The sequence below is a fragment of the Fundulus heteroclitus genome, chromosome 22 (genome assembly GCF_011125445.2).
Source record: "Fundulus heteroclitus isolate FHET01 chromosome 22, MU-UCD_Fhet_4.1, whole genome shotgun sequence".
In the NCBI taxonomy this organism is placed as follows: domain Eukaryota; kingdom Metazoa; phylum Chordata; class Actinopteri; order Cyprinodontiformes; family Fundulidae; genus Fundulus; species Fundulus heteroclitus.
This window is the reverse complement of record NC_046382.1, coordinates 39,554,324-39,613,406: the sequence shown is the minus strand read 5'-3', so window position 1 is coordinate 39,613,406 and position 59,083 is coordinate 39,554,324. Positions and strand designations below refer to the sequence as shown.

At 44.1% G+C, this 59,083-nt stretch overlaps 1 protein-coding gene across 4 annotated transcripts; it reads right to left on the bottom strand.

The window, feature by feature from the left end:
• Nucleotides 1-4,277: 4,277 nt before the first annotated feature.
• On the bottom strand, nucleotides 4,278-54,869 carry itsn1 (intersectin 1 (SH3 domain protein)). 4 transcript variants are annotated; one of them, XM_021321625.2, is made up of 47 exons: nucleotides 54,700-54,869; nucleotides 48,062-48,121; nucleotides 46,959-47,051; nucleotides 46,799-46,862; nucleotides 46,418-46,578; nucleotides 46,006-46,215; nucleotides 45,773-45,842; nucleotides 44,898-44,998; nucleotides 44,757-44,820; nucleotides 44,533-44,670; nucleotides 44,281-44,375; nucleotides 42,315-42,454; nucleotides 42,063-42,185; nucleotides 41,581-41,730; nucleotides 41,272-41,412; nucleotides 41,027-41,114; nucleotides 39,120-39,259; nucleotides 36,785-36,868; nucleotides 31,492-31,622; nucleotides 31,111-31,388; nucleotides 29,707-29,870; nucleotides 29,544-29,558; nucleotides 26,280-26,518; nucleotides 26,011-26,185; nucleotides 25,834-25,920; nucleotides 25,552-25,724; nucleotides 24,216-24,295; nucleotides 23,961-24,133; nucleotides 23,821-23,866; nucleotides 23,468-23,589; nucleotides 22,953-23,076; nucleotides 21,241-21,435; nucleotides 12,009-12,130; nucleotides 11,121-11,227; nucleotides 10,841-10,942; nucleotides 10,666-10,747; nucleotides 10,383-10,481; nucleotides 10,205-10,288; nucleotides 9,162-9,245; nucleotides 8,469-8,600; nucleotides 8,112-8,192; nucleotides 7,786-7,907; nucleotides 7,471-7,553; nucleotides 7,311-7,394; nucleotides 7,139-7,203; nucleotides 5,819-5,927; nucleotides 4,278-5,690 (listed from the first exon to the last, which is right to left on the bottom strand). In XM_021321625.2, exons 2-47 carry the CDS (start codon nucleotides 48,087-48,089, stop codon nucleotides 5,542-5,544), a joined length of 5,397 nt encoding a protein of 1,798 aa, XP_021177300.2. In that variant the 5' UTR covers nucleotides 48,090-48,121; nucleotides 54,700-54,869; the 3' UTR covers nucleotides 4,278-5,541. The 4 variants fall into 4 exon arrangements, with proteins under 4 accessions (XP_021177300.2, XP_021177301.2, XP_021177302.2 ...); XM_021321626.2 differs by lacking the exon at nucleotides 29,544-29,558; XM_021321627.2 differs by lacking the exon at nucleotides 36,785-36,868.
• Between the last annotated feature and the right edge of the window lie 4,214 nt (nucleotides 54,870-59,083).

Sequence of the window (59,083 nt, the reverse complement as noted above, 5' to 3'; positions counted from 1 at the left end):
CTGGGGCTCAAAGGAATACGAAGAGCATGAAACGAAGAGGTAATGAAGCTAAGCTCAAGCCGGTTTTACTGGTAGCGCCATATGCTGCTCAAGGATGCATTAACCAGGAGCTTTAATATCGTCTTTTTTTTTTTTATTGCGCATAATCCTAAACTGCCAGGAATAAATGTTTCCAACAATTGAGACAAAGAGGCGACACTGCTGAGGATCCATAGGTTTCATGCAAGGCCCATTTAATAAGTTGGGCTATAGATCTAGACATTTTTGAATTCATCCCACATATTAAAAATCCCTTAAAGAATGTAACAGAGCAGCAAATTCTGGAGGTAAAAATACAGCCCATAATCTCCATGTAGGATTGGATTAGAAGCATCATGGAGAATGGAGCCTTATTCCAGTTCTACTAGAGCAGAACTGTATTCTTAATGCAGAGAAGCACATTTATTCCTTTCAGCGTTATCTTTTTACCAACTGGATGTTGCCATTGTTTGGGTAACATCATGTTTTTGTTTGCTCTGAAGTCATTCCATCAATCTAATGAAAAGACTGATATGCATGAGGGGCAGCGTGTTTCAGATCATCGTCCTCCGGTGTCAGCAGTAGTGTTCTTCCAAAGAAAATGCCAAGCACTGACATCTTGCATCAAGAATGGCCTCAAATGCAAGGAAATCAAATGAAATAGAGAGCGCTGATCGGCCTTTTTTCCTGGGCTGCTTTTGTTGTCTTTGTGGTCAGACGTGCGATTAGGATTTTAGCCATTCATCTTTTATTTCTGAGGAATAGAACCCATACACACTAATTTGTGAGAACTTGGCTGCAGTTCATAAGTAAATCCAAAGTGTGCAGATTTCTTGGAAGAGTCTGCTTTAAGGCTGAATTTAAAGAAACATAAGAAAAACAAAAGCCACAAAGCATTTATTTCATTAAAACTCTTACCATGACTGCACATCCAGTCCCGTTAGTAACAACTGTCTTACCTGACATGGGCCCTTGAGTTGTTAATTACTCACCCCCAGTAAACCTTGGGCATGTGGGATAATCACGACAGATGAAAAACATTGCTTCATGTGGTGACATTTGAATTTTTATTAAAGTTTGCCTTGATTAGATTTGCTTGAACGCTGACAGAACACTGACGTATAACTCTGATGATCCTTCATGGATAATCCGAAACAAGAGGATTGAAGAATGTCTGGTCTGCCACAGGCGATCAAGTCTTCTGTTTTAAGAGAATCCAGGTATGCAAGGCAGCGGCGTCGCTTCAGAGTAAAGCAACACAGCTTAGTTCGCCGAAGGCAACAGTGATAATATGTTTCAAGTTGTGCGTGAGGAGAATGTGTGCTAGAGTTTGGTTTAAGATAAATCTGGGCTGTATACATTATTATTTTTACTTTAAGTCATATTTTTCCCTTTTTATAAATAATCTTTTTGAAGACAGGTTACTACTACCTGGATGTATTATTAGGAGCGAGCTCGCTTACTTTTTGAGACAAATCTTTAAACTATTTCGCACATAAATCTAACTCCAAAAATGTTCTGTGCAATTGGCAGATTAAATTGGATTTAAAATCATTTTCACTCAACTAAGAAGTTTGTTTCTGGTGGGAAATGTAGGACGGAGCTCTCAGAATATAATAAAACATTGTAGGACAGGGATTAAACACTATTTTGGTCAAGAGCCTTGTCAGTTGCTCACTGGGGGTTGAGGGTAAAAAGCTAGAACCTGCCCTGATTCACTCCCATACTTGGTCAGATGCATTGTGCTTAAACTTCAAGAACAGCTATGTTAACACATGAATAATGTATCCGTGATCAAAAGCGGCATAGTTATTGCATACAGTGCAAGCTCTTAGTGGTCTTTTTGGGTAAGAATCTACAGAAGCAGGAATTTGTCTTTTTTTGTTGTTGTTTTTTTACATTTTTGAGAAAAAAACATTTATAACTTGTCAGTTTCTGTTATATTTAAGACCCGGTACACGTTTTTCATGTTCAGGAGTCTAAAACGATCTAGTGATAAGCCTTTCCCTTTCTCCAAATGATAGAAACTTCATCTAACTAGTATAAACGGCAATGATGCGGAACTAACATCCTGGCGAGATAGAACTACAGTTGTTAAGTTGATTTACCTTTATTGTTGCATGTATTAATCAACATACAGGGACAAATTTAATGTCTCCCTAAAAACCTCTCGGGTAGTTTCGGAGGGCTCTGCGAGGTAGCCGCACTTCTTTTAAAAACGTCCCCCCACCCAATCAGCTCCAGTCTTGGTCCAAATGAATTTTATTCTGAACATTGAAAGACAAGTACGTACATCATCTTCTACAGTGATAGTTCACAACAAGCTTGTTGTTATCGCTCCTCATATATTAACTCTCAGGTAACAGCAGTATTATACACAACCTGGAAGGTGGACCGCATGGGCTCAAACTGGACTGGGTTAGTTTCAGTACCGTGGGAAGGGAAACCATTTATCGTCATAGTTACCGGTTTCAGTGTGACACAAACACCAACATTCGTTCACACCTTTCTGACACGCTGGAGCTGCTGATTAGACAGTGGCTGGTCACTAAGCTGTTCTGTCATTGATGTTTCAGAATAGTACAGTAACCGCGGCGCTAAAAGCACTACTTAGATTCACTATCAGGCAATGTATCTAGCTAACTAACGCATCTACCACTGCACTGCTGGCAGTTGTCCCACTAGCTAACGCAGCTGCCGTTTTGAATACTCAGAGCATTAAACTTGGATTAAGATTCAATCCTGATTGGAATATACTTGGACATAATGTCAATTATGCTAAAAAGGGAAGTGGATTAAGTGAAATGAAGCTAATTACTTTGCAAATAGTGTTAGCGTGTTCATGTAAAGGCACTAGTACTATGTAAAGTTCTTATTTAAATTTTTTTTTTTTTTTTAAAAAGGCTCATCTTCAACATATCAAAAACAGTGATCTTAAAACCATAGCATCAAAACTTAAATAAATCAGATGTTATAGACTTGCATAACTGTTCGCCTGTTCAGTTTACACAGGCTACATGTAGCTCTTTAGCTAATCAATTTTCTTGCTAATCGTAAGCTGTACCTGACTTTTACAAAATGCCTTATTTATAACACGATCTTTTTGCTAACTTTAATATTTTGTAACAAATGCTGATTTGAGTGTGCTTTCCCCTCAAATGAAATGACACGGTTCTTTAAAATCAAGCCGAATATCGACTGAGAACGGCATTTAGTTCTCATCCATTACACTCCACGTCTCAAACAAATATACGATAAATATGGATGTGTTGACACTCCTTTGGCTTTCATACTGAGTAGAAACCACATGCCTGCGTGTCTGCCATGTTGTGGCTGGAACATTAGCATTAAAAACCACAAGTCTGTCGACATATAGGTTCCTGAATAAACACAATGTTAGACAAACTTCGCAGAAGCGTTTTTTTTTTAAACAATACAAACGTGCGATCAGTTGTATTTTTAGTGCATTACACTGACCATTCCAAAAAAAGTAAAAAAAACAAAAAAACAACTGGACTTTTTTTCTTTAACTGTTTTTGGAATAATCATGACGTGGATGACTGAGAATCTTCACCAGCGTTAGACTGAACAACTTGAATTTGCTTTAAATGTATGCAAAACAGAAACGCAGTGCCAAAAATGAAAAGCTATAAACTGCTTGTGTTATTGCATGTAGTTAAAATGGTCTTTTTAATTACAGCAGTACAAGCTAACTGGTTGATATTTTTGTTATACACTTTAGACGGTCTTGCTGCTCAAGTCCGGCTAAGTTTAAAATAGTCCCTTATAAATGCAAAATGTAGTCTTTTTCGATTACATGAGTCCAAGTAGAGCATCACAAGGTCTTTTAAAATATTTCTAAGATAACCCCTGATGGTTCTGAGTACAGGGTACCAAAACTTGACCTTTTTTACTTTTTTAGCTTGTATATTCTATGGAGACATCGGTGGAGGCAAAGATACAGAAGTGAAAGAGATCTGACACTGAATATTTTTTTTCTCTTCCAGGTAAACTTTCTGACTCTGACTACTCAAAACGGCTGCCGAGCGACAATTAACTCGGATCGTTTTCAGCTGAAATATCAGGAACAGTGTCTGTTTTCAAAGTGCTGACGTACGATAAAAGGATTTCTGCACTGAGCGTTTTCAGGGTTAAAGAGTGGAACTGGAAATACATCATATGGAGCCTCTCTGAAAAGCCCTGGACCACTGGGCCCTTACGTTGTTCTTTTACCCCCCGCCCCGCCCCTTGTCCCTGCATAGAAATGACAACCGTTAACACAGCAGCAGCATGTCAGAGTTGAGATGTGCGACAGAAAAAAAACAAAAAACCTAAAGTTAAGACATTCTTGTTCACAGTACCTTGATCAAAATCAGCTTTCGTACCTGTTCACTGCATTGACTGTTGACTTCAGCCTCATTATTACATCTGGTGCATATGACATCCGCCTTGACGTGTCTGTAGTCGGTCATTTACACTGAATACCTGCCGTATACTTGGTTAAAATCTTTCTGTTTCTTCAGCTTATTAGCGTGGTTTTCAATACACCTGTACATATTAAGCACTTTCTGAGGAAATGTGGCAAGTGTTCAGTCGAGGTTAAAACCAAAACGTCCGAGTCTGAGGAGCTGGTTGGACTAATAAAAAAAAAAAAAAAAGAAAAGAAATAAAAAGTAAACCGAACAGTGCCTTTAGATATCCACTACCCAACTTTTCACATTTCTAGTCACTCACAGCCGCCTGGCATACGCTCAGTCACACACAGCGGTTAGATTTGCCGGGACACAAAAGGAGGGATTGTCGCTGGAGTTTCTCTAAGACTGTCTGGATAAAGCAGAGGAGGCGGAAACAGTAGCAACCCGTCTGATGTCCAAACTTGGAGCGAGTATAAACTGGACCCCAGAGCAGTGTGGCGTGAGCAGACTGGCATTAACTGGACCAGAAACGGGCCTAGGACTATCATTATTTGCTGCCATTACATATTCCAAGATGTTTTTGTTAGCACAGCAAATCCCTTTTATGCAAAGAACATATAATCCTTGCTGGCTGCAGCTGTTAAATACCTAGAATTTCTATATTTCTTTTAAATATTTGAAATGGATGTAATGGTACTCCAGTACTCTAAGATAAATCTATTTCAGTCCAAGATATGTACTTATGTTTAAAAAATGAACCCAAAATAAGCCCATTTATTGCTAACCTCTTCCAAATTATGCAAATATTGGGAAATAAAGTTCTGTAAAACTGTGATATAACATCTAAAGTAGTTATTAAAGATGATGATAATTAGTTACTTGATGTAATTTCTGACTTTTCCTGGGGTCTTTCTCACAAAACAATCACATTACAACCCGCTGTTAACACACCGAGCGCCCTAAACATTAACAGCCAGAACACATAATGAGTAACCCCAGGTCATTCCAGGCTTCTGGTCCAGTCTATTCCAGTCCAGCCGCTGATCCCTGCTCGTTTCTCAGAGTTCATTCTCAGGCCAGTCCCATCTGGTCAAACCTGCCGCACGTCTCACGGTTCTTCAAACAGCTGGAGGTCCAGTCTAACCACGATCTCCCCCGTGGGGACCTCGTGAAGCAGCAGCCTCTTTGTGATTGGTCCTTTGGAACCCTGGTCCTTCTTGATTTCGGCCAGTCGGATCTCAGTCCTGCCGAGGAAGTCTGCGGGGACACAACGTGGGAGATAAAAACGGCAGATCAGGGGTGTCCGTCCTCTCCGAGGGACAACTAATAGAACACTGACAATAGTAACGGTGGATGTTTTAAAACGGTATGAAAGCTTTACAGACCGTCAGGTGAGAACTGGTCTCGTTCAAACACAGTGATACAGAGGACGTCCTGCTCCAGGTCCTTAATAAAAAACTGACAATTGGAATTCCACTTGGGATTCAAAGTGTCCTGGAAGCAAAGAGAACAACAACAAATGGTTGACTCACTGGGGTTTACTCGCCTTTCAATTCACCTCCTCTAGAACCCATGGTGGTGTGTACCACAGGAGACATGGCATGGCTTTGAATATTCAGCCTTAATCATTCTAATGCCAGATTAAAGACTCAGGAGTGTGTCCTGTAACCAAGTTGGTTGCCGGTTCGAACCCCCGCTCCTACCGTCTCAGTCGTTGTGTAAGACACTTCAGCCGCCTGGCAGCGCCGCTTCTGTCAGTCTGCCCCGGGCAGCCGAGGCTACAATGTAGCTGAATCACTGTTGTCAATTATAATCATCAACCATTTAAAGAATGAATGAACATAATATACAAGTTTCACTTTTTGAATGAAATTGCTGGGGGGGAAAAATTCCACTTTTTCTTGATATTCTAATTATAAGACCAGCACTGGTAGTGTGAAGTGCTTTGGGGGCCTCAGGACTCGACAAAGAGATATACAAGTGCAGGCCACTGACCATTCAGGGTGAAATATTATCCTGTGGGATTAAAAATGTGCTTAATTTTAAGACCCCGTCACAGTGGCACACACTAACCCTATTAAATGAATTCATTAGTGATTTGTACAGGCTCCACCATACTGCGAGCCGCACGGACCCCACGCGACTGTCTGCGGACGTTTTACCCTTCATAGTAGAGCGCACTGTTGCCGACATTTCTTGTGGCAAATTCCTACAATTCCTAACTTTGTGCAGGTGGGACGAAGCAGGCTCCCACATGTCATGCAACAGGCTGCAGAAAGCCTAAGACTGGGGTGGAGGGGTTCGCCTTCCAGCAGAACAACAACCCAAAACAGACAACCAGAGCCCCAATGGAGCGGTTTAGTTGATGGGCTCGTCCAAAGTCTAGATCTAAACCCGTAGAGAAAATGGGACGAAACTTAAAAATTGATGTTTCTAGACTCTCTCCATACAGCGGGATGGAGTTGGAACTTATGAGCGAGGGAGAATGGGCAGAAAAGCCCAAACAACCTGCAGCCATAACACCCACTACAGCTGCGTCTGCATAGTATGGAGCCAATATTAAGAAACTATCAACACAAGGTATTGTTGTTTTTGCTTGTGGTTTAATTTAGGGGTATCAGAGAAAAGGTAATAAATATGCTACATGTCACACTTTGATTTCTATCTGTATTAAAAAAAGCATAAATGTAGTAATCGTCATCTACCTGCACCGTTTTTGTGATATGGCACTGAGAGCCCATGGTGACTTCACAGTAAGGATTGCTTTTTCCTGGAGAAACACAAAGGTATTGTTGGTCATTGTGCCTAAAATCAAATGTAGAAGGCAGATATGGCTGCCTAAAGGCCAACCTTTAATTATTTGGATCATTTACGTACCATGGGTGCGACAGGGTTTCAGCTCGATCCCCTCCACGATGTTGACCATCAGTCTGCCGATCCCCGTCGCCCTCTGCGAACGGACTGAGACGAGGAGCAGAGAGGTCAGCTGCTGGAGCCTAACGAACTCATGAAACCAGCCTGAACGAGCCCATGTTACCTAAATACGCCTTCTCCCTCTTCTTCTTCTCCGTCTCTATGAAGAGCTCCGAAGCCGCCTTAATTTTCTGCACCCACGCAGTCCTATGAGGAGACGAACACATCATTTAAATTCCAGAAAAATCAAACGGCTTTTTTCCTCCCCAGGCCTGCTCATAGATTCAGTCTGTGTCGGCCAATTTAAGGAGCAAAACTGGATTAATCGAGGGGGCTAACAGGCCGCGGTAATGATCGGTTTAGAAAAACATTGCAGAACACGTGTGGCTGTTTGACGCCCTCTTCAAAAAAAAGAAGAGGGCGGTGTGTTTTCTGGTACCTTTCATTGATGCTCTCGGCCCGCAGCGTGTAAACCCTGTCTATGTGTGAGATGTGGAACAGAGGTTCATCTCCCGATGGATCCGTTGGCAGCTTCACTAACACTTCGTTCAGAAAGATTGGCTGAAAAGAAACAAGAGGCCTTCTTCAAAAACCTTGGCTCACCGTGCGTTCAGGAGGAATCCGCGTTAATGACTTGAGAAGTACACTGGTGCTTTTTTGTTTTTTGGGCACGTAGGGCAAAATGCATTAGTTTGAGGAAGGGGGACGAGAGCTTCACTTTTCACACTTGAATGAGAGCAGCGGTATGTTTGCGTGTCATCTCACCGTTTTGTACATGCGATACTGCAGATGGGTTTTTGAGGAGAAGACTTTGTCCGACCCCGAAAAGCCCAGAGGTTTGGTCACCTGTTTGAAGAAAAGCAATCAATTAAAATGATTTGCAAAATGTGGCAGGAATACAACTAAAAAGGGGTTGTAACTACAGTTTTCAGCTGTCAACATCAGTGAAAAGAGACAGGTAAAAAAAAAAAAAAAAAAAAAATTACCACCGTTTTCAAATTTACATTTATTTTGTTTGGTGAAATTGCGCCATCTACAGTTTAATAGCTGTATCTATGTAATGATCCCATTGTGAAAAATGTAGAGTGGTAATATAATTGTGGTTATTTCCCTGAGACTCACCTGAGTGAGCAGCAGGAAGTCATTGAACAGGAAGCCGTAGAGCTCCTTGCTGCTCTTGGCTTTGAACAGCTTGCCGCTGTGGAGGAACTTCCTGGGACCCAGACAGTTGGTGACCGAGTTAAACACCAGTTGCTAAAGAACACACAGAGGGTTCTTTTAAACAAACAAGTTAAACAAGCACGCAAGTTTTAAAGAGATATGGTTAAAAGTTTTCTGTCCATTTTATAAGTTTTCAAACCACAGCACTGAGATAACACTTTAACAGCGATGCATCAAAAACATCAGTCTTGGTGCTAATGGACCGCAGTGCTGCTTCTGACAGAGTGGAGAATTCATTTTCATTGATTGACTTAGAGAAGCACACTGTGCTAAATTGTTTTCCATCTTATTTGATAGAGGAGGAATAAGTGGTCAGATATGGGGTTCCTCAAGGCTCTTTTCTCAAGCCACTTTTTATTGGATTCCTGTTCTCGCTCTACCAGATTAGAGAGTATTCCAACATTTTTTGCTGATAACACACGGCTGTATGCTGTGGCTGCCTAACTTTAGGTCTAGTTCTTCAGAAATAATCCTTTTATAAAATCTTTCTGTCTCTATAAAGTATGTTCATAGGGCCAGAGAATCAAGCTTGCCTTGGCATGAGTGCCTCCCTCGTTATTTATCTGAAAAGCGATGTTGCTGCTGATACGGTACCTCTGAGAGCCCCTCACACTGAACGTGAGCCTGGATCCACTCCAGCCGATCGGAGTTCTCCTTCTCTCTGACGCCTTCATTCACCTGGAAGCGCAGAGAAACCCACACTTGAACACATCATGCACGTCCAGGTCATTTTCTATCAACATTTACTTCTCTTCCAATCGGGCTTGAGAGAAAAACGAAAACAAGAAATGTTGAAACTGTTAAACGCCATTAAATTTGTATACGTTTTTTTTTTTCAGTGCAGGTAAGTAAATTGATACATGCACAATCTAATTTTAGAATACACCTTTCTGACACATTAGGAGTCTTTGGATTTGTGCTCTGAAACGTAAGTACAAGGATGATGAGGAGGCGTTAGCTGGTACTGTAGAGAATGACAAGAAAACACATTTTCTTGACAAATAAAAACAACCTTTGAAACAAAAAAATTCTAATGGATGTATGATGTTTGCTAAAACTCCTTTATACTTTGTTGGCACTAAGTGACGCTTTTGTTAGAGGGTATGAGATCACAGAGACTGGACTGCAAAGTCGGTTACCATGGAAATTACAGATAGACAACAGACTCTGGAGACACAGAGCCTGACATACATAGATTGGACAGAATAACTGATTAGGGGAAGATGTGTCAAACAACTCAACATTGGCCCGTTGAGTTGTTGTCTTTTAGATTAAATATGGTAAAATATAGTTTCAGTTTCAAAAGTATTTTTATCACTACAGAAGTCTACAATAGAAACACCACATTATTCAGCAAAAGAACCTGGGGTGACCGCAGCAGGTCAATTCTTTAAGATTGATGCTGGGTTTTCCTTTTTTTGGCCCTAGTGGCCTTCATTTAACAGTTTATTTGCTCTAACCGGCATTACCGCAGCGTACCAATGTTGGCGATTCCAGTATTTAACATCATCGCTTTTTTTTTTTTTTTTTTGTGATTTTAGTCTGCTTTGTGCTTACTTTCTTTTTTTCATACACAAAAACAAAATAAAAATAAACATTTGTTCACTTCTGGGATGGAAATCAATATTTGAAATCACCTGAGAGCAGAGCTCCTCTGCCTTCTCCAGCGCAGCTTTCAGATGGCTGTGGTCTGGATGAGACTCTGGAGTGTTTTCTAGGATCTGCAATCAAAAACCAAATCAAGCGCGAATTAGAGGGTGGAAACAAAACGTTCAAAGCCGGAATCTTCACGAGCTTTTTTTATATGATACAAACGTTTTTGATGATGAGCGGGTAGCGTGTGACCCTCTGCATGGGCTTGAGGAGGAAACTGGACAGAGGCATCCCCTTGCACCTGGGATCCATGGCCAACCTCTGATGGAGACATAAAACATCGACAATCACAGGTTTTATTTGTAGTTCCTCCTCCAGACTGGGTTTTTAATGAGCTTTTGGAAACTTTTGAAGCCGTTTAAAGTTTTGTAGGAGATGAAGCACACTTTGATTCAGCAGCATAAGAACTCGTTACCACAGCAGGTTATTAACTTAGAGGTTTAACCTTGAGGAAGTCTTTGATCTCAGGATTGTCGTCGGTTTTCTGCTGAATCAGCGTTGCTCCGTTCAGCTGACATGAACAGAACCTGCATAACACCGGCACAAAAAAAAAGATGGCGGCCTCACAACAAGAAGCATCACAAGACCTTTCCCAGAGTGAAAACGATCCACTTCCTAACCTGATGTACGGCTGCATGTGAGGCAGCTGGTTGGTCAGGATGTCGCCGATCATCTTCACGGGCATCCGATCGCCTGACATCTTCTTCCTCACCCTGAGGGCCCTGCAGGGAAGCCTTAGGTCAGAGCATGCTCAAAAGCTACGAGAGGCACTGCATGTGTGCTTATGTCTAACAGCTAAACCCCCAGAAGCCAGAGGGTACCCTCAGTGACCCTCGCTTTATTTAGGGGAAAAACAACAAAACCGATCGCATTAGTGTGAGAATGTAAATCTTTGCGTACTTGAGAAGTTTGATGTTGCACATGATGAGCTCTTTCCAGTTCACAAAGATCATGGCCACTTCCTTCTCCGTCAGCAGCTCACACTCCAGCAGAGGCTTGTGGAAGATCTACACAGAAGAAGCAGCGGCGCCACAACAGAAGCCTGTCAGGTTTCTTCTTCGGTGTCTGAGGTTTCATTTACAGTGAATGTTTGAACATCAGCATCCATCCATTAACTCTAGTTCACTTTCAGGTCAGGTTTAGTGAAACCAAGGCATCCTTCTAACCCCTGACCCACTCTGGTTACCACTTAAGCTGCTCCCAGACCATCAACAATACAGTGCCTTTCAATTGTATTGCTCCCCCTTTAACTTTTTCCTACCATGTCACACTGCAAGATGTTTTGTGTTAGAATTAGCTGTGCTTAACACAAAGCAGTGCATAACTGTGAAATGGAAGGAAAATGATGTGTAGTTCTTAAAAGATTTTCTTGAAGAAAAAAAATACATTTATTCATCCCGCCTGGTCCAGGGACTACAGATGTAAATTAGCACTAGAGCTATAGCCTGGTATATGGCGTCTCTGCTTTGTACACTGTCCCTGTATAAATAGATCTTAATTTTTTTTACTCCCCAAAAAAAAATCCAGATAAAGGTAAAACCCTGAGTAATTTCCACCCCAAAGATCTTGAAAGAAACAAAAATCGCTGAAACGTCCCAAATGAGACAACATAAAACCCAGCGGCTCTTGTTAACGATCTAATCAAAAACCTTGAAGTATTCAGTTGCTGGAAAGCAGCACAAAAGTCACAATAAAGCGTACCTGCAGCTCTACTTGGGGGAGGAAAAAAAACGTCATCAGAGGTGACCTAAAGGTATGCGCTGATAAAAACCTTGTGGCCGTGTTTACCTCGGTGACGAGCTGCAGATCGTTGACGTAGTTCTCCTCTGTGACGATCAGCTCGTGGATGTAGCCCTGCCTCTTCCTCTCCATGGGACTCAGCATGTCCAGCAGGTGGAGGTCAGCGCACCCTGAAGTCCAAACATCACAGAAAAACACACGCGCTGTCACCCCGGGCCTTCGTCAGCAGGTGCGCAGCCACATACAGCAGACGCCGTACCAAAAAAAAAAAAAAAAGCCATTTTAAAGACATACATACCTGAGATCAACACACAGACACTGGAGGAGAGTTTCTGGGCAAGTGTTGCAGTTTTTAACAAAACTTTAAGTCTGAGCTGAAACTGTCAATGCAAAGCTCTGGCTTTCTGCGTGTACGCCGGGATGGAAGGTGGGTTCATGAGAGACGGCCTTAACTGATGTATGCAGGGTGGTGGATGACGAGCGGTGGAAGGGGGAAGCGTGGCAGAGTGCTTGAAGCACAGCCAGTCAAAGGAGAAGGCATGGAAGGCGGAGTGCTCGAAGGAGGAGGCTGGGCAGAACCGTTTGTAGCTGAGCACGGCCTCTACAGCCCTGCTTTCCAGTCATGATGTTCAGCCCCTGGACAACAGGGGGAATTAAAGCATTTACCCCCACAGGAGACCGCTGTGCTTCTGTTTCTGACCATCTCCAGAGCAACAGCTCTGGATCTAGCTGGACGAAGCCGTGGTGCTAGCAGCTACCATCCAGGAAAAGTGGTGGCTTTAGCATCATGGCTGGACAATATAGCGCAATACGCCGTATGCACGTCACCAAGACCTTCCTGCACTGAAATTAAAGGTTAACTAATTCCATAAGTACCATGCATTGTGGCCTTTCTCTTCCTGTAATATATTATATAGCTGCTTGATGCACTACGAGAGGTTTTAAAAAGGTAAAGAGGCGACAGGGTTGTCAAGTAATTAAGAAAGAACAGCCAAGTTGTTTCCATGCCAGAACAGCTCAAGTCCATCAGAATCAACCTGGTTGTTGACATGGACTTATTGAATTTGATCTTGTTTCCAGGAGCTGAATGCATTACTCATTATCTGCAGGCTGTTTTCTAGGAACCCGAAGCAGAAAGGCATCAGCACTTCATAATTATTTGTCAGAAGTCATATCCCACCACTATCATCACCGTTGGCATGTTTTCTTAATGTCGTGCAGCCCGAGTCTGCAGTGAAACCTAAACTCTGAGATCTGTGGCGGATGTCGGCTTTAAAACAAGACGTAGTAGCAGGAGTGGAGACTGAATAAGGACTGGTGGACAGCCATTATAGCCCAACATGGAGTTTGACTGACTCCTTAAAACTCCTCCAGTGGTTTCTGCACTAAAAGATGTGACAGGTGCTACTGCCCTCCGAACTGCTGTTAGATCTGCATCTACGATGGCACTACTTGTTCAGCCACGGGACAAGAGAAATGCCATTTTCTTTCATTCTTTGCTGTTCAATTATTCACACCCAGGCAGAATAACATGTAATCTTTATTCTGACCAACAAGTTTAATCTGAATGGAAGTAATAGTGATGTTTCAGAGTGGCCCACCAAGTCCTGAACTCAGGGGGGGATGGCAGGTAGGCCTTCAAAGACTTGGAGTTCATCAGCTAAAGTGCAGTAATTGTCAAAATACCAGTGGAAACATGTTCAAAACTGGTCAGAAATTAGATTCGTTTGATTTGATATGACAATGTTTTTTTTAACTTCCTACTGAGAAGGATAAAAATAATTCTCAACATGCAATAGTTTTAAAAACAGTAAATTATTTTTTTCCCAAAACTCACAATTCATTAACATTGTTTCATCTTTTCATTGTCTTTATGATCGATCGTACATGCATGTGGGATCGCTGCAAGTCAGTGACATTATGCAATCTATCAATTTAAAGAAATTCAACAGAATTTTGAGACTCGCTCCTTATTTCCTATTGCAAACATTTATTTTGCTTCAGTTCTAATAGTTTGGTTTTTAAAGCAGAGTAAATGATTTACAACCCACTGTCCAAGTACGCTGTATTATCATGCTTATTTCATTTTTTAGTTTTTTGTCATGTATCTTTATGATCAATATTTTTAAGTTTTATCAATCTTCTCCAAGTTGCTTACTTTGTTGGTTTTTTCTGCGTGTGTGCGTGTGTGTGTGTAATAAAGCGAGTAACGAGGCCAGTGGTCTGCAGTCCATCTTAGAGGGTTTATTCATCAGAGCCATGATGATTTATTGAACTCAATAAACATCATCATTCTGTACACTTTGTTCACTCGTTCAATTCTTCTGTGTTTCCATCAGTTTTATTGGTTTTCATTAAAACTGCTCTTCTTCAGTCACCCACTCACACACACACATTCATTCATGCTCTCACCGCCACTTTTCTGGTTACATTTGGCTTTGTTTTCATTCATTCATTCATCCATCCATCCAGCCATCAGTTTAGCTATATGTATCCACACATTCCCATTATTTAGATTAATTATAAATCAAAAAGACTTTATTTATTTATTACTATTTTGAAGTAAGCAGACTAAACCAGAGCCATGCTTTAACTCAGAGTTTAGCAGTGTTTTGTTAAAACCAGTACATTGCATCACATTAAAAGGTTCTTCTACCAATTATGAACTAGGTATAGAAAATGAGAGCTTTGACCTCTTTGACCAGCATCATTTTGAGTCCCAGAATGATTGAGATAAATGATAACGGAGACAAAAGGAACTGCCCGAATATCTTCAGCCAAACTGGGGTGGACGGGCGTGGCTCTGGTCTAGTTGGCTCTTTTCTCTAACCGAAGCTCTCTCCGACAAGCCTCGATCATCAGTAACCGAACTGGTTAAAACGAAAAATCAGGATGTGGAGCTCCCAAAACAACAAGTCTACTGTGCTAACGCCTCAATGACCTTAGCTCATTAACCAATCAGAGAGCTTTGCTCCCTAATACTGACACGATAAGGAACCAAGGAGATTCAAGGAGGCTCACAATGCTAGTACGTTATTGCTTTTTCTATAAAAAAGTATTTCAATAATCATTTCATTCATTCGTGTTTCTGAGGGTAAACAAAAAATCACAATACTGTCATTTGAATAAACAACAAATAACCTTAATACAAACAAAATATGGCAGTCCCTCTAATACTAAGTCTGTTGCTACGCAAAAGAAATAGGGTTTATGTCTTGGCTGTAACTAGTAATACACCGTAAATGATCTGCCTTGAAGAAAGGTGAGGCAGCGCTGTCACTCAACGCTTCAGCTGACTTGGTAAAATGACACTAAAACGTGACGTTTTCAGGATGGAATGAGGTGGAAAACTGATCAGATTGGGACCAACGCACTTTGCTGTGGAGAAGCACCGAGAAATCTGCTTGTGAACGGAATTGGCCAATTTTCAGCCTGACCCGACAGGTTGGAGACCCCTTTTCTTTTTTCTAATTGGTGAATTTATCGTTCCTAAATGCTAACAGGTTGCCCTATCAACACTCTTCGGTTTGGAAGTTGTTAATAAGGGAAGAAGACTGCAGGCTTCAGTATCTGTGAGGCGTTTCAGAGTTAAGTCTGATGAATACATAAGTTGTTATTTATACAGAAACTTTTCTATGGAGACATGGCAGCTTCAACTATTTAGTTTAGTTACTAATGCTAACCACGCTCATTGTGCTAGTCACTAATAAAAGGTGCTAAGACCCATTTAAATATGTTTTGCTTTAAAAAGTAAAACCCTCACACACAGTGGGACAATCTGCTCCTTCTATAAATAAAGATTGCTCAAAGCAGGATGGATGGAAAGAAATAGTTCAGTGCTGATAAGATTCAGTTCTCCAAGAGACACCGGACGTTTCTACAATCAATAGTCAGGTCAGAGCTGTACAAACAGAAACGGGAGATGGCAAATGAACCGCAGATCTCTGATCGGTGCGTCTCTACTGAATTTAGCTTCAGGGCGTATGAGAAACAACACAGTGACATACTGTCGCTTTAAAATCCCAGAGGGGTAAAACGATTGTGCACGGCTAAATCATGTTTGCATAGAGTGCAAAAGGAGCTCAAAGTTTAAAAAGTGCCTTACCAAGCATAAAACAGCACCTGTTTGGTAAGGGAAAGAAGTAAAAAGCAGGTTGGCGTTTTAGGAAACGGGGTTATCACCTTTCCTTTTCTTTTTTTTAACCAAGCGGAGAACAGGATAAATCTAACAGTTAAAGCATCTGTGTGTTTAATATGAAGCTGGAGCCAGATGTTTCACCAGACAAAGAGGAATAACTCATGTCGTTTGTTCCTCTAACAAACAGCCTAGAAGTTACAAGCTAGATTCTAACGTGCAATTTGAATCATTTGTCAGATCTGAACCCAGCTTAACCTTCGGACTAAAAGTTATGGGCAAGGGTGACAATACGAAAAAGCCAGATGACTTCCTGGAATGATTGGGACATCTGATAGGAGCCGTTGCACAATCATTGCACCCCTGTTTATTTCTAGTACTAAATCAATCTGCGCGTCGTCACGGTGTCCCTCTCTTGGTCTAGCTCAATATTGCATGAATGCATCCCGTCGTAGCAACAGACAAACAATAATCATGTAAACAAAACAACATTAGACATCGTTCAAAGTTAATAGACAATCAGAATGCTATGGATCTAGCGATGAGACATGACATGTGTTTGTGTGTAGTTGTGTTAGAAATCTCTGTGTAGCAGGTTGTTTGGTGTCATTTGGCTGCTGCGCAGCTGCAGCACCGAGCAGAGCTCCCTTCCAGCCACTCGCCCCCTTCTCCGCTACGCACAGAAGGCAGCGGCGGTGCAGCGGGAGATTGAAAGGGGTGGTTCAGGATTCTTCAACAGGTTCTGTGAGCTTTTAATGTCTTATTTGCAACATACAGCTCTCATGGCGCTCACAGTGTCGTATAATCCAAGATTAGTTGCTATTAGAAGCTAACGGCTAACACGAGAGGGACCAAGACCAAACGGGATTTTGACATTGGTCCAAAAACAACTCTAATCTCACAAATTATTTTATGAACCTTTAAGCTTGTCACTTTTATATTGGATTTTTTTTTTTTTTTTTTTACACAAAAACAAGAGCTTTTTTACACAGAAATTAGAGGTAGGAGGGAATGTGCAGCTAAGAGCTTCCTGTGGAAAACACTATCTGTAATTGCCTGATATAAAAGTAAGACAGGGAAAGTATGTAAAATGTAATAGTGCTTAAAGTAAACACTATTTCAGTGATTCTTACATTGCCTTACTTTTATATTAGGGAATTACTCTCGCAGGAAACACACAACATGTTCCATCCTCAGAGCCTATTTCACACAGGAAGATTATGGGTGTTGCCACGCCTCCTGTCTCCCTTTCCTCTATACATTAGAGTCAGTTTGTGTGCAAATAAATATACAAAGCAAAAGTAACAACGTTTAAAGGCTCACAAAATAAAGTTTGCATTAACCTGATTTGCTGTTTGTAAAATGAACGTTGATTTGGCGAGGTGAAAAATCAGATTTTGTCCCCTCTCGGGCTAGCTGTCAGCTTCAGTAAACAACTAACCGATATATAACAAATAAATTAGTCAAAGAACATGATCTTTCCGCAGGTAAGATATTAAGAGAAGCCCGTTAGTCTAATCCTGAACTCTCCCTTTAACCTTCCTCTGCCATCAGTCCTTCTCTTCTCCTTTAGAGCAGGGTGGGGAGGGGGAAGAAGAAAGAGGCAGGAGGAGAAGGGAATCTTTGGCATTGAGGAGAGGAGACAGTTTAACCCTGTGACTTGTCCTCCAGTAGATAGTGGGTCTTTCTGTGAAGCTGTGGGAGGGGGAAGGGTTAGTGTGAGGGGGGAGCCAGCCCTTTCTGACTGACAGGTGACTAAAGCAATGACAGCGGGGTAAAAACAAAGCAAAAAAAAAAAAAAGAAAAAAAAGAAATTGGAATGAGTTGAGTGACTAATAGCTAAATCTCCCATAAAGCCACAAAATGACCCACTATCCACTTCACCCTGCTGGCACAAGGCTGTGTGTGTGTGGCTATGAGCGTGCGTGTGTGTGTGTGTGTGTGTGTGTATACAGTCACTGTGATCCATTGTTCATTAGTCCAGTTTTACAGGGAGGAGCTTAATAGTTCTCCTCGATTACCCTCCTTTTCTCCCTTCATTCCTAACCCAAACATCTAGGGATAGATGAAACAGACAGAGATGAAAAGCTGGAAGAGAAGAAGAGGAGGAGGAGGAGGAGTGGCGACTACTGATCTCCGTCCTGAACCGTGCTGTTTGGAGCCACAGCCCATCATAAACAGAGTTTGGCCCAGTCCAGTCAGAGCCGTGCATAGACAGAGTTCAGGGTGCGTTTGTTTAACGTTACAGTCTGTCTGTCTGTGTGTCTGCCTGTCTTTGGCTTCTACAGGTGGAGAGGTGCACTGTCCGGGTCATGTGACCTCTTGCTGCTGTCCCATTGGTAGAGTGGCCTAGTGGGCGTGGCCTAGTGGGTCTCTTTGAGGGCTTTGAGGAGAGGGGGTTTCTGGGTAATGATATGATCCTAGAGAGAGGACGACAACAACAACATCAACAAAACCAACTAAACAAAAAAAAAAGAAAAAAAAAAGAAAACAACAACAACAAGAAACAACGGCAAAACGTCCGGTTGGGTGCTAGGTGGGTGGAGCGTGCAGCAAGACAAGAGAGTGTGCAGGTGTGCTGTGACATGGAGCGACAGCAGAGGATCTAAAGCGGCAGCGACACATTGCAGACGGGATTCTTGGTTTTATTTGATGCAACCGGTGATTATTATTGATGATGCCACCATCGTGTGGACGGTGTCCTCAGCATGAGACCTGAGAAGTCTGCGCCATTTACGACCGAAACATTTCATTTATGCTCAGGCTTTATCCTGGACACGCCTAACTCTGTGTGGTGCGGCAGCTTACAGCGCTAAACGCTGTATTTATCTCAGCCTCCTTGCCTGGTGGCTAGGTGGCCGAGCTTCTCTTGGACGGTTAGCCGTGGTGGCTCGTTCTTTCTGTTTTGCAATGATGGATATGATGATCGTGTGTGGAGCATGAATAACAAAGTCAAATCAATTAACAGCTACTTGAGTAGACTCCCTACAGACTCATCGGATGCTTATAGTCTATTGAATAGATTTGTTGGCAGCCCTGGTAAAGAGAGGTAAAGAAACGTTAAATAGATTCAAATTTAGAACATGTTTAAAAACCTTTAATTAGCTTTGCCAACAATCCCTACCCTATAGCTGACTGTTGCTTTATTTTATCCTACTCCCCAGAGCCTTGTCATCAGAAACCCATGACCTTCTGTTCCCGGGGGTGGGGGATATCTGACACAGAGGCCTGACCCAGTGGTCTGTAGTGAGGAAGGACGGCCCAAGCCTAGTCTGCCCTCAGACACCGTGAGGAGAATGGTAAAATGCCCTGAACAAGGTACAGCCAATGGATTCGAGAAGACCTCTTGAAAGTTGCATGACGTGCCACCATCGTTTGTTAGTTTGTTTACTATACTGCATCCCACAATGCAATGCGGGCCTGGCTAAGGGAAGGCGTTTGGCTAAACCTAGAATCTATGTCTACGTTCACACTGCAGGTCCTAATGCTTAATTCCGATTGTTTTGTGAAATCAGATTTTTTTTTGCATGGTCGTTCACATTTCCAAATATATGCGACTTGTATGTGATCTCCTGTGTGAACTGAATGCGTTCAGCCTAAGTGTCCCGCATGCGCACTCGAGGACGCGATGACGTCACACGTAGCAAGCGTCCTCAGTGTTTGCGGAAGTAAACATGGATTATAATGCTGGCGTGCATTTTGCGGTCATTAATTTATTTTCTAACTGGAGCTTTCTCTCCATTGACTGCTCTTCTCATTGTAGTCCGCCATGGGTGTCGTCTTTCTTCCTGCTTCTACACAGCAGGACGCAGAATAGTGACGTTTGTCGAGTATCAATGACGTACAGGTCGGATAAATGCGACCCGGCCGTACAGACGCAGGTCGCATTTGAAAAGATCAGATACGTATCGGATTCAGGACCACATATTCAAGTGGCCTGGGTCGCATTTGAAAAAATCCAATCTGTGTTGTTCAGACTGTCATAAAAAGATCAGATCCAGGTCGCATATGGGCAAAAAAATCGGAATTGGGTCACTTCAGGCTGCAGTGTGAACGTAGCCTTAGACTCCCAGCGCCTCCAAACCGTCTTGTTGCGGTTGTTTTGGTTGGAAGCCTGGTGCGGTGGCTTTGTTCACATCTAGACAAAAAAACCGCACCAAGGGCTTTTTCCTTGTCATACAATGCATGTCTTGCTTGATGAGTAGATAAGGTGCACATCTATCTGCTTTGGGGACGATTCAACCATTGAAGGCTAACCTGGCCAGTCAGATAGATAATGTGTAGCACTCTACGCTCAATCTGGAACTGCTCCATATGAATCCGATTGGGGAAAGGAGGGACAATTAGCAGAACTCTCTGATCTGATTGGGCGAAGCTGTGAAAACGCTATAAGACTGGATTTCTCAGCAACTAACAGTCCAGTTGATTCTGGCATTAAAGGACAGATATGAGGTGGCAACACCTTGTGCCCACTGTTAAGAATGGTGGAGGACCTGTGATGCTGTGGGCCTTAAAGTAGAGCTTCAATGGAATGAATAAACTTTAATTAAAGGTTAGATCCCTCTGCATTATTCAATATGAGATTACCTTGCAGTAGCAAGAGATCCATCTGTTTTAAATCTTTTTGCACCAAATCTACTGAGGCTGCCAACAAATAAGCACCTGTGCGTTCATGTCTGCGAGTCTTGACTAAAATGGTTCCTGTGTTTCGTTTTGCCTTATTACGTCTGCGGTAGCGTCTCTGCTGCGCTGTAGAAACTCGGACCTTTTGGGTGGATCGTGCTCAAGGAAAACATGCAGGAACAAAGGAGGCACACACCTGCATGCAGATGCACAGTACACAAACACACACACACAGACACCACCCAGAGGTGGTGCGTGATGGGGAGGTTATCAAAGAGGCCCAAAGGAGTGTGAGGGTGAAAGGTGAAACCAGCCCGAGGGTCAAAGACTGATAGAAGGGACAGCATCTCCACACCTGGCTCTGGGTGTGTGTGTGTGTGTGTGTGTCTGTGTGTGTGTGTGTGTGTTTCAGTGTGCACGTGTCACACGGATTAGACTCCGACTGAAAGTATGTTAGTCCGCTCGTTTAGCACACTGAGTGTAATCCAGCCTAAAGGTGAGGTAGTGTGCGCCCGTACTCACACTGTGTGCACGGGTCAGTGTCCGTTGTCAGTTTGACGTAGTTGCTAGGAAACAGACCCTCCCTTCCGTTCAGCTCTCCTTTCCACCAATCACAGTCGTCCTTGTTGAGCACATTGATCACCTGACCCTTCTGAAAGGCCAGCTCGTCGTCGTTCTGGGCCACGTAGTCATACATGCCGATCACCTGGCACAAAGCTTGGCGCAAACAGGAGAGACGGACCTAGAGTCAACATTTTCAACTGGGAGAGATTATTAACAACACATTCTTTCTTTCTGCCCAGACGGCCCTTCATTTTTAACACTCGTTTAAAATAAAATAGACCATTTAAATGCGTTTTATGATATTTTATCTTTATCCTTCATCAAAATATTTCACATCATGAGAAATAAAGTGATATGCAGTTAAACACATGGGTACAAAATGACTCGTTTGTAGCTACTGCTTAAGCACAACTCAACCGTTATTCGCCATCCGTGGAGAGTCGTGTTTCTACAGGGTGGAAAACAAATCAATATGTTTATTTATATAGCACATTTAATACAGATGCCTCTGTCCAAAGAGCTCTACACAGTGACAACAAAATATATACATATGTATATACATACAAAATAGCAAATACGCAACACAACTGAGAATAGTTAAAAATGATAAAGTTCAAATGCTAAAAACACTAAAAGAAAAATGATAAAAGAGTTTGCTGAGCTTGAGTTACAAGCCACAGCAAACAGGTGGGTTTTTAACAAAGACTTAAAAGTGAAAAGCGACTGGGCTGTTCTATTACTCAAAGGAAGACAGTTTTCAGCTGTGGCCTTGGCACAAACACAGTCAGTTGATTTCCTGATCTTGTTGAGCGAGCTGGAACATGTACTGATGAAAGCTGGGAAAGACGGAGGAGAGCTAACCCGATCAAACATTTAAAAACCATCTTAAAACCAGTCCTACAGATGACTGGAGGCCAACACAGGAGTTATATGCTCTCGCTTTTATCGTGCCTGTAAATAAACGAGCTGCAGCGTTCTGAACGCCCTGCAGGCGATGAACATAGACCTGACTGAGCCACAATACAAAGAGCTGCAGTAATCCAAACGACATGTAACGAAGGCATGAATGGAGGAAGATAAGGCTTCACTTTACTAAGCAAACACAACTGCAAAAAGTTAGGTTTATTTGTTATCGCATTTAAAAGAGCTGTCCAAAACCACACCAAGGTTCAACTTGCCCAAGGCAGTGACATCAAATGGATTTCCAAACACAACTATTTCAGTTTTAGAGTCATTTAGCATTAGACAATTTTGTGACATCCAGTCCTTCACTTCTGTAAGACATTCAAACAGAATTTGCAAACTTCTTGAATTTACAGACAAAACAAAACAATGAAATAAAATGTTGTGTCTTCTATATTTGACCCAAGTGGCAGAATATGCAAAGAAAACAGTAAAAAGCCCAATCTAGAACCCTGTGGCACTCCACAACTGAGTGAGGCAACATCAGAGGACCAAGATGCACAGAATGCAGCCTTCCACATATGATTTAAACCACTGTAAGGCAGGACCTTTGATGCTATCATGGTTCTCAAGATGTGAAGCATGATTTTTTTTGATTGACAGTGTGAAATGGTGCTGTTAAATCTAAAAGCAGTAAAACAGCGGAGCTGTCACAATCAACAGTTAACAAAAAGTGATTCAAAGTTCTTAAATGTGTGTCTGTATACCTGTGCTGGCAGGAGCCAGTTTAGGAGGGGTGGGCTCGGTGGGAGTCGTCTTGCTGGTGCTGGGACTCAGAAGCTTCACGTAATTGGCTGGAAACCAACCAATCTGCCGCTTTTTCCCTCGAGCCTTCACCGTTAGAAACAGCATAGCAGCAGATATCAGCTCCAAACCAACACTTTTACAGCAATTTACTGAAACCAATGGACTTTAGTTAAAAGTAAAATTCTGTATATTTGTGATGAACATTTTCCGTAGAGGCTTTTAGGTTCAGAACGGATACGGCCTTGACCCCCAGCTGCCACTACAGGCTGCTATGTGAGAACATCAAGGTTTCTCATTCAGCTACAGCAACAATGGGAAGTCAGACTGAACCAGAGCTGAATGTCTGTGTTATACAACTAGGTATGCAGCCCACCCCACACTGAACTTATTTCCTCATCTAACCTAACATGACATCAAAGAGAATGTAAATATTAGTGGTGTTGGAGAAAAATCAAAGTCCAAATTGCATTGGTACCTGCAGCTCGCCCTCCCACCAGCCCCCGGGGTTCTTTTTCCGGATGAGGATAAGCTGACCCGGGGCTAACGTCAGCTGCTCTGCACCCGTCGCAGTGTAAGCAGCGATCACCTGAGCGATCTCTAAAAGAGGGAAGGGAAGGAGGAGGATGGCATTTATTTCACCCTCATATCTAGGCAACGTTCAATTTGCAACAGCATGGTTTAAATGACAAATGTCAAACAAATGATGCTATTAACTGGCAACCAGTTAGAAAAAAAACAACTAGATTTGGTTTAGAATAATCCGAGCCAAGTCTGTTTCATTAGCCCAAAGAAAGAAAAAAAACAGTTATGGGTAAATCCAAATCTAACCTGGTTTCTTCCCCAGGCTTCCTGTCTTCCCTGCTGGTCCTAATGACTAAAAAAAAAAAGACATTTACAGTCATTAAAAAAGACTTCCCTACAAATATCAAATTTCCGTCCCGACCAAGTGGTCTGAAATCAGGGCTAACCTCAGTCACTGAATCACGCGGTTTGACGTAGTTGGACGGAAAGACTCCGGTCTTTCCTCCAACCATGCCCGTCCACCAATCCCCTTCTTTCCTGGTCACCACCACGATGTCTCCTTGCTGGAAGCTTAGGTCTCCCTGCTCATTGCTCTCATAGGTGTACATGGCCACATACTCTGTGGAAAAGCAGGAGCAGACAGTCGGTGATAAACACCAATCACTCTAAAGAACACGACTGGAACCTGAACACCCAGTTACCTTCTCCAGAGTCCGACGGTTTCGCCGGAGAGGATGACGGCCGTTTCCCGTTCGGTGGACTCTCAGATATTCCAGCTTCACTAGGGGGCACAAACAAAACCAAATGATTCAAGATGGGGAAATATTTAAAAGAATATAAAAGTGATAGGATTTCTATGGGAAAAATGACATGTAGCTTGAAAGCTCACGTTTGCTGGCTTCCTAACATCCCTAACATTGTGACATATTTCTCAGTTATCCGGGTCGTGGCGACAGTAAACAGGCTTAAATCTGAGACCACCAGACTTAAGGGGAGTTTTCTGAAAACGTTTCGACACCTATCCAGGAGTCTTTATCAGTCCTGGTGGCTTGCACTTAACAATTTTACATCTTTTGACAAAAACTTCCAGATTAACAACCAAAATGACAAAAACTAAACAGGATCAATGCCATTCTGGTTAGATTGCAAGCTCCTAACACTGTATGCAAAATTACTGATCATTTCAAAGTAGGAACTTTAGTTCTGCCCTCATTAATGGAGGGCAAAACTATTTCTACTCTTTGAGACTTTAACCATAGCTCCTAATCTACATTCATGGTTTAAACCTCTAATCTATTGAATCCTGTATTCATAGCACCACTACCTGCTCATCAACCCTGTCTGCTGGAGAAAAGCCTCCCAACAGCAGGCCCGTATTAAGACAATGTGGTGCCCCTGGGCACTATACCTCAAAGCCCCCCCCCCCCCTACCCGTGCTGTCCTCCGGTCAAAAACATCAGACATAATCAAGGGGATTTCTGTAATGTAATTTACTATTTACTAACTTACACAACTACATTTAGGCATATGAGCAGTGAGCAATATTCAAATATCTCATTTTAAAATGTTGAAATCAAAAAATTTTTGATTTATTTATCATTTATTATTATTGTGACATCAGTTTTCACAAAACGAAGTAAATAATATAACAATTTATGAAAAATTTATTTTTAAAGCATGTGTCATGTGGTGTCTCCCCATGGTTGGTGCCCCTGGGCACTGGCCCTTATAGATAATCCGGCCCTGCCCAACATGTTCCATGTTTTACCAAGGGGTCTTGGTAAGACATGTCTGTATTTTTTTTTTTATGAAAAGAAACGTGTATCGTTATTGAGGTGAACTGCTCAATACGTCATGATGTTCATTTTTGGCCCATATCGCCCAGCCCTAACCACCTAAATCCCCTCAGTGGCTTAAAATAACTCCACTTTTTGGAATATGGTTGTCACAGAAAATGATCAAAGTTTTTTTTTAATCTTGATGACCACGTTTCCATTTTGACAGGGCCGTGGTGTGGTGAGCTCTTTTTGAACTTACTTAGCGTTTTTGCTGCGGACTGCAGCAGCAGCAGCAGCAGCAGCAGCAGCAACAGGAGGGATGGTCATGTTGGCTGAGATGAGCTTGACGTAGCTTTTGGGGAACCAGCCTCTTTGTCCGTTCTGAAGTTCACCCAGCCACCACATGTCCTGCTGCTCCAACACTGTTATGATCTGCATTAAAAACAACATCGGCGCCTTCAGAGCAACGTCTTCACACACGAGATCCTGTTACTGTGCGTGAACGACGGCATGGGACCATAAACGTTAGCTCGACTGCTACCTCGTTTTTGTTGAAGTTCAGGTGGTTGTCCTTCTTGGCTCTCCAGGGATACAAAGCCTGGGCCTGAAGTCCTTCCACCTTCTCCCCCTGGAAGACACACAGCGGATCGCAGCAGCATTACAGCCCCGGGTGTTTGTCTTTGTGTAGCAGCCGACTCATATCATCGGTCTTTACTACCTGCCCCAGCACAGGAGAGGGGGAGGAGCCTGTCGTCATGGTGGCAGGTGTGAAGGCGGAGCGCTGCCGTAGCTGTGCTGACGGAACGCTGAGAGAGGGATTCTGATTGGCCGAGGTGGTGGGCCAGGCGTCCCACCCCTCGCTGTCTGATTGGCTCGCTGTGCTGGACGGCCACCTGGACATAATTCACACAGATGTTGTGGAGGTTCAGCCACTCAGCACGAAATAATCCCCACATCTGGCAGCGTCAAAGCGACAGTCGGACTCACGTGGTGCTGAAGTCGGCCCAGTTACTGTTGCCGGAAGATGTGGAGGTGTGTCCAGAGGCGGACGGGGGCGTGGCCATTGGCTGCTGGGTGGATGGGGGCGTGGCTGAGGATGAGGCGCGCAGGCTGATTGGTGCTTCGCTTTCAGGTATCCGCTCGGCGTAATTAGCTGGAAACCAGCCGGTCCTGCCTCTGAGCTCACCTCCCAGCCACCCAGGCTCCCCGGTTTGGGATTCATCCACCTGTCAGAGCAAAGAGGCGAAATCGCTGAAAGGTCTACTCACACCAAGGCAGAGCAGAGCACGACTGTCAGGACTTAAGCAGGTTAAAAGAGACGATGAGCAACAGAAACTAAGCTCTGCCAGAGGGACGATCTGTCACAGCGAGCAAAGTTATTAGATACAAGAAAAGTGTGCCGGGAAAAGTATAGACCAGGTTAATGTACAATAAGGAGCTCATCACATTCAGCAAAGGCACAGACTTGATCAAACTAAAATGAAATAGTAATTCATTCCCAAGGATATGACGGAAATCATCACACTTATTTACCAAAGCAGACCTACATCATCATGTGTTTATGCAGCGATCCTAGATGTCTAAATGTGTCCTCTGCTTGTTCATTTTCCAATCTACAGTTGTTCTCACCACTACCGTGTGGTAAGGCTTGTGTGATGTTACCCGCTGGACAATGGCAGAGCTAGCTTGCGTGGATGATGTTGGTTGGCTGGAGGGGGAGGGGCTTTTGGGAAGGGTCCATCAGTTACACCACACGAAACTGCTACTCCTAATGTCTATGAGTCACGTGGGAAACGTCACACAGAGCCTGAAAGCAAAACTGGGTAAGAACTGTTTTACAGGGAGTTCAGGATATGATTGATCTGGCTCACTGAACTCTGGGAAACTAACAGCCTAATTTTAGTTCTCTGACCCCTTTCTCAACCAGTTCGTCCTCATCCTCATCATCTGACCTCCTCCCCTCTCTGATCTTCCTGTCTACCTTTTTCCTCGGTCTTCTTGGCCAGACCTTCGCATAAACCCAAATCAAAACACTTAAAACTAAATTGGGTCTTTTTTTTTTTTAGCCATGGACACCTGACACAGATGTGCACCTTGAAAAGGGAAAAGTTCCACCCATCACATTCACACTCCTGAATTAACTTCAGTGCTTAACTCTGATCCCTTCAGCTCTCTGTCTGAAACTGATGCCTCAGTTTTCTCCTCTGTGTTTTTAATTTCTCTAACTCACAGGTAACACCTCCACAAAAACCGGCTTTACGTAAATGTCCTTCTCTTCGTGTTGAGAGTTCGCTCCCGGCACAGAGGAAACTGAGTCCGACAAGGATAACTATCTTGGCACAACACCGGCATCGACGTAGCTAGTTCTACGCACAGATAAACACGGCAAGAGAGGCAGCAGCCAGTCAACAGCCGGGCTTACTCAGAGCTAGCATCGTGTTTCAAGGAACAACAAGAGAGGGAGAATAGGCAGGCAGAGCGGGTCCTGCGACAGCAGTAGGGTATTTCCTGAACACCGCGGGAAAAGTTTGGATGTCTAATCCTGTCTCCAGCGCTAGTGACAAAAAGTTCCATAAGCAAGTACAAATTGACAAGTTTGGCACAAAACATTCCAAGACAGGCAGTGAAGAAATAGTCTTGGAATGTAAAAGGCTGAATTGACCAGCGCCAGGAGATGGACGTAGAAATCGGTTAGTAACCAGAATCAGCTTGATCAGTCTTGACTGTTAACCAGCTGGTTTGAAACTAAAAAAATTTTTTTCAGTAAACACAATACCTAAGGTTATCAAACAGAGCTTATAAACGACACTCTTCTGTGTGGAAGTTCTTACAGGGGGAAGAAGACTCAAAGCTGGCCTTTTCAGCATTAGGGAGGTGTTTAAATACAAAGCCACTGAAAGCACGCAGATAAAGAATTGACATAGCTAAACTATTCTCTACCGCATGTAAAAACATGGTGGCAGTCATTTGGGACAAAATAAATTATAAGCTAGAGATTTGCTAGATTTGCTTCACATATCTGGAAACCTTCCGTTGAAGTAATTTTGGGAAGGGGCGAAAATACTGGTTAGCTGATTGGCCTATGTTGGTGATAGACGGGCCAAATGAACCAATCAGATCAACGAAGCATATGACGTACTCGTCAACATGCTTTGTTGTCGCTCTGTTACGAGCGACGACGAAAACACAACCACAAGCCAAGCTACTCTTGCTGCTGCAGGTAAAGGCTCGTTAGCTCAGCAAAGAAATACTCTGTAATTCCGATAAAACTTGCTCGATAGCCACGCTAACGCTAGTTTCATCGGCTGAAGCCGCCATGTTCTTTAGACTGAACTGTCGATCTTCTCGTTGCGTCACACCTCAACCCGCCTCAAAGCCAACGCTGATTGGACGTTCGTTTGGTGAACGGCTCCAAATTTTCTTTAACGGAGAGTAGCCAGACTGATCTGCGAGTGAAACCTTGAAAGCTCGCGAGATCAGGATGGTCTCACGAGGCTAGGAACATGCTGCATTCAGAAAATTTAGGTAAATGTGCTATTTGCTGATATGAAACGCAAAAGCTAGTTCAGAACTATTATTTTATCTTTTAAAATATTACTTTTAAAATATTAGTAAAATCACAGAGCCGCGCACACACAGTGTGACGCCTGTAGCCAGTATTAATAATAAATTACTGTTTAAAGCAGTAAGTTGCCACCCGCTTCGACAAATTGTAATAGATTTGTGTTAAATTTTTGCACAAGAAAATTTGTCTTTCTCCGCTATCATTTAAAGATATTAATAAAAGTCAGAGGTCAAGAAAGTTCAACATTTTATTAAAATAAACAAACCTGGTTAGCATTCCTTTCTTTAAGGTTTGATCATAATATTTTACTGCCATCTATCAGTCAAAGCTGTAGTTCAGGAGCATGAACTGGATATAAATTCACTTACTTTGAAAAACTGTTAAGTGTTAAAGGATCAATAAGCAAAATGTCATTATTTTAGATAGAAACAACAACAAAAAAAAATGTGATGTGAATCATGTTCACATTCCGTATGACAATGCGAGAGGTGTGGCAGCATTGACATGCGTCTGTGACGACTTGCTGAGAAGTTGAAGACATTCATCCACTGGCAAATGGAAAAAAAAAAACATCTAGATGACATGAGATGAACCAATGGCAGCAAGCGTTTTTTTTTTTTTGGCTTGTGATTGGTGGAAGCAAACAAGACCGCACTGGGCACAGGGGGAGGGGGGCAACAACTTACCCATTCCCCCTTCACCTTCAGTATGCACAGCGGAGGAGAGAGGACACAGTTAATACAGACAGGCCGTCTTTCACATACGAGCAAGAACACCAAGAAATCTAAAGGCCCCTTTCTAAAGCTTCTGTGGCGTTTGTCACTGAGCTGAGCGGGTCAGGATACGCACCATGATGACATCCCCGGGCTGGATGCTGATCTCATCGTGGCTACGAGCATCAAACGGATACAGAGCCCTGTAGTAGACCACCTTCACTGGCTGCTGCTTTTGTTGCTCGAAGCCACTGGCGGGCGCTTTCTGGTCAAACAGGCCTGGAGCCGGAGCCTTGTCAGCTGTAAGCAGAGCCGAGAAACAGAAATATAACAAACCCAGGCTGCCTATGACCAAAGGGGGTGGACTGATTAGAGAGCTGCACACAGTTAAGCCCAAAATTATTCACACCCTCTGCTAATTTTTTTTTTATTTAGACTGGAAAGGATATAAATGTGTTTTAAAATATGACACCACCCAGTGCCGTAGATTTCAGAAAAGGGGAACTGCTTCTATCTTTAAGCAACATTTTATGTAAAACAGGATCTCCTGAATTCAGAACTGCTGCGACATGTGAGTCTCTGCAGATAATTTAGTAGGCAGCCCAACAGACACAGCACACGGATGCAGACAAGGAGGAAGCCATGTCTCACAATGAAGGTGCACAGAAGCCAGATTGGCCGTTGCAAAATCCAAATTTGGCCAAAGAAGAAGACTTCTGCTCTTCTGTTTTGTGGTCAAACCAAACAGAAACGTAATTGTTGGGCCTCAACGATGCAATCGTTTTGGTGCAGAAGCAAGGAGGAGCGCTGGAGCCGTTGAACACCGTCAATGTGATCGAGCACGTTGGTGGGAACACGCTGCTTTGGAAGCATTTTGACGTAACGGCGTTTAAAATCCTTTCCAGTCATTACTCAGTAGGGTATGAATGATTTTGGAATTGGCTTTTATTTTGGTGCAGCTCTGAATTTTAATTTCCACAATGACTTTGAAGTTGTTATATTTTGTGAGATGATCAGAGCATTTCCAACAAGACAACACTGACAGTACCCTGGACCCTCAACCTGCCAGGCGTGTGGATGGTTTTGGGCTCTGGGGGTCCGGGGCCGAGTAGTGAACACAGAAGGCTGAATCAGAGGAGCAGCTCTCAGCCTCAGTTCATACACGGTGCTTCTTAGGTCCACCTAAGAAATGTATCACTTTGACATCTTCCAACGTGTGGCGGTACGAGCACTCATTTAAGAGCCTCTGGTAACCAACAACATGGTGCTTCTGTTAATTACCCCCTTTCTCTCAGCGGAGCAAATAATGGGCCCAAACGGCTGAATTTAAATGTTGCTTCCTGCTAATATTATGCTTGTGGCGTCACAGAGACTTCAGAACAAACGATTACCGCCTGTATGGAGCAAACAGGGATTGGCTCAGGGTTCTGACTCTAGGTTGGGGAACAGAGTTGGGGCTTATGTGACAGACGGAACCGTTTCCCACCGGACCCCGACCACGTGGTTAGGAGAATAGGTTGTTCAGAAGCAGCTAACCCACCTGCTGAGACCCAGGGGTCAGCTGGTTGGCTGAACAGCTTGTTCAGCTTATCCTGCATGTCCTTCTTGCCTCTGCTCTCCACCTCCTTCTCTTCCACGGAGCCGGCTCCCTTCCGGACCTCCTCTTCCTCCTCCGCCCCTCTCCTTTTCCGCTCCTCCTCCTCCTGCGTCACCCTGTTTAGCCAGGCGTGGGAGGCAGACACAGAGGCGGGGCTAGGAGCTTTAGGGGCGGAGATTCCCGTCTCACCCCGCCAGGCCACGCCCTCCTTTGACGATAACCTGCATGTTGACAGAAAAAGGTGCCCACGAGTTCAGATAAAGTTTTAAACACTTCTATTTTTATTTTTTTTTACCAAAAAGCCAGTATCTATTTCATTCTCACCCGCCCTCCTGCAGCTCAGCGGACTTCCTCTCAATAGCGGCTTGCATGTAAGGTTGGGAGAGTGACTGTGTGCCTCCCTCCAGCTCCTTCTGTTTCTGTCTCTGCTGCCGGCTGTGGATCTCGCGCAGCTCCTGCAAAGCATCGTGGTATACAGGAAAGGAAGAGCGATGAGGGCGAAGTGGGATCAGAGGGTTGGTGGCTACGGGTTACCATCGACAACTAGCAGCAACAACAACACCAGCAGCAGCGGCGGCACGTTTGCATTAGTCAGGTGGTTGAGGCAAGCTCCGCCCCTTCCGACTGCGTGGGCGGGGCTTTAAACACCCCTCCGCCGGAGTGGGCTCTAAAATGACGTGCAAATTCACCGGTTGAGTACGTGAAGACTTCACGGGCACTAGAGCTTAGGGAATCTGCCCAGATATCACAAGGAGACAGAGAAAAAATATTGAAAATAAAGTTTGAATTTAGTTCAGTTTAGTTTAGAGGAGATTGTATATTTAGGGATTTGGATTTTGGAAAGCAAAAATCATCCAAAAAAAAATATATATATATATATATATATATATATATACAGAATCGCCTCTTTTTAACCAGATTGTTTATGATCTGATTTGTCAACCTGCAGCAACATTAGCGTTGAAGTACAAAATGCCGTTGGGTTGGCACATTTCAACAAAACCGCTTTTACAACTGGGACATGGTGAGCGTTAAAGCTTAGTCTGACTCACTGTCATGTTCAGAAGAAAATCCAGTCGTTCTTGACTTTAACCGATTGTCTGTTATTGCCTGGAGGGGCGTGGCGCCTCTTTTCCCAGGTTCCATTTGTCTCTTGTATAAAATTGAAGAGTAAGCGGAGTTACGAGAACTGTTTAGGAAGCATCTTTCTACGTCATCAGAAGACGTGACAGATGTCGATCAGTTCTGCTTTTATTCAATGTTCACACAAAACTTAGCAGCAGAAAAGTTTTGGGCATGTTTCCAACAGAAGGAAACAAGCAAGCCAGCTATAAATAAAAGGCATTTCTTAAATACCGGTATCAGACTCTGTGATAAAATTAAACTCCTGAAACTCATTCTTGGTTCACTTGCTGTAAATTTTTCCCCCCAGCTGTTCCCTTAGTGAGCAGTGGCAGCCACGTTTTGCACGTCTTTTGTCCTTGAATTTATCTGTTTCCTGGAATCAGTCATTTTAAAACAATTGTATTATATATCCCAAGTTTTTAACAAACAGCTGAGTGAAAAAGCAGTCAACCTCAAAAGGGAAGGTTTTTGAAAGAGCTTGAAAAGGCTCGGGGAATTGCTGACAACCTTTCGGCTCATTGGAAGCATGACTTGGACCATGTGTCATTAGAGGCGAGTTTAGCTGCTACCAAGCCCGCAGCACAGCGCACTGATAAAGGCAGAGGGGCGGAGCTTGCACAGGAGCCTCTGTGTCAACAGAATGGGTTAGAAGGAGTAAATGTCTAAAGGAGGAGGCTAAAAGAGGGTAAGTGGATGTGATGGCGGGGGGTACACACAAACAGTACTGTGTATCCATGACAACCATCTGTGCCGTAGAAACCACTCTGTTACTAAATGAATGCGATGTGTTTCAGCCATTCAAACAGCGTGAGGACACTTTAAGGGACAACCAAAGCAATAAGAGAGAAGAGACGGGAAACTCTGGGACAGAAAAGTCCAAATCACCTGCAACAGGAAGTGGGGGAGACATGAGACGACCAACACACACATTCACTCACATTAACTCTTTTCTTTTAATGTGACACAACCCTCCTGGCTTCTTGTCCGTCTGAAGCATCAACAGTCATGGCAGGGCTACAGTGGCTACAGCGCCGTAAGGTAAAGTGGGCTACACCGTAAACCCGTCTACAGTGTTATCTAGAGATGCATCGAGAAATCTGACGTTTTTCCGAATAATGAACCCGTCATAAGAAATCGCTACCAGGTCTGTTGTTGTTACTAAGGGAAGAATCTTGGTAGTCAGACATTTTCAATGTTTACCAATTCTGAAACTTCAAAGTAAGCGTGCCGACTGGTCACTCTGATCGATAAAACACAAAACTACACTTCGGTAGGTTCTGGTTATTCCACTGCGTAGAAGCTGTTTCCTTTTGGAGTGTCAGTCATTTTGAAACTGCTTTTCCAGGTACTAGACAGAGCTATCTGTCGCAGCCCATCCTCTTCCTCCTTCTTGAAGATGTTTATATGTTAGCAAAAGAGTGAACTGACCTTGAGCAAATGTTAGCAGGCTGAACGTATTACAGCAGGGGTTCCCAAAGTGGGGGGCGGGTCCCCCCGGCGGGTCGCAAGACACCTCTCGAGGGTCGCGAAATGATTTGATGTCGATGTGTTAACAAGATTTAGTATTTCCTTATTTGTAAAACTGATACCAAAGTAGAACTGTACAAGATTCACAACATTCCCCATTTTAATGCAGGGGGGAAGATTTCCCTTTTTTGGTATTCTCAGATTTAATGACTTTATTATTGTAATATTATGATGTTATTCTTATATTTTCCCCCCCAAAATATCCTACCTGCCAAAAGGGGTCGGCAGTGTCTGGCCCAGTTATTCTGAGGGTCGCAGGCTGAAATATCTGGGAACCCCTGTATTACAGCAAAGGTTGGGTTTCTACCCCAGCCTGTTAAGGGAAATACCGGGTTTAGCACTGCTGGCAGCCATTTTGAATACAGAAAGTAAAAAAGGGAGGACAGAAAAGACAGCAGGGTGATGAGAAGGAACAAATGGGTTTATAACGCGGGCTAGCTGAATCAGACAAACTGGGATGGCTGATAAAATCTCCTGCAGTTGTCCCTGCTCCTGGTGCCGATACCCCCCACACACAGAAACACACACCGGGTAATACACACAAACGCACAATATGCTTCTCAGCGTTTTAATAGCTTTGTTTACAATTTGGCCATTTGAAAAGTGAAAGTGAACTTTTTTAGTCAATTTGTTTTTACATAAGCTTGTTATAAATGATCTAATTATAATAGTAACCAATAAATTATAGAACCTCTTGTCATATGTTTCTAATGTTAGAAACATTAAAGGTATTAAAGGTTAAAAGAGCTTTTTCGGGGTTTAACATTCTCTCAACCACAACTGTTCCCGTTTGCTTTCAAAGCCTTAATTTATTTCAAACGGCAGCTGTTTCTTTTTAAAAGCCACGATTGTGTCCATCTTAAAGGAGAGCGCTCTGTGATTCACTGGGATGAGTAATGCACATTAACAAAGGCAGGTTTAGTCAGCGTCGTGCATTCAAGCTGGTGCTGGCACCACTTCATTTATTTCATTTAGCAGCATAATGTTGCCAAGCTTCCAAAACTTTCACTTTTTATACAAAGGAGTTGCTCTTTTTACGTACATCTTACAGGAACAAACCTGTTTGTTGTGGAGTCTGAGAGTACTGTATATATTACAGTATCTAAAGTTCTGGAAATGACGTGTTTAAGAGACCCTATATTTATGGTTTTAAGAATGGTGACAAACTCAGGTAATGTTCAATTTCCAATCACTCATTTAAAACTTGGACTAATTTTCTTACTGTAAACAGTGGCTGAGTCACAGCTCTCCAGAAAGGGTCATTTTTCCCCCACCTCAACATCCCAATACAGTCGGAAACATTTCTCACCGTTTGTTGTGAATTTCCTAAACACTGCACAACTACTAGCTACCTAACTTTATTCCTAGTCAATATGAATATTTCTATGGATACAGACATGGTAGAATGGGAGGAAAAATAAAACCACTGACACATTGCTTGGGGTTACCGGGACCTGAAAAAAATGGATTTGTGTTTGCAGTTCGGATCTACAGCCACCTCAAATGATCAACGCCAGCCTGTGCGACTTCAAAAAAAGTCAGGTAACTCTTTAAAAGGTCTACTGCTAATTTACTTCCTTATACTGCGATAGAAAAAACAACATAATTTTGGTTGTCCTTTTTACAGCAGCGAAGTCAATTTTCTCAGAATGAAGCATCAGTTAGCAGATGAAGTTAAGGAGTTAAAAATAAAGTAAACCTCCAGAAATGACAAACTGCTGCACATCGAAAATAGAACAAAGCAAGATGCTGAGAAAAAAGTTGTGACTTTATGAGAACAGGTAATGAATGTTTCAGGAGGTGAATTTAAGCAAGATGCACCAAGATGTTGGCTGGCGACTGCCACTCGACGACATTCAGCTAAACAGACCCTGAACGGTAGCAGCTCCTGAGTTTTCCTCCTCCACCAGAACACAACAACTTTTGGTGTGGATGCTGTGAGTGAAGAAGGTTAAAGCTGCTTTCATGTTTCTTTTATATCATTCCAGATTATAGTTATTAAAGAAAATATGGAATCGGCAGATTAAAACTTGACAAAAAAAAAAGTAGATTTAAAACAGGCCATACAATTCTGATTGGTGCTTATGTATGGCTAAACATTAAACACCTAAGTATTTGAGAAAGAAAACTACTTTGTGCCTGTTGGTGTAATCTCATGAGTTAGGTACCCTCTCATTCAGCGGCAGTGTGCTTTAAAGATTTTGCCTAGAAATTCATGTTCACATGATTCTTTTAAGCTTCATGACCAATCTCAAAGGAAACAAACACCCCAAAAAGAACGGATCAGTGTGTCTACATACCTATAAAACTGTCTGTTTAACACAATTATGAGGACAAAGCTGGTATTCCTTCCATTTAACCAAAGAACGTCAGATCAGGTCAGATTAGATTTACGGAAATGGAATCAACTGGTAAAAAGCCAGAATACTTCACATTATTGGTCCATTTATTTTCAATTGGACCACAGCTACAAAACATTTAGTAAAGATGCAACTTTAGGTGACTATTTTCTATTAACATTCAGCTTGTTAGAACATTTAATCTGTAAACTGAGTCACAAATTTCCTCGGTGAAGCATTCCCTTAGAAAGAAATAGTGCATATTTCCTTCTTAGAGGAGTTATTGTTTCTGACATGGGAGATTAAAACGTTTTCAACAACCCGGACGTGTTTTGTGACACCTTAAAATACGCTGTGTGACTTCCTCAGGCGGCGATGGATGCATCTACTCAGTGTTGTCTACTTGGGTTAATCTCAACATCACCACAAATCAAGCTTTTCAGGCTTTTGGTTGTTGGTTGTTAAAAGTCATAAGCAGGTTAGTCACCTAATAAAATCCAATTCAAACACAAAAGAAAACTGACCTTAGGGCTCAGCCTACCATTAACAGTAGAGCTCTCGTTACATAATCACAGTGTATCCCAACTGCAGTACCACCCCCTTCCAGCAGTGGCAGTGTGCTCTACCTGTCTCCCTTTCTCTTCGCGGTGAAGCTGGCGTCGCAGGGCTTCTATCCTGGCACAGTGGTTGGCATAGAACTCACACAGACACTGGCATGGGTGCAAAAGGCCAGTGTGGGAGGTAAATAAAAAGGAGTAGAAAATATAGAAGGAGGGGTTTAATAAGAGGACCGAACAAATAATAACAGGGAGAAAACGGATGGGAGGAATGCAGGTCGAGTAGGCAGAAACAAAACGAAGACAAGTATAGCACGAGAGCAAAAACGAAAAAAGAAGCATTGCAGATGGAGAGATGAGGCACAGCAGTGACCAAGGAAGATTTAGGGAGTTATGGTGGTGTGGAGAGGAGGGTGGAGGGGAGTACAGTCAAATATGTTCACACCTCAGTCATCTAAGGCTCTCTTACTGTAAAGAAACACACAACTGAGATGTTGCTGGAACTAACAAAGTGCTTTATTATTTGTTGCTCTTGCAGCACTGCTTCCACAAGTCCTTCTGTAATGTCGCTTACACTAAATAAATAAATACTGAGCCACACTGATTGGATTAGTTGGTAGAAAATCAGATTATGCCTGTTTCTATGGTATCTGTTCTTCTGCCTTCCTCCCAGGCCTTATTGTTCCCATCTGCTTCTGGCTGGAACAAACCACTGGACCGATTCTGCCCTCTCTGCTCTCTCTGACCTGTCTCCCTGTCCTAGGTCAGATAGAAGCAAGTTAAATGAAGACAGCTGCCAACTGGCTCCAAACATATCTAGTCTTCGTGGTCAAGGCGTCCGTGTCTCAGAAAAGTTTTTTAAGCCGTTAAACGTTTTCACATGTCGTCCTATTGAAGCCACAATAGCACTTAATTGTGAAATGGAAGGAAGAGGACACAGGGATTTTAAATGTATCGTTATATCCAAACCTTACAGGTGTGTTCTTTGAACTTCATGACGTAATTTGTTCGCTATTGTTCTCTAACGTATCTGACGGGGGAGCTTCTATCCGCTTGTCTGTTCAACTCAACACGGAGCGGGATTTTACCAAGCCAGTCACGGTGCTGCATTTAGGCGTCCCTGCTGTGGAGCTCAGACAGAAGCAGCCAGACAGAGCAGAGCAGGAGGCTGAGAGACAGAGCACCCAAAGTAGGATGTAGAGGCGCCGGCCAGCCGGTCCAGTTCTGGAGAGGAGGACGAACGATGAACCATTCAACAGTCCTTTGACGGGCTAAATGAGATCTCCTTTTTCAAAGACACCCACAAACCTCTAAAGAGCATCTCTTACTTTTCCTATTTTGATTGAAAAAAAAAAAAAAAGCTTAGTCCAGCGAAAATCACCGATTCGATTTGATCAATTAGATTTTATTAATTAATAAATATAAAGAATTAATTTGAGAATTGATTCATAATTGGAAAATGTATTTTATTACCACAGCCCTGGTGCCGACCGCACCGCTCTAGCTGCGTGGCTCTCGCCGCGGGCCGCTTCATGTCCTGACCGCGCCATTTGCATGGAGATAATATGGAAATCCACCGCCTCAACCGCGTTCAGTTTGAACGCACCATTAGAGGCCAGAAAATTAGAAAAGCCCATTTTCCTTCCACGTCACAATTCTGCCTTACTTTGTGTTGTTCTGTCACATAAAGCCCAATAAATCCGTCGCTGCACTGGGAGAAAATGTGAAAGCGTATAAGGTGTATGAACACACTGTGCACGGAGCAGCAGGCTGAAACCACAGAGTGTTTGCCTAAAACATAACAATTAACGATGACAGCAGCAGTACAACATCCATAGAGACAGAAAGGCACCACAGCTGGATTCACCAGCTCATAAAGTACAGCTGAGCTTTGAGATGAATGCTATGAAGAATGGGACACATCATCATAGATCGCACTTAGGAATACAATTAAAGTGTTAGTAAATGGTTGCCAGGCTCATTGTCTAGCTCCTCAACCGAGTCTACATATTAAACTGTACAGTAAATATAATGCTATCTGGTAAAACAAGTAAATATTCCATCAAAATGATTTACATTTAGATCTTAAGACTATTGTTTAGCAATCTGAGTACTTGAAGTTGTCTGGAGCTCGTTATCAGACCGTAACAGGATGAATAATCTGGGAGATTATTACATGAATATCTTGTGTTTAAATTAACACCACACAGTGTAACCTAAAGGGTTTATAGATTTTCTATCAGCCTTTCCAGTCAAACAAATTGATATCTAGCGTTTGTCTAACAACTCCAGCTTGAAGCAGCGTTCCAAATTCTCTTTACGTCCCTTAGGTTTAAAACAAGGCTCCATGTAGCTATGTTTGGTTTCCCTCCTGATGCGCTGTAATAAAGCATTTATTAATTACCTTCAGTTGTGTGTTGAAGGCATCTATTTCCAGCAGTTTTGCTCTGGTCTCCCTCTCCACTGTATCAAGCTGCTCCCGGAGCTGCTGCCTGCTGCTCTCCTTTTGCTCAATGGCCTTCTGCAGGGATGACATGCTATCACCTGAACACACACAACACATGACGGTAGGTCAGGTCAGTTACACAGCTAGTTAGTTAACCCAGGCAGTAGATTAAAACAGCAACACTGACAGCTCCTGCCTTCTAACTTCAGTCAAAATGATGTGAATCTTGACCGCTGCTGTGAAGCAAAGCTTTCATCTCTGATCTTGTTCAACAGTTTCTGGATTTCAGAACATGGACAGAATAAATACTTTGTTCTTACAGATCATGTTAAAAGTGTACACTTTCCAGGTAAAATGCCAGAGTTTGCCAGCCGTGGATGGATGGAGAGGTGGTTAAATGAGTGAGTGGATGGATGGATGGATGGAAGGATGGATGGATGGTTAGGTGTGTGAATGGATGGATGGACGGACCGATGGTTAAATGTGGAGACGGATGGATGGATGGATGGTTGGATGGTTAAATGAGTGGATGGATGGATGGATGGATGGATGGACGGATGGTTAGGTGTGTGAATGGATGGATGGACGGACGGATGGTAAAATGTGGAGACGGATGGATGGATGGATGGTTGGATGGTTAAATGAGTGGATGGATGGATGGATGGATGGATGGATGGACGGATGGTTAAATGTGTAGACGGATGGATGGATGGATGATTGGATGGTTAAACAAGTGGATGGATGGACAGATGGTTAAAGTTGTAGACGGATGGATAGATGGATGTTAGGTGTGTGGATGGATGGATGGATGGATGGTTAAAGGTGTAGACGGACGGACGGATGGTTAGGTGTGTGGATGGATGGTTAAAGGTGTAGACGGACGGACGGATGGTTAAAGGTGTAGACAGATGGATGGATGGTTAGGTGTGTGGATGGATGGATGGATGGTTAAAGGTGTAGACGGACGGACGGATGGATGGTTAGGCGTGTGGATGGATGGATGGATGGTTAAAGGTGTAGACGGATGGATGGATGGATGGATGGATGGTTAAACGAGTGGATGGATGGATGATTGGATGGTTAAAGGTGTAGACGGACGGACGGATGGATGGTTAAAGGTGTAGACAGATGGATGGATGGTTAGGTGTGTGGATGGATGGTTAAAGGTGTAGACGGATGGATAGATGGATGTTAGGTGTGTGGATGGATGGATGGATGGATGGATGGATGGATGGATGGTTAAAGGTGTAGACGGATGGATGGATGGTTAGGTGTGTGGATGGATGGTTAAAGGTGTAGACGGATGGATAGATGGATGTTAGGTGTGTGGATGGATGGATGGATGGATGGATGGTTAAAGGTGTAGACGGATGGATGGATGGTTAGGTGTGTGGATGGATGGTTAAAGGTGTAGACGGATGGATAGATGGATGTTAGGTGTGTGGATGGATGGATGGATGGATGGATGGACGGATGGATGGACGGATGGATGGTTAAAGGTGTAGACAGATGGATGGATGGTTAGGTGTGTGGATGGATGGATGGATGGTTAAAGGTGTAGACGGATGGATGGATGGAGGTTAGGTGTGTGGATGGATGGATGGATGGATGGATGGACGGATGGATGGACGGATGGATGGACGGATGGATGGTTAAAGGTGTAGACAGATGGATGGATGGTTAGGTGTGTGGATGGATGGATGGATGGTTAAAGGTGTAGACGGATGGATGGATGGAGGTTAGGTGTGTGGATGGATGGATGGATGGATGGATGGATGGATGGATGGACAGATGGATGGTTAGGTGTGTGGATGGAAGCTGAAGTGTGTGCTGTGGTGAGGAGTGTGTCGGCACGCAGGACTCACGATGCAGACTGTTCTGCTGGACCTGCTTCAACTGGTCGTTCAGACTCTGCTTGTCAGGAATCAGCCTCCCCAGCCACTGCTGGGAGTCCTGCAGGGAACACAAAAGCAGAAATGATCCACCTGTTAAACATCCACCTTATTACCAGGCTTTGCCATCAATGCAAGAAAACAACAGTTTCCAAAGGTGTGCAACATAAACGCTCCAGTTAAAAAAGAATGTGTTCAGGCTGGCTTGGTGTGCGTACCTGAAGCTGCTGCTGAAGCTGTGTGATTTCAGCGATGCGAGTTTCTCTGGTCTGATTGGTCTGCTCAATCTCTCTACGCTGAGTTGAAAGACGGAAGCGAACATCCTTTAGTTTACCTTCCAGCTGGTTCTTCTTGTCGTTCTGGAGAAAAGCAATGAAATATTGTACAATTTACTTCATGTGCACCACAGTAAAAAGCCCAGTTGAACCTAGCTGCTTACAATCAGAACAACAATACCAATAATATCTCAAACACATTCTGTTGCAGACACAGACATAGAACCAGTTTCAACTTGTGTTGTTGATTACCAAAGCCTCCAGTTCAAACTCCAGCGTCTTCTTCCTGGCTTTGAGCAGCACGATGCTTTCTTGCTCCCGGTTTCTCTGAGTGAGCAGCTCCTGGCGGCGCTGCCGTTCCCACTCCAGCTGCCGCTGGCGCTCCAGTTCCCTCTTAGCAGCCTGGGGGACACACACCCAAAAGCTGAGCTCAAACCTGCCCGCATCAAAACTAAGAACTACACATGGTCTTCAAACTTAAATAATAGTGAAAATCAACAGCTTTCCTTTTTAAATACATCTAATTACAATCAACAAAGCTGCTCCAGGCAAATGTTTGAACTACTTTACTGTAAACCCTGGATTGAAACTAGGTGGAAGTGAGTCATGGGAAGCTTTTATGAGTGATTCCAGCTCATATAATTACAGATCTGCAGCATCTTAACTTCACCATAGCCCAAACTCAGAAAGCTGTCTGTCTGTCTTTCTTTCTGTCTGTCTTTCCGTCTGTCTACCTCTCTCCGTTCTATCTCCTTGCGGCGTTCTTCTTCTCTTTGCCTCTCCAGCTCTCGCTGCTTCTCCAGCTGTTTCTCCAGCTCCTGTTGTCGTCTTCGTTCTTGTTCCAGACGCTCGCGCTCCTGAAACAACGATGCAACCGTAAGCAGGCAAACACAAACCGTTCTTTCTGTTCCTCCCATGGGAAGTTACTTGTGTAAATAGTGTAAACGCTAGTAACGTGTGGAAATGAGCCATCGGCAGCCGTCTACCTTTCTCTCCTGCTCCTCTCTCTCCAGGGCTGCCAGCCTCTCCTGTTCTTTCCTCTGCTGCTCCTGCAGAGCCTGACGTCTTTTCTCCAGCTCCAGGTTTCCTCTTTCAAAGTTCTCCCTCTTCTTATCCTCAAATGTCACTGTGGTGAGGCAGTGAGAATATTAAAGGTAGCTGTTAAAACTGGACTGAATTGAATGGTTATTTATATAGCACCAATTCATGAAACACGTCATCTCAAGGCCCTTTCCAAAGTCAAATTCAATCAGATTATACAGATTGGTCAAAAAATTCCTCCTCCTCTACATCGTCTGCATTGTCCATGGCTTTGCAGCAATCCCTCAAAGCCATGGACAATGAGCGGGAATAAACAACCTTCTTTGTAAAGTGGTACGACCACATCGTCCTGCGGCATCATCTGATGAAAATATTCAATACATAGAGGAACTCAGGCAGGGGTTGAACAGAAATGTGGGCATGGCTCTTGTCCCTATCAGGAAAACTGTTTTAAGTTTCCACAACGACACAGAGATATGCAGCGCTTAAACTCAGAGGTGGTGGGATGGCTCATAAAGACATCCCAGAGGGAACAGGATCCCACTTCTACGGCGCCTTGCTAAACTATTTACCTTTTCGTCCAATTGAGAAAAGCCTTGCCACAGCGTGACGGCGCCGCCACCGTGTTTCACTGAGGAGCTGCTGTGTTTTAGGATGATGTGCCGTTCCATTTAGGGCAAACGTTTCCCTTTGATCCCATCTGGCCAGATCCCGTCCCTCTCCGTCTGCTGAGTCCCAGCCTGGCCTTATGAGTAACTACAAGCAGGGCTTTTTTCCTTCAGAAAGGTTGTCCACATATGCTCCAACCAGAGCGACGGATCACTGCTGCTCCTCCAGAGGTAACTCTGGGGGAGCAGCAGTGCCTTGTGGCTGCTGTTCTGGTTAATTCTCCTTGACCTGCCTGTCAGTTTAGGTCTGAGGTCTCACGCTCCAGTGTCCTGTCTCTGCTTCAGCACTCCAGGACCGACTCTACAGTTCACTAACCACTGAGGCCAGAAACTGAGCGGCTGCGTTTCTATTGAGACTAAACTCCCACTGGAATCTATTTAATAAGCAGCTGACTTCTGAAGGCAGAATTCATTTAGTGCTGTTCGGGCAAAGCGTGCTGAAGCACATATATGCAAACCACGCTGTAAAGGAGAACGGGTTTACAGATGTACGTTCTAGATATGCAAAGCTGGTGGAGACACCAGGCTGGGCTGTAATTGCTGCAGGAGGAGGTTCTACGAAGTTCTGCCTGAGGAAGGCTGAACCATGACCTTCAGCGTAGAAACGCTCCGTCAAGTATAATTTCACTCTTCTGATCCTTTGGGGCTACTCTGTGTTGCTCTATCACATAAAACCATTTAAAAGGCATTGAAATAGAACAGAATGTTTAAAAGTTGAAAGCCGAGCAATAAACCAATTGTAATATCTTATTATGGGCGACAGACAGAGACCACTACAGGCTTTAGAATCAAGGAGAAAAGATTGCAAACAGCAGCGTAAACCTGCTTTGCATTGCTTTTAGCTTGAACTGAAACATATTTGCTCTTAGTGATGCAAATGGGTTTCACACACCAATATATGGCTCCTTTAGGAAGTGGAACATTTCTTTTATTCAGCGCTAATCAGGAATATCCAACAACTGTTTAGTGTACAGTCATTTTTCACAATGAATCCCCCTAGCTATTAATAATGTTTATTCTAATGTGTTCTTTCAGTTTGTGCAGAAACAGATGCTTGCTTAGAAACTGGGTGTTGATCTGAAGCGTTATACTTATTACTCCCAAACGTGTTCAAAGAACGGCCGAGGCGTCTTAAAGTGACAGTGCGGGTAGCCGTGGTTGGCTGCAGGGCGGGATCTGACGGGATGCCTGACCGTGGGCAGAGGGGGAACTCCACTGAGACAGAGCAGACTCAACAAGTCACCTGGTAGTTTCTTCTCCTGACTGCTCTCATTCTCCTCCTCTGCCTCCTCCTGGACACTCTTCTGGTCTGACTGAACACTGTCGCTCCGCACGCGCCTTTAACACAGATACAATCCCAACACGTTCATCCATTTGGCTGCCAGTGGTCAGCCTAGCATCAGTTACACCAAATCATGTTACACCTGAAGAAGCGCAGGTGCTGTCTGAAGACGGGGGAGACGGTGGAGCGGGGGGGGGGGGGGGGGGGGCTTACCTGAACGTGGGTGGGAGGTAATCTGGCGGTAACACTGGAGGCAGCGGTAACCCTGACATGGCCATGTCTATGAGGTGCATGGCCAAGATGAACTCCTCAGCCGTCAGCTTTCCGTCCTGGTCGATGTCCGACAGGCTCCTTCAGGAGAAGACAACCAAGCACAAGTTCACTCCATTCGCTCTTGCTCTATACACAGACGCACGGCTGAAGTGAAACGCACTGACCAGATGGTGGCCAGCTGACTCTGAGGAAGGCTGGACTGCATCAGGATGGTGCGAGCCTGAGGCCCTAAACAACAATCCCCACAGACAGTTTAGAGAGACGCTCAATGAAATCAAATCCTGTGTGGCTGTGTGTCGACGCACCGGTGAGGTAACCGCTCATCATCTTGTCATGGGAGTTAAAAAGCTGCCGGTACTTTAGTCTGGAGGACTGAGGAACTGCCCAGTCAGAGGGAGGCTGGGAGCTGGGAGAAGATCAGAAGGACATGACATGTGTAAGGATCTCTGTGCTGCCTCTCTTATTTTAGCAGGTCTGGGTGCATCACAATACACCTAAATATCAGAGAAAAGCAGTTTGACTGCTCAGGTCCTTTGGCGTAACTACAGCATCAACACAGCGTAGCAGCGAGGTGCTCAGCCCATGGCTCTGCTGAGGAAAGCCAGAATGACTGACTCTTCCTTATGAAAACACTGCACTGATTCTCCGTGCCGTTTAGGTCAGGCTAGTGTCAAGCACAGTGAAACTACCGACATTTAAGTACTTCTGCACATGTGGACGTGCGCCAATTCTGCTGGAAATAAGCGTCAGCATCTTCAGGAAGCTTGTCAGCAGAGAGAAGTACAAAGTTCCTTATCATTTCCTGGTATATTATGAGCTGCACTCACTTTAGACCTAAAGAAACCAACACACCGACACTAGCAGAGGCCAGAACTAAAGTGGTGAAGCAGCTTGGATCCTTAGTCTCCCCGATGTTCATCTACAATCTCAGAGCTTCACTTACAAATGAATCGGACCACGGATTCATTTGGTCTTTAGTTCAGGAGAGAACGTGACGGTAGCAGCCCGTGTCCTGGACCGGCTGTGTGTAGTGATTGTAGCTCTGACTCAGTCCACACCATAGAAATCTCCCATCTTCTTCAGAAGGCTTCCATATTATTGAATAAATGCCAGTTTCTATGATATTCTCATGTTTTGAGATGCACCCGTGTAAGAGAAAGCCAGCAGACTCTGAGCTTACCCTGCAGCGTCAAACGACGAGCCCTTCTGCAGCTTGGTGCTGGAGCGATTGAACGAAGGCGGAGCTGAGACTGAAAGCAAACAAAACATTTTTCACTTTGGAAAATGACATCCAGCGCTTTAGGGGAGAGACCCATAATGGCAAAGAAGCACATCGCCAATGCTTGGTGTATGTTGGTAATTCAGGAAGGACAGATAAGGAAACACACGGAGACAGCTGGTCTCCTGCTTTACCTGGGTGGGGGAAGCCTGGGATGGGCGGCATCATGGCGGTGGGAGGAGCTCCGTTGGCGATGGGCGGCGGGAGGGGCGGGGCGGCGGTAGAGACGAGAGGAGGCGACACCCCAACCGGAAGAGGAGGAAGGGGGAGCGGGGGCACGACTGGCAGAGGAGCTGCGATGGGAGCTGGAATGGGAGTGGGGAGTGGCGCCATAGGGGGCATTCCTGGAAGAGACGCAGAGGCAGCGGGGTTACTTTCATTGGGGAGAAACCATCTACATATAAATGGTAACATATTGGTCCCCGCAGCAAATTTTTGCCTCTGTAAACAAGGAAACAACACATGCTAAGAAGAAAACCACTCCTGCAGGACGCACACAACCGCACGGTTAACGCTTCTCTGACTTAAGGAGTAAAGGCTGCCCACCAAAGCTGGCCTGGGGGGGCAGAGCGAGGGGCGGCTGCTTCATGCTGGGAGGAAGCGCCGGCGGCAGAGGGTGACCCTGCAGCTTCAGCTTGATCAGTTTCATGGCGATGGAGAACTCGTGGATGTCCATGCGGCCGTCGCCGTTCATATCAGCCAAAGCCCTGAGCGGACACAGGGAACACGGTTAGTTTGACCCACAACAAGACGGCAGGAGAACCACATCAGCTACTTTCACTGTGCTAGTCACACCCATTAGTCTGTTAAATGTTAGAAATGTGACCGTCTGCGCTGAATACGGACCGCTTATTTAACAACGCAGCTGGAAACCTAAAGAAAGTGACGCTCATCGGTCAGAGGGGAGCGAGGCGCTTCATGACTCACCATATCTGGGCCAGGATGGGCGGCGGCAGCCCCGACTGAAGGAAGAAGTTTTTGGCCTGGTCACCTAACGGCCAAAGAGAAAGGAGATGTGAGAGGAGAGCAAACGCCACGCTTCCTGTAAATGAGCCGGGCCAAGCCATGGGGGGGGGCAGCTCCTCACCTGTTATGAAACCCCCGGCAGTCGGAGAGAGGCTGTGAAACTGCTGATCGTGTTTGGCCCTTTCATCCGCAGTGATCAGAAACACGTCTTGTCCTGACGCACACACACACACACACACACACACACACACACACACACACACACACACACACACACACACACACACACACACACACACACACACACACACACACACACACACACACACGGTTAGAACATGGAAGGGAGGGCAGTGCTAGACAGTGAGAAAAGGGTGAAGTTTGAGTTCTTGTTGAAGGACATTTAGGACATAAAGTCAAATCAGAGAAAAGTGGGATGCTGAAGGCCAGACAGGCTGACAGAGGCACATTCTTCTTCTTCATCTTCTTCTTCTTAGCATTACTCGGCTGACGTGTCCTGCCCAATCAGCCTGCCTGTTAGTCTGGCCATGCTACGCCACACTGATAGCTCCGCTGTTGCATCGTTCTCAGCTAACTCCATCAGACGCTACATCAAGTGCTTCCCTCAGAGCGCCACTTCCTGTAGAACTTCTCATCTTGGAGCTCCATCTTCAGAGATTCATGCTGACTCCCTTTTAGAGCTAAAAGACATTCCCATTTAGCCCTGGATCAAAGCTTACAGTCAAACGAGGCTTTGTCGACGGCTCCAAGGCGCGGCTAGTGGACCGTTTGGACAAAACGCTGCAGGAAGAGCCCAAAGGGGAAAGAGAAATGTCTTTGAGTACCTGCAGCGCGCTGAGCTGCTGTTTACATTCCACAGAGCTTTCTGCTGTCGCTGGTTTCTTTCAGCCTCAGTTGCTGTGAGCTGACTCAGACGTGGTTCAGAGATAAAGGAGGTCTGGCTCAAAGGTACAGGGCGCTGTGGGTTAAGTTCCCTGCATTATCTACGCTTCTGTTTACGCGCTGACAAATCCCACTGGGACTGAGAAGCACTGCTCTCTGTCTGAGCTCCCGGGCTAAAGGTAAAGACTCAGGAAAGAATCGGGAACCACGAGCCCAAAAGAAGTGACGCAGGACAACGTTGCCTGCTCGGCACATTTTTCAGGGGTTATGGTGAAAACAGAGATGTTCTGGGTAGATGTTCATATGTGTACGCATGCTGACCTGTGAAGGCAGTGGGGAACTGCGCCATGGTTCACTCAGTCTTCTGCCACTACACTGCGCCTAAAACAAGAAAGAAAAAAGGAGATAAAAATGTTATTATGATCAGTTTTGACGACTGAGCGGTGCGAGGCCCGGGCCGGTCTGCAGTATCAAAGCAGAAACCTGCCGTCATACCGTTACAAGGAATCTTGTCTGTTTGTCATCAGGAGTTTTTTTTTCCTTCCACTCAACTTTCCATTAACATTCCTGGATCCAGCTCCACATGAACAGCCAGGCTTCTCTCTCTTGGTTTTTCTGCTTCTCCACCTTTTTATCATATCCTTCCGTCTCCGTCCGTCTAACCATCATGTCACCGTTTTTTATTCAGCGTTATATTTTGAAAGCTACCTGCCCGGTTTCCCTCCCACTCCTTGAAACCTAGATCCGCCGGTAAAGAATAACCTTGGGTGGAACCTTATTAAGTCTGACACCTGTCTGGTAAGACAACCATTTAGGCGGCTCCATCTAGCAACACAATGTCTTTCTCAGTGGCAGAACCTCTGGAGCTGTGCGATAATGAGAGCAAATAGTTATGCAGAACATCTTCCTGCTTCACTGGTGAACTTCTGTCTAGTGCACTTGCTGCACTGTGTGCGCTCATCAGCAGGAGACAGAGCTTCTCTCGGTTCTGAACTCCCCAGCTTCACGTTCACACACACACACGCACACACACACACACACACACATTTATGTTGGATAGACGAGCGAGCAGACCCGTCCTGCTCCCTGCAACGCTCCGCTGGGCGACGCAGAGAGACCCCGACACAAACTCAACCATGTGGCTGCTTGAAGGTGCGACTTTAACAGCTCAGGGTGTAATTTCTGGCCAACGTGTGGAATATTGTGGAATGAAGCCCCCTTACATGAACACACAGTGAACGTAACACAACGTCAGGCACACAGCTGTGGCCATCAGATCCAGAGCTGCCTTCTTCTACCTGGGACATGCCAGCAACTGGTAAATGGACAATCACTGCAGCAAGGAGAGGGTGTGTTCATGCTGGTGTGTCATTTATTGCTTTTAACGAGCAAAACAAACCGAATGACAGCATTATCTGTCTGCCTCTAACAGTGACTGACCGTCTCTGATCATCACAACTAGCGGCGGCCCGATACTCGTACTTGGAGAAGCGACCCGATAAGGTCTGCCGCGATAATCAACGAATCGCACGATGAATTTTAATCACGATTAACTAAAATGGTGATAAAGTGCGTATGCATGCTTGCTTATCTCCCCCTGTGTTTCCGTCTCCTCTCTCTGAGACGCATAATAAGAGCTGTCAGTAGTGAGGCGTCTGTGCGCTCCCCATTATCACGGCGCAGGACAAAGTGAGCGCTGCTAACTAGGTCAGAGGCCCCGGCCAACGCGTCCAGCGCCGCTCCTTCCCAACGGCAGCCCGCAGAGTGTGGGAGCCGGCGAGCAGCTCCTGCTGCCAGCCGCAGACGTGACTAATCCCACTTCTGCTTAACTGGTACTTCAGCCTCCACGTCTAACCTGTTGCAACACACCGAGCCTCCGTTTCCTAATCAGACAACAGTCATCAGAAGAGTCGTGTGCGTTCTTATTTCAACACTGACGAGGAGTCGAGCCAGAGGAGTCTTCCTGAAAAAAAAAAAAACAAAGCTCCGGGCCAAACCATCCGACTTCATTAGTCAACTTTACACAATGCCTGCGAGTGACGCGTGAGTGACCGCAATCTGCCGGCGCAGCGCTAGGAAAGCTGAAAAACCAGAGAGGGGGTGTGTTCACCAGCATCCGTACGGCAAATTCATTTCAGCTGAGCTGGCAAATTCAACGTTTGGCTTCACGTTTGATACGCAAACAAAGGCGAGAGGAAGAAAACTGAGCCTGTGCATGAGCCTGAACACAACACACAACACGGTGGGGGCCGTATGATGCTGTGGGGACGTCCCGTTTTTCTTCAGCGGGGACAGGAAAGCAGGTCAGAGCTGCTGTGGGGATGGATGGAGCTGAATACGGGACAACCCTGAAGGAGCGGCGGACGGAGGCTCACCTTCCTGCAGGACGACGCTACACATACAGCCAGACCCACAGCACAATGACCTGGATCTAAATGTTGTCATGTACCACAGTGGCCTAGTCAAAGTCCAAACTATCACCTTCTATCCAATCCAGCCTCTAATTATTCCTCCCAATTATTAGGAAAGAGGAGAAAAATGAACATTTTTAGGCGTATGCCAACTTCCCTGGTTCCTTGTCATGCATGCGTACCAGAAGGCTTAAAGCGGCGTGTTGCTGGGATTAGGCTGTATAATTAGAGCCGTGGGATGGCCCTGCATTGTGGGTCTGTTGTGTACACACGCTCGCATCAGAACACGACACAAAGGACGGTCCAGACCGGCCTTTCTGTCTCCCAGGCTGGACTTTTCCAACATTCCTCATTGGTAATGAGCTGGGACCAGCCAAGGACAAAATAAGTGCTCTGCTGCTCCGCTGTCCAGGAGTGACGGCCTGCTTTGATTATTCATGAATAATCAAAGGTCCAACAGAAACACAGCAAAGGATTAGGGGTAAAATACTGATGATGTACGATTAACATGAAAGGTGAGCGCTGGATGAAGCCCTGAGAAGGATTTGTTGACCGTATCTTATTGGTGATGTTGTCGGTCATTAACACACCACCCCACCCCCCCACCCCCCCACACACACACACACACACACATCCCCATCAGACGGCCGCTTTCACACCAACGCATTAAAGAGCTAGTGGTCTGAACCCTCTGACACGGTGCTGTCCCACCCATGGGGGGGGGATGATGGCACTAAGGGTGAGACCGTTTGTAAAACAGAGCCACGTTCCAGCTCTGCTGCTTCAGACCGAGATAAGGAACATAGAGACGCGACGCAGGAAGACGGCTGACAAAGACACATCAGGCCGCCATGACAGTAACCGGCAGCAGACATTTGGTGTTTGCTTAAAAGTCAAGCATAACAGAAAGAAATCACCTTCTTTGACGTGTCAACAGCTGCGCTCTAAACACTTCCAATTCCTTGCAAAAGTTTTCATGCCCTTTAGGCGGGTTTTGGCGGGAAAACTCATGACTCTGAGCAGGGAAGTTAGCCAGACAGACGGAGTTGACCACCAGATAAAACTAAGCTGTCAGAGGCTGCAGGACCCTGAACACACCGCGCACTGTGCGTTCTTTTCCTTCACAGTGATGTACTACACGGGCGACTGTGGCTGCAATGTGAGAAAAATACAGCACGCACAGATAGCACCACACATTTATTTCTAAGGCACTGTAAATACAACATAGCAGCTGACCGAAGGGAAGTAATAAAATGAGATTATCTCACCGCTGCAACTCTCCTCCCTTCCATGTGGAGCAAACCCACCTTAAACATATCAGCCACCCAAAGGACGCGTCTGATCCATTAATTGTTACGTAGCCAAAAATCACACACCTCTGCTATTTGGAAATTGCTTTTTTTTCTGGCAGGGGTCCATTTTCAGCCTAACTTTGTGACAGTGGATTTTCTGCGTGGGGCCAAAGAGAAAAAAAAAACAAAGGTGGTGATATTACCAGAACCACCAGAGTTAACAACCAGAACCTCAGTCTTTTTTTCATTTAAACGGAGGAAATGAAGATATACATGTTGTTACAGTCTGCAGGGTTCCCCAGTCATGTACCGTCTGACTGCTCCATACAGCAATCCCCATCAATCATTGCAATAGTTCAATGTCAATATATATTGCGATACAACTTTATTCAATAAAGGTCAGATGACATTTACAATAGTTCAATATACAGGCGTCATTTTGTGTTTTATTTTTCTAAATGTTATATTGAAGGGGTTTTATAAACATGATAAAATAATTGTCACAAATTCGCCAATGGATTTTTCTCATCTTTATACGGAGAAATATACAACATCCTAACGGAGAACTAGAACCCAAACACACCTAATAGCAAAGAGAAAACCCAGTGGGAAGGACTTAAAGTCACGCTGCGGTACCACGTTGCCTTCTGAGCCAGACTGTCCGCGTCAGCAGACCCTAAGAACACGGTTTATATTAACGGTGAACCAGCTGACGACCAACAGCTCCTGTCCTAGAACTGGGGTTTTTATCAGAATATCTTTTTACTGAAGCAGTCAGAGCTCTTTGTAGGGTTCCTCACCTGGGATGAAGCTCACTACTCCACCCCGTCGACAACCTTATTAGAACCCCGGTCCACAAGGACCGCTGTCCTGCTTGGTTCTCATGCACCTCTGCTCCCACTCGGCTGATTCAGACGCTCGAATGACTGTTCTCAGCTCAACATCAAGTTCTCCAGAGAACAGCCAGTGAGTCGTCATTTGATGCCTCAAATCACAAATACACTGCCACCACCTTAATCAGTCACCACCATCGCGGTGCAGAAGTTTTGCCAGCACTTCCTCGGGGAACTCTGGTGCTTTATTACTTAGAATAAGGTGCTGACTGTATTTGAAATATGTTCGGCAGGCCATTTGAAATCACAGCTCATTTTCTCCTTGATTTTGCAAAAAGGCAATAAGCAATGAGGAGGTATTACTACTCTTAAAGGTATATAACAACGTTATATGCTTTAAAAAAGTTTGATCAGGATAAAATAAGGTTATATACAGCAAGCGTCCATCCTGATAGCGTTCTGATGGTCGTTTTTGAGGCTAAATAGAACCCAGGACCGGGCACAATGAGCAGATATAACCTGACATGGCGCCATCTACTGGCAGTATCACAGAATTATCATAATGCCAGTTTGCTTAATTAATAAAACATTATTAAATAATGCTGGACCGAGCCTGACCCTCTGCAGTGCCTCGCAGTAAAGTAGCAGCTTGGTGTGATCGAAGAACAACCGTTATTAATGAAATACACCGATCTACAGCAACTTTAAGAACCTTCTATCAGAACATTTACTCACATCAATCAGCTCTGAGGTCACATCTGAGCAATCGGCAGGTTTAGCGTTCGCTTCAGTGGACACCAACAGTCATACTATATCTCCAGCCACATTCCAGTCTTTTTCCTCCTGGGAATATTTTATTGTATTTTTCTCCCCCTCTTAATATTGGACCCTTTTTCATTGTTTTGCTGGTAGATGCTAATAGCCGTTAGCTGCTTCCTTGTTTTATCCCCTGCTGCGCATACGCTCTGTTGTACTTCCATTGTTATTACAAATAAACACAAAAGTCTATATTTACTAACACATTGAGCAAAAACAAAGCATAAAACACCAAAATAACAACTAATACGCCAGCAGGATGTGATAATCTTTCAGAAAAACTTTGCATGGAACCAGGGAGCTACTGACGTATACATTTTTAAAAAGTCAAATAACGTGGCTATGCACCTTTAAAAGGTACTGCTCTTCGCGGTGTGACACAAATAATTGATGATGGAAGGATATAAAAATATTTAAAGAAGAAATCTGTATTCATTGTTGCAGTTGTACATTCCAACAAAATGTGTCTTCTACATTGGACCCATCATTTGGGGAGCAGTCATGGGGCTGAGGATGTTGCCCAGGCAGGGACCCACAGCGGGCAGTCTGCAGGGTTCTGAAAGCTGTTCTAATAACTTCTCCAATGATGGCTCTTAAAGAGAAACTGAAATGAACTGAAATCCAAAGCTGCTGAAGGCTTCACACAAACTGGAGCAGCTACAACATTCTGATCAGTGCCCCTTTAATCTTGTATGTTGTTAATTATAATCACGGTAGGCAGACCGGAGCTTCAGAAAACCAGAACCCAGGAAATAACACCAGAAACCTCCCAGCGGCGTGGCTGTCCAGCCCAAACACGCTCTTTTGTCCCCGCTTTAGCTGACTGGGACCTGGTCACCCTGCCCCCCACCTGGAGGGGGAACTGTCAGCATCCCGGTTACCATAGCGACCAGCCCTGCCTGCCTCCGCTTTGTGAGCCCCTCTCCCCGCATGAAAACGATGAAGTTACACCTCAGCGAGGCTGACGCTCCTTCCCCCGCCCCATCTCTCTGGAAAAGAAGGGAGCGTTTACAGTAACAGGCGGACGGACACATTCTCGCTTCCTGTTTTCTGTTCAGCTGAATCCACAGATAACGCGCCTGGTCCTAAACCCCGCGAGGCTTTTTTTTTTTTTGAACGGTTCTAAGCAGGTTTTCGGAGCATTCTCTGGATTTGACAGCTGCGACTAACACCAGGATTTATGTTTGCGAGCGGAAGAGGAGTTAGAGACAGTATCCCTTCTAGAACCCCACACTTTCCCCATCACAGTAAGGGAAAGATAGTGGATCAGTGAGACTGGTCCTTTCTGAGCCAGAGGTTAACCATCAGTAACCCCGCTCAGGTTGACGGGTTCACAGAGGAGGTGCACTGATTTCAGGTTAGCATACTGGCTAAATACATGGCTGTGAGCGCGTTACAAATGCCTTGCCCGTCTAAAGTGCAACGTATATATCTGGCACAGCCTAAAACTGCAAATATAACAAGTTACCGTTCGCACTGATAAACTACTCCTTGTGGAAGAGGAGCGACTGGCCAGGCAACCGTTATCAGTAGAATTAGCATACAGGCTAACCTCAGCCCGCTCAGGGACATTCTTTCACATCAGCCACTCGGCACAACCTTCTTACCTCATAGTTCCGCGTCCATCCTTAAAAGGTGCATAAAGTCACTCTCTGTGTTTTTATGTAACCATAAATTGTGATATATTCTCCCCAAAATACGACGGTTTATCACCAAAAGCCTTTCCGGTGACTCTCCCGTGGTTCCGAAATCCCGACCGAGAGAGGGACAGCTGGAAAATGGGGTAACGCTATGCAAGTATCGCGAGAGTCCGTCAATGTTTTTTTTAAAGGGTCTGTCATCTCGCGAGATCCCTGCATTCGCCTGGATCGCATAAACATGAGATTAGAAGCGCTCTTACCATAGGCATAATATATGATGTCTATGGCTCTTACAAGCGGTTGTTTCATACTACTACTACTACTACTACTACTACTACTACTACTACTACTACTACTACTACTAATAATAATAATAATAATAATAATAATAATAATAATAAAAGACATTTACGCCATCTAAAAGCTGGAAGTCTTTAATTATTTTGTGTGTGCCATGTAAAACCGCAAATTATTTAGAATTCGTGTTTATTTTATTACTCTTTCAAATAGGTAGGCTATTTTAAATGTGTTTGTTTTTTCAAAGACATGTTATTTTTGTGGCACTAGTGGCCTTTATCGGTAAAAGACTGACAGGAAATGGGGAGGACATGCGGCAAAGGTCCACGGACAGGGACTGATGGAACCCAGGACGGCTGGGTCGAGAAACGAAGCCTCCTCACATGGGCTGCTCTTACAACCCTGCGCAACTACCACCATTGGTATTATCTCAGATCTTGTTTAGAGATGCAATGATTAAAGGCGCAGCAACTGTTGGAACTTACCCACTAAATGATGTAATCAAAAGATAATATACAGCGACTTCCAAAAAATATGCAACTGTTCTTGTAAGGGACAAATCTTGACAGACAACCACTAACATTGAGATTTTTTTTTTTCAAGCCAGCAGCAGCCATTTGGATTAAAAAGTAAGAGAGAAGTGTCAATAATTAAACTGTGTATCTTTACAACAGCTTTATTCCTGTCTTTATCAACCACTTTGTTGTAGATATGCTGATGTATTTGGAGTCATTGTCCTGCTGATGAGCTTATTTTACATTCTTCTCTAGATATGCAGAGCAGTTTATTGTCTACGAAAAGACTGGAACGGGATGCTTTTATAGCTGTAAAACCATGTTTGATAATAGTTGTTTTTGCTGAAATGTGTGGGATTTTATTTCTCAAAAATTGCTCCAATGTATTCTTACTAATAATCTCCACTTTGGTCTGAAGTGCCCAAAGAACATCGATCCAAAAATCAAACGTATAAGTTATAGCTACAACTTTTTTCATCAAGATTCATCTTTCAAAAATAATACATCTACAGAACGTCTGGAGTGGCGCTGAATAAAAGTCTTGATTTTACCGAAAAATAAATATATAGTATGTGTCAGATTTGTCTCGGTGAACCCGAACAAGCACACACACAGAGCGCAGAGCAGCTGTTCAGACAGTTTATTGCTGGGTAAAGTGATAATGGATGAAGCGGACCAGGGTCTTTTACCGGAGTTGGGTGGGCAGATGAAGAATGCTGGAGCAGCCTGATCAGAGTGAGCTGGAGAGTCACGGGAGGTGCTGGGATAGTTGAGGGACCAGAGACGTGGAGGTAACTTCATCAGAAGTACAGTGAAGGCGGCGAGCTCTTCTCACAGGAGAATGAGAGACGGACTGGCGGAGAACTGGACACTGAGGTGGGTTTATATGGAGAGCTTTGCAGGTGGACTGAGTTCTGACTGATTGAAGATTTAACAGGTGAGGACAGTGGCGGTTCTAGACCAAATTTACCAGGGGGGCCAAGGTGGGGCCAGTGTTTTTTCACAGGGGCACAGAACAAAAAACTTAAAAAACAATAAATATAATAATAATATAATATATTAATATAATGTAATAATATTAAGTGAGCCATGTGTGGCTCTGGAACTGCAGGTTTAAGACCCCTGATCTAGCAGTTAAAACTTTGCCCCCAGCTCATAAGCTAAACGTGAAACATCTGAAGTTTTAAATTCTTTTTAGAGTAAAACTGTATAGGTAAAAAAATAATATTGGTCAAAGTGACCAATCAGTTATGGTTTCTTTGCCATTGCAAATAATTATGAGAAGTGTATTTATTATCATGTCTTTAGTACAGTGGCCAGAACCATTTCTACAGGGGCATGGGCCCCTGTTGGCCCCTGTCTAGAACCACCCCTGGGTGAGGATGATTAGTGGAGCAGAGCATGAGGAGGAAGGTTCTGGAAGATTCAGGGTGCAGCAGGCAGGATTGCACCCTGACAGTATGTAAATAATTGTTTTATAAATTTTGATGTGTCCGAAACATAAATATTTGCGTCTGGTTACGATGCCAAGGTCAACACGAAAGGATTCTGCACCAATAGGAATAGTGGACTGAAGTCATGTGAGACGGAACTCAGTTGTTGGCAGTTAGCAGTAGCTCCATGACAGTTTCTGAGATTCAAAAGGAAGAAAGAAAAGCAAAACAAGGGTAAATATCAGTCAAGATTTTGAGTGTTGGCGCCAACTTAAAGATAAAGTGGACGATTGTTATACGGAAATGTAGGGTAGGTAGAATTACTGCGTACCATCAGACCTGCATGTTCGCTCCTCAGTGGGATCACGTGAAAGATTCTCCCGAATACAATTTTGCTTCTAGATCCATAAACACTAGAAGAACACAACAAGCAGAAACGAGCATGGAACGTGCACGTACTACATTGAGCACATCACAATGATTGACATGTGGACGATCTCCTGGAAACTCACATGCGAATAAGATCATCCACTATACAGTACTTCTAAGGAAGCAAAGGAGCTCAGAAGCCACGCGGAGGTTGCCGCCATGCTGCCATGTTCATTTTTTTGAGAGGGATGTTCAGCCTGCTTTTCTGACCCTTGGCATAGTTCGTGGCAACAATTGCTGTTCCAAGATCATTGCTGATGCCTTTGCATTTTACCATGCAGTTGTGTGTAATATACACACACAACTGCATGCTTCAGAGCCAAAAAATATTAAAACTTACGCTTTTTTTTTACACTGGCTGCATATGGATCAGCATACCAATGTGTGTGATTAGCAGCCCTGTTATTCCTAACAGTAAAAGTGCGCTCCATAAGTTATGCTCTTCTTCTGCTTACTGTAATAAGTTAGCACACACACAACTGTATTGCCCAGACGAAGAAAGCCTGTCAAAACTGCATCTGTAACAGAGGTGCTCTGACCACTGTCTGGTCCATCTGATCCCATCATATAGGCAAGAAAGTTTTTAAAGATGGACCAATGAGTCAAAGCTGGAGTTATGGGCCTTTTCCATGACCCCAGTCTACCCCACTCCGCTCTACTCGTCCCGCCTGAGCTCCTCTGCACTGTACCCCTCTTGGTTTTCGACAGACCCGGTAACGCGATGGCTTTAAGCCCCACCTTCTGTTTTGTCTCCTGCTGCCATTAAGTATAACTGTGTTGCATCAACTCTGAGGAAATATGTGAGAAACGTTAGAATAAAGACGTAAACAACTTATAAATAAAAACATGAGTATCACAAAAAATACAAACATTGTTAATGCAAGAACATCTTGACTGTTTTTTAAGGATAAAATAATCTACCGGATTAATGTCTGGATCATAGATCAGGCTCTGACATGGCTCAGTGTGTGAGAGAGAAGGGAGAGATAGAAAAGCAGAGAGGGGAGAGACCGATCATTTCTAAGCTGGTAAAATTCTGTGTAATGTACTTTTATTGTTATTAGCTGGATATTGGGTATTCACATTGCACTGCGCTGATTCGGTGGAGTGTTCTATGGCTTAGATCCAAAATGGTGGAGGAGCAAATGTTAATACACACACACACACACACACACACACACACACACACACACACACATATATATATATATATATGTCACTGTGAATGTAAATAATACATCATATGCCCATTTCTATTTCTTTTTGTATTTTTATTCTTATTTTCTCTTTTTCTTTGATCCACTGTATATATGAAGGTTCACTGTATACAACTGATGCACCTTTCCTGCTTTTGCACCTTCTCTTATGAGCCGATGTGGCAAGCGAATTTCTCCAATGTGAGATCAATAAAGCCTATCTTATCTTATCTTAAAGCCAGAAAAATATCCAGCAGGGTAGAGAAAAAAAGTCAGTCAAAACACTTTAAAAGCACATGGTGTGGAGTAGAGTACGGACTAGCGTGGTCCGTTATAGGCCTGTTTTGACAGTACTGACCGGAGTGTATTTGAGGCAGCAGCCACTGACCTAGACAAACAAACTGACACTGCAACGTCTTACATCAGTGGTTGTGACAACCTTCCACGCATGTAACCAAAGCTCTGGTTCACAGCGAAACTC

What these genes read in the sequence shown, in the direction of transcription:
- itsn1 (XM_021321625.2), bottom strand. Translation starts at nt 48,089, where the DNA reads ATGGCGCAGTTCCCCACTGCCTTCACAG. An exon ending in GCCCCCCCAGGCCAGCTTTG is followed by an intron (nt 46,216 to 46,417) that starts GTGGGCAGCCTT and finishes CGTCTCTTCCAG; the next exon opens with GAATGCCCCCTATGGCGCCA. An exon ending in AGTATCGCATGTACAAAACG is followed by an intron (nt 7,908 to 8,111) that starts GTGAGATGACAC and finishes GTTTCTTTTCAG; the next exon opens with CCAATCTTTCTGAACGAAGT.